We start from the raw sequence: 70194 nt of genomic DNA, 5'->3' as shown, positions 1-70194 counted from the left end.
AATTTATAAGGACGCTAAGTATAGTGTAAGCTATTAGTTATAGAAGCTATACTTAGTAAAGTATAAAGAAACTAATAAACTAGTTCGCAGATTAAATATTAAAAATAATAAATTTAATAAAGGCGAAATATTTTATAACAATAAGGTAATAAGGGCAGTTTACTAAGAACACGTAGCTATTGGAGATATTATACTAGAGGTAAAGGATAATTCCACTACAGAATAGGGAATATTAGTAGGGATTAAGACCCCACTAGATATAATATCTATCGCTTTATAAGACGCAAGAGAAGTAAAATAGCGAGCTACTTTAGCACTCGGTAAAGGCAAAAGGCCAAAAGCTTAAGATTCTTAAGATAAGATAAAAGATAATTAAGATTCTTAAGACGAAATAAGGTAAGCTTAAGGACCTATAATAGATAATAACTAATAGAGCAGAGCAATGGCTTAGTTTAAAGATATACGAATAAGCTTAGGACGAAGTTTCCTATAGGCATAAAACTCTTAAGATAAAATAAGCGAGATTTAAGATTTTTAAAATAAGATAAGAATACTAAGTAAGCCTAATTAGACTAAGGCTAGAGCTAGGCTTAAGTTAGAAGCAAGCTTAGGATTAAAGAATCTAAAGGGCTAAGAATTTAGAGAATAAATTAGAACACCTATAGATAAGAAGTAAGGAGCTTCTTTATAGATTAAAGAATCTATAATGCAAATAATAACTAGATTAGAAGACAGATATATAAACCTAGAGGACTTACTAGTAGAATATAGTATTTAAACTAAAGATCGAAAAAGTAATACCAAGATTAAGAAGTAAGAGAACTTTAAAAATTAAAGCGTAAGATATAAACTAAAAGAGACTATAGAGGAGTTTAGGTAAAGAATTATTATATAGCAAGAATAGAAACTAAATAAGAGATCTAGCGTAGTAGGACGTATAAGGGACAGAGCGCTAGTATACTGTTCGGATCACGGTAGGGGGGGTTTTGGGTTCAATCGATTTCTTCTCCTTCTCTCCCTCTACTTCTACAGGTGGAATTTGATGGATCTCCTGAGCTCGCTTAGCTCACGTGGTTAACCTAATTGGTTACAAGCAACCGTATCCACTGTATCGTAAAACCTTATTCAGACATATACAAAATCATTAATAGGCCTAGAGCAGGTACACTAAGAGCTAAGTGGCTTACTAAACTAGAAAATAAAGAGGATTTAGGGATCCTTACTAGATTTAAGGAACGATATATAAAGGGCTATTATAATACAGTAATAAGAAGATACTTTCTTACGGATAAGCTGTATATACTCTAGCAGCTGTACTAAAAGTGGTATAGGCAGAGGCACAATAATAAGTAGGAAGATTTCTATATATAATTGGACGAAAAAGCTATCTAAGACCACCCGATTACGGAAAAGGCCATAAATTATATTAAAGGAGCCTTAATTATAATATTAAAGGATCTAGAGGAATAATTAGAGGACTAGAAAAGTAAAAAGCGTATCTTAGTACCTGTAAATAAAGTTATAACGTTTAAATTAGTATAATAAAGGTTTAAACTTAAGGATAAAGACAAACTAAGAGTTAACCTAAAGCACCTAGTATACTATACGCTATTATAGATTGTATACGTGGATAATATATATAAGATATATAAAAACCTAAAGGAAAAATATTAGAAATACCCTATAAGGATATATTAGATAATAAATAAGCAATAATATAGGAATACTAAGTATATATATAGCTAGTATCTAGTAGAAGTTTAGGAGTTAGGCAACTTAGCACTTTAACTAGAAAGATTCCTTATAGAAAAATACTTAGACAGATAATAGTAGTAGAAATGCCTAAAGAATACGTATCTATAGTATATTAAAGATAAAAAGCGAACTAGGTATTAGCTAAAGAGTAAGCCAAGTATATAAGGATTAAGCAGCTAATAGTTAGGAAAAGTAGAGGCCTATAAAACTAGAGGGAGCTAGTAGTAGAGCCTTAGACCCTTAAAGGAATTTAAGGATAATACTTAAATTTATAAGTTAAATAGTAAGATTAATAGTTTAAAGTGTTAATAGATAGTAGAGTAACGCGGAACTATATTTTACTAGTAGTAGTTAAGAGAATAGGTTTACCTTATAAATAGAAGGAGTAATTTTACCTATTAGTAATAATTTTAGAAGATCTAATAGCCTATAGAGAAGGGATTATTAATCTTAAAATAGGACCTATTTAAATAACCATTAAAGGGAGACAGATTAAAATGTCTTTTAATATCCTACTATTAAGAAGGGATAAGGCAGTATTAGGCATGCCTTAGTTATAGGAATATAATCTAAGGATTAATTAGATTATAAGTTAGGTTAATATTAGAAATACTTAACGCCGTAAAATATAATAATAAGCCAAGTTAGTATAGTACTAAGTAGGAGCAACCTATAAAGAAATAAAAAAAGGACTAAGTTATATATTAAAGAGATACTATAAGTATAGCAAAAAACTATAGTTACTAAAAAGTAAGAAGCTGTTAAAGTATATAGCGTAGAACTATAAGATAGAGTTAGAACTAGGAATAAGTTTAAGGTTCTTTCCAATTTATAAGCTTACTAAAGAAAAAGGTAGAGCATTAAAAGTGTTTATCTAAAAAAACTTATAAAAGGGATATATTAGACCATTATAGTTATTAGCAGAATATCCAGTACTATTTGTATTAAAGAAAAATAGCAAACTAAGGTTATGTATTAACTATAAACAGTTAAATAGCATTACTAGGAAGGATAGGTATTCTTTACCCTTAATTAGCGAAATTTAAGACAGGATAGGTAATGCGTAAATCTTTACAAAGATAGATTTAAGATAGGCGTACCATTAAATTAGGATTAAGGAAGGCGATAAGTAAAAAGCAGCCTTTAGGTTAAAGGAAGGACTATATAAACTATTAGTTATATAATTTAGGCTTATAAACGCACTAGTAACGTTTTAGAAGCGTATTAATAATATATTAGGAGAATACTTAGATAAATTTATTATAGTATACCTTAACGATATTATTATCTACTTAATAACTAAGGAAGAATATAGGGAACACATTAAATGGGTTTTAAAGAGACTATAAGAAGAACAGATGCTAGTAGTAATTAAGAAATGCGAGTTCTTTACTAGGAAAACCGATTTTGTAGGATTTATTATTAAACTAGGCCAACTTAGTATAGATCTAAAGAAAATTAAGGCTATAGTAAATTAGCAAGAACTAAAGGACGTTATATAGTTAAGATCGTTTTTAAGGTTTTATAATTACTATAAAAGGTTTATAGCGCAGTAGTTAAAGAATATTAAGCTATTTACGTAACTAATAAAGAAAGAAGAACCATAGGTATAGGGAAAGGAGTAGTAAGAATTATTTAAGAAAATTAAGAAGTTATTTACCTAGGAGCCAGTTCTTAAAATCTATTAACTAGGACTAGAGACGGTTATAAAAATAAATGCATTAAACTATATACTAAAAGCGTACTTTATATAAAAATATTAAAATAGATAGCACCTAGTAGCATACTATAGTTGAAAAATAACACTACTAGAGTTAAACTATAACATCTATAACAAGGAGTTATTAGGTATAGTTATAATATTAAAGAAATAGAGAGCATTCTTATAAGATATAGAGAAACTATTTATAGTTAAAACGGATTATAAGAACCTAATAGAATTCCTAATAATAAAGAAACTTAACTAAAGACAGGTTAAATAGGCAGAAATGCTTACGGAATACTATTTTAAAATTTAGTATACTAAGGGCACAGATAATATATAAGCAGACGCTCTAAGTTAAAAGGCTAAACTATAAAATAAAGAAAAGCCATTAGGGGCTTTACTGTAAAAGGATACGGACGGACTAATTAGGTATAATTATCTAAAGATTATAATAACTTAGGAAGAACTAGAGAAAGTTTATAAGTTATTAGAGAGCTTTTAGGTATAAAGAATTCTAAAGGTATAGCTAGAAGATCCACAAATAGATATATATAAAAATTAAGAAATAAAGTATATCCTAAGAAGTATAGCAGAGCAATTTATAGAAGAATTCTATAAGGGATTAACTTAAGGACATAATAGAGCCGCGGGCTTAGTGTTAAGACTCTAAGAGGAATACATTATTAATAGAATTTAAAGGATAGCTAAGAAGGTTATAAAAGAATATCTAAATTGCTAAAGGAATAAACTAATAAGGCATAAGCTATATAGAGGGCTACAACCTATTAAAATACCAGAAAGACTATAGGAAGTTATATTATAGGACTTTATTATTAAGTTACTAAAGTTAAAAGACCCTATTACTAGACAAGATTATAATGTAATCTTAGTAATAGTAGATAAGCTTATAAAGTAGGGGTACTTTATAGCATATATAGAAGGAATCTTAGCGGAAGATATCGCTAGAATCTATATTAAAGAAGTATTTATAAGATATAGAGTACTAAGCAAAATTATATCGGATAGAGATCTAAGATTTATAGCAGCATTTTAGGAGGTATTCTTAGCGGAATAAGGAGTTTAAGCAGTAACTTTTACTATATATTACCTACAGACAGACGGTTAAACGGAAAGATTAAATTAGATACTAGAGCAGTATCTAAGGCACTATATTAATTATATACAGAATAATTAGGTATTATTATTACTAGTTATATAGTTTATATATAATGCAACACCTTAAGAAGAAATAGGTATATTACTATTTAAGGCAAATTACGGATATAAGCTAAGAATATTATTATCACTATAATAAGTAAAGAAAATAAGTAGTATAGCTAAAAAAAGAATAAAGATATTAATAAATCTTTATATAGACCTTATAGAATTAGTAAAGAAGGTATAAAAAAGAATAAAAAGGTATTATAATGCTAAGAGATCTAAGGGACCAAATCTTAAGGAGGGAGATAAAGTATAGCTACTATATAAAAATTTTAAAAGTTAATAACTAAGTAAGAAATTAGACTATGTTAAACTAGGACCTTTTAAAATTATATAAAGAATTTTACTAGTTACGTTTAAGTTAAACCTACCAGCTAGAATAAAGATCTACCCTATACAGTATATTATAATGCTAAAGCTAGTATATAGGAATATTAAGCTACTAGTTTATAAAGCAGACACGTATAGAGGATAAGAAGAAGATAAATAGCAAGTTTTAAAAATCGTTAGCTATAAGGACATTAACGACGAAATATAGTATAAGGTTAAGTAGATAGGCTACACTAAGACTACCTAAAAGCCACTAAAGAATTTAAAGAATACTATAGGAAAGGTATAGAAGTATTAGAAGAAATTAGGTTAGGCAGTATTAATAAAAAAGGATTACTAAAAAATAAGTTACCTAAGGGGGACCTAAAAAGAGCAGTTGCCGAATTACTTAGATCTATTTCCTTCTCTATTAAAAGAGAATTTATTCTTTTATTACTAAGTTCCTATAAACCCTATTTTATAAGTTTCTACTCCTTAGAATAAACCTTCTTATAAACCTTTTTAAGACAGATTAACTAAGCGGACGCCGTAAGATAAGACTTAAGGGCCCGTTGCTAAGCATTAGCAGCCTCTTATTTAGCATTATAAAAACAGCGTAACTCCGCTAGAGTAATAGACAGTTTATTATCTAGCCGCGTAGTAGTAGATTAAATATAAAACCCTAAAACAAATTAATTAGGGAACTAGATAACTATTAAGAGTAATAGGTTACGTATATTTAGTATTAGAGATAGAGCGAACGTTATAGGACAAATAAATATTCACTTTAGTGCACTTTAAGTAAGAGGACGGTTATCGTAAAGATAGGTTTGCTAGCGTAATATAGACTAACCCCTCTTTTAAACAATAAGAATATAAAGACGGCATAATTTTACTAAAAGATAATATTATAGCTATAGTGCAAATATAATAAGCAGTTAAAGAAAAAGAAATTACTTTAGGCATAATAAGTAACGATATTAACTAAATTAATTAGATAGATATTATACCTCTAGTAAATAACTTAAAGATATTAGGAATCTTTAAGGACGAAAATAAAGAGGAGGGAGATAGTATTATGGACGCTTTAAGTACGATGTTATAACTACTTAGGGAAGAGTTAGAAGAAGCTAGTTAGTTAATTTAGGTACGGTTTAGGATAGAACTAGTAGAGCTATATAATAAGGAATGGTAACTAAGGTTATATAATATAATCTATATAATTTATAGGATCTATATAATCCGCAATAGAGTAAATAGAGCATATATATAAGAAGGATTTTATAGGAGTACGGTTATATATTTAAGGACCCTTAATCCCTACCTAGATAGTTCCTTCCTTATAGTAATTCTTAGAATACAATTAGAGTTAATCTATTAGGCAACCACTCTACCAGTTATTATTACTTGTTAACCTCTATCCTTATATTACCTATATACCTAGCCTAATAACGAGCCTATTGTAGTTCTTGCTATAAGGTTCCGTTATAGGAAGTACCTAGTAAAGATATATTAGGCACTAGATAAGGCGAAATATAGAAATACTAAGTATATATATAGTTAGCACCTAGCAGAAATATAAAGCTAAGGGGACTTAATACTTTAACTAGGAAGATTCCTTATAGAAAAATACCTAGATAGATAATAGTAGTGGAAATGCTTAAAGAACACGTATTTATTGTTACGGACGCTTTAAGTACAATATTACAACTACTTAGAGAAGAGTCGGAAGAGGCTAGTTGGTTAATATAAGCACGGTCCAGGATAGAACCCGTAGAACCATATAATAAGGAATAGTAGCTAAAGTCATATAAGGTGCTACGTAAGGAACGCGAGGAACGGAGGGAACTTATATACCTTATGTATAAGACGTACATCACGTATAAGAAGGATTTCATAGGAGTATAGTTATATATTTAAGGACCCTTAGTCCCTACCTAGATAGTTCCTTCCTTATAGTAATTCTTAGAATACAATTAGAGTTAATCTATTGGGCAACCACTCCACTAGTTATTATTACGTTGTTAACTACTATCTTTACATTTCCTATACACCTAGCCCATTAACAGAACCTATTATAGTCCCTACTATAAGGTTCCGTTACATAATTACTACCTAGTTACGGTATTAAATATAGAAAGTCAAACAATATACCACCAAAAGCAGCCACCACAACGCCATTAACGGCGGCAACTACTTTAAGGTTAGAGGGTGACACTAGTATAGCGGATACTAACTCGCAACAACCTGTGACGGTAGGATAATTATAGGAAATAGTGGATTAATTAATAAAAAATAATATAGTACTTAAAAACAGACTTAATAGAATCGGAGTAGTAAAGGTTAAGTTACCATTAATTAAACAATTCTTAAGAGAAAGATTAAAGCTTAAAGGATTTCTAACGTAAATGCATTTTAAGGTTATGTAAGAAGGGGCTAAGTTAGCCATAATAATGGACTAAATAGCCTATATAGGACTATTCCTAATAGGTTAGGCACTTAAATAGTTTAAACCCTACTTAATAGAAATATAGACTAACGGAATAACTACTACTAATTAAGAGGTATAATTTGTGTTTTCTAGCTAGGTAGGATTCGTGGAATAATTAATATAGATATTTAGGGACCTAGAAGCAACGACTATAGTAAAGAGAAAGCTTTAGGACCTAATACAGTGAACTTTAGCAATTAAGTACATGATATAGTTTTAAATACTTATAATATAGGTCGAATGGAATAATAAGGCGCTTATGGTATAGTATAAATAAGGACTTAAGGCTAAAGTCTAGGACGTAATTATTCTAATAGAAGATACGGACACCCTAAAGGAATTAATAGATTAAGCGATTAAGATTAATAATATAATCTTCTAAAGGGAATAGGCTAAGAAAGGCTAGAATAGAGTTCTATAGTTATATAAGACACAAAGTACGCAATAACTAAAGCTAAGTTAAAAACTATAGTATGGCGCAGAGCTAATAGACCTAAGCGGTACTAAAGAAGCCCATAAGAGATGGAGTAAGAAACTATAGAAACCTAAAGGTTAAGGATCTAGTAATTATAGGACTAAGGAGTAAAGGCTAAACCAGGGATCTTAATAGTAGAAGACGTTTAGGCGGACTCTATAATAAAGTCAATGGTTTAGAGATAGAGCTTATATAAATTATGGAAAACAGGGTTACTTTATAAGGGATTGCAAAGATAGTTAAAGTCACTATATAATAAAGGGAACTAAACTAATAGTATATAATATATATATATAGAGGGACGATAGTATACCACGAGGAATAAAGGAATATTTAATTAAAAGTTTTACGTTTTATTATAATAACGTATACCAAATTTATAAAGACGCTAAGTATGGCGTAAGCTATTAGCTATAAGAGCTAGAGTTAAAAGGACTTAGAGGAACTAAAGAGTTAGATAAAGAATAAGATTAACTCTATAAGCTAGATTAAGATATTACAGTAATATACGGATAACGATTAGCAATAATAACAATAGAGTTAAAGTACTTATTAATTAACAGTGATAAAAATAGTAAAGGAACTAACTAGGGGTATCTAAACCTTAATAACGTAATAAAAGTAGAGACTAAAACCGCTATAGAGCAAGGTTTAGTAACGGGTATTATAATACCGTTAGACATAATGTCCATTACTTTATAAGATGGAAGAAGTAATATTTAGGGACAATTAAGCAAGCAAATAACTGCTAGTGCTAGCTTACCACTTAATAAAGGTAAAAGGCTAAAGGCTTAAAATTCTCATAAGGAGATAAGAGATGACTAAGATTCTTAAGATAAGATAAGTAAGATCTAGAACTCTTAAGACAAAACAAGGACACCAGTAAAGCCTAGTTAGACTAAGGCTAGAGCTAAGCTTAAGTTAGAAGCAAGCTTAGGATTAAAGAATCTAAAAGGTTAAGAATTTAGGGTATAAATTAGGACACCTGTAAGCAAAAGGTAAGGAGCTTCCTTATAGATTAGAGAATCTGCAGCGTAAATAGCGATTAGACTAGGAGATAGATATATAGACCTAGAAGACTTACTAGGGGAATATAGTGTTCAGCCTAAAGATTAAAAAGTTAATACTAAGATTAAGAAGCACGAAGACCTTAAGAATCTACTCGCAAGATGTAATATAAAGGAAACTATAGAGGAATTTAGGGCAAGAATTACCTTATAGTAAGAACAGAAACTAAATAAGAGGTCTAGTATATTAGGACGTATAAGGGATAAAGCGCTAGTATAAAGAATCACTAATAGGCCTAAAGTAGGCACACTAAGAGCTAAGTGGCTTATTAAACTAGAATAAGAAGAGGATCTAGGAATTCCTACTAGGTTTAAAGAACGATATACTAAAGGCTGTTATAACGCAGTAATAAAGAGATATTTCCTTATAGACGAGCCGTATACACTTAAGTAACTATACTAAAAGTGGTATAGACAACAACATAATAATAAGTGGGAGGATTTCTATATATGGTTAGACGAAAAAGTTGTCTAAGACCACCTAATTACAGAGAAGGCTATAACTTATATTAAGGGGGCCTTAATTATAACATTAAAGGATCTAGAGGAGTAATTAGAGGACTAGAGAAGCGAAAGACAAATCTTAGTACCCGTAAACAAAGTCGCAACGCTTAGATTAATACAAAAGAGGTTTAAACTTAAGGATAAAGATAAACCAAGAGTTAACCTAAGACATTAAGCACATTATATACTATTATGGATAGCATGTATAGATAATGTATATAATATGCATAGAGCACTAAAGAACAAAAATTAAAAGTATCTAATAAGGATATATTGGATGACGGACAAGGCGAAGTATTAAAACGCTAAGTATATGCATAGTTGGCACCTAGTAGAAGTTTAAGAATAAGGGGACTTAACACTATAACCAGGAAAATTCCTTACAGAAGAATGCCTAGACGGACAATAATGGTAGGAATGTCTAGAGAACACCTATCTATAGCATATTAAAGACAAAAAACGAATTAAGTATTAGCCTAAGTTAGACTAAGTATAAATAAGATCTAGTAGCTAGTAGTTAGGAAAAGTAGAGGCCTATAGGACCAGAGGGAGCTAGTAGTAGAGCCTTAGACCCTTAAAGGAATTTAAAAACAACACCTAAATTTATAAGTTAAATGGTAAGATTAACAGTTTAAGGCATTAATAGATAGTAGAGCAATAAGGAACTATATCTCGCTAGCAGCAGTTAAAAGAATAGGATTACTATACAGATAGAAGGAATGTTCTTACCTATTAGTGATAATTTTAGGAGATCCAATAACCTATAGAGGAGGCATTATTAATTTTAAAATAGGACCTATCTAACTAACCATTAAAGGAAGATAAGTTGAGATATCTTTTAATATATTACTATTAAGGAATAATAAGGCAGTATTAGAAATGCCTTAGTTATAGGAATATAATCCAAAGATCGATTAGGTTATAGGTTAGGTCGATATTAGAGATATATAACGCCATAAAATATAACAATAAGTTAAGTTAGTATAGTATTAAGTAGGAGCGACCTATAAAGAAACAGAAAAAGGGCTAAGCTATATACTAAAAAGATACCATAAGTATGGCAAAAAACTATGGTCACCTAAAAGCAAAAAGCTGTTAGAGTATATAGCATGGGACTATAAAATAGAATTAGAACTAGGAATAAGTCTAAGGTTCTTTCTAATCTATAAGCTCACTAAAAAAGAAGGTAGAGTATTAAAAGAGTTTGTTTAAGAAAACTTATAAAAGGGATATATTAAACCATTACAGTTATCAGCGGGCTATCTAGTACTATTCGTACTAAAGAAGAATAGCAAACTAAGACTATGTATCGACTATAGACAGTTAAACAGCATTACTAGAAAGGATAGATACCTTTTACCCTTAATTAGCAAAATCTAAGATAGGATAGGTAATGTATAAATCTTTATAAAAATAGATCTAAGATAGGCGTACTATTAGATTAGGATTAAGGAAGGCAATAAATAAAAGGCAGCCTTTAGGTTAAAGGAAGGACTATATAAACCATTAATTATATAATTCGGGCTTATAAACGCACTAGTAACGTTCTAGAAGCGTATTAACAATATATTAGGAGAACATTTAGATGAATTTATTATAGTATACCTTAATAATATTATTATCTACTTAATAAATAAGGAAGAATATAGAGAATACGTTAAATAGGTTTTAAAAAGACTATAGGAAGAACAGATATTAGTAGTAATTAAGAAGTGCGAGTTCTTCACTAGGAAAACCGACTTTGTTAAATTTATTATTAAACTAAGCTAACTTAGTATAGATCTAAAGAAGATCGAGGCTATAATAAATTGGTAAGAACTAGAGAACGTTACGTAGTTAAGATTATTCCTAGGGTTTTACAATTACTACAGAAGGTTTATAGCGCAATAGTTAAAGGATATTAAACTATTTACGCGATTAACGAAGAAAGAAGAACTATAGGCATAGGGAGAGGAATAACGAGAACTCTTTAAAAAAGTTAAAGGGTTGTTTACCTAGGAGCTAGTTCTTAAGATCTATTAACTGGGACTAGAGACGGTTATAGAAACAGATATATTAGACTTTATACTAGGAGTATATTTTATATAAAGGCATTTAGATAGATAGCATCTAGTAGTATATTATAGTCGGAAAATAACGCTACTAGAGTTAAACTATAACATCTATAATAAGGAGTTATTAGGTATAGTTATAGTACTAAAGGAATAGAGAGCATTCTTATAAGGCATAGAAAAACTATTTATAGTTAAAACGGATTATAAGAACCTAATAGAATTCCTAATAATAAAGGAACTTAACTAAAGATAGGTTAGATAGACAGAGATGCTTATAGAATACTATTTTAAGATTTAGTATACTAAGGGTATAGATAACACGCGAGCTAATGTGTTAAGTTAAAAGGCTAAACTATAAAATAATAATAAGCTATTAGGGGCTTTACTGCAAAAAGATATAGATAGACTAATAAGGTATAATTATCTAAAAATCGCAGTAACCTAAGAGAATAAGTAAAAAAAGGTCTATAAGATACTAAAAAGCTTTTAGGTATAAAGAATTCTAAAAGCATAGCTAAAAGACCTATAGTTAGATATATACGAAAATTAAGAAGTAAAGTATATCCTAAGAAGTATAGCAGAGTAGTTCATAGAGGACTTCTATAAGGAACTAACTTAAGGATATAATAGAGCTACAGGCTTAGTATTAAGACTCTAGGAGGAGTATATTATTAATAGAATCTAGAGGATAGCTAGAAAAGTCACTAAAGAGTATTTAGATTGCTAAAGGAATAAACTAATAAGGCATAAGCTGTATAGGGGGCTACAACCTATTAAAATACTAGAAAGACCATAAGAGGTTATATTATAGGACTTTATTATTAAGTTACTAAAGTTAAGAGATCCTATTACCGGATAAGATTATGACGTAATCCTAGTAATAGTAAACAAGCTTATAAAGTAGGGATACTTTATAGCCTATACAGAAGAAATCTTAGCGGAAGATATCGCTAGAATCTATATTAAAGAAGTGTTTATAAGACATAGGGTACTAAGTAAAATCATATTAGATAGAGATCTAAGATTTATAGCAGTATTCTAGGAAGTATTCTTAGCGGAATAAGGAGTTTAAGTAATAACTTCCACCGCATATTATCTATAGACAGACGGTTAAACGGAAAGATTAAACTAGATACTAGAGCAGTATCTAAGGCACTATATTAATTACGTATAAAACAATTAGGTATCGCTATTACTAGTTATATAGTTTGCATATAATATAATACTACAAAAAGGAATAGGCATATTACTATTTAAGGCGAATTATGGATACGAGCTAAGAATATTATTATTACTACGTTAAGTAAAGAGAACGAGTAGTAAAGCTAAGTAAAGAATAGAGACTTTAATAAATCTTTATATAAACCTTACAGAAATAGCTAAGGCGGTATAGCAAAGAATAAAAAAGTACTATAATGCTAAGAAATCTAAGGGACCAGATCTTAAGGAGGGAGATAAAGTATAGCTATTATACAAAAATTTTAAAAGTTAATAATTAAGCAAGAAGTTAGACTATATTAGACTAGGACCTTTTAAAATTATATAAAGGATTTTACCGGTTACGTTTAAGTTAAAACTACTAACTAAAATAAAGATCTACCCTATATAGCATATCGCGATACTAGAGCTGGTATATAGGAATATTAAGCCACTAGTTTATAAAGCAGATACGTATAAAGGTTAGAAAGAAGATAAATAGTAAGTTTTAAAGATTATTAGTTATAAGGACATCGATAATAAAATATAGTATAAGGTTAAGTAGATAGGCTATACTAAAACTACCTAGGAACCACTAGAGAATTTAAAGAATGCTATAGGAAAGGTATAGAAGTATCAGAAGAAAATAGGTTAGGCAACATTAATAAGGAAGAATCGTTAAAAAATAAGTTACTTAAGAGGAACCCAGGAAGAGCGACTGCTGAACTACTTAGAGTTGTTCCCCTTACCACAGGAGGAGAGTTAGTTCTCTTATTACCTAGTTTCTAAAGACCCTATTCTATAAGTTTCCACTCCTTAAAACGGACCTTCTTATATACCTTCTTAAGATAAAGTAAACGGGTAAACGCCGCAATATAAGCATCTAGGGCCTTTTATTCCGCATTCTAAGAACGCTTAAGCTTAGTAAGGGCCTGCGCTAAGTCACTATTAAGCTTTATAGTAGTAGGTTAAATATAAGACCTTATAACAAATTACTTAGGGAACTTAAAGACTATTAAGAGTTATAGGACGCGTACACTTAGCGTTAAAAGTAGAGCGAACATTACAAAACAATTAAACGTTTACTTTAGTGCACTTTAAATAAGAGGAAGGTTGCTAAAATAAAGGACTTGCTAACGCAATATATACTAACCCCTCTTTTAAGCAACGGGAATATAGAGATGGTATTATTTTACTAAGTAATAATATTATAGCAACAGTGCGAGCACAATGTTGCGCGTATAAAGAAGAAGAAGCTTTAGGTATTATAAGTAATAATATTAACTAAATTAATTAGACGGATATTATACCTCTAGTAAACAACTTAGAGATATTAGGTATCTTTAAGGACGAAGATAAAGAGGAGGGAGATAGTGTTACGGACGCTTTAAGTACAATATTACGACTACTTAGAGAAGAGTTAGAAGAGGCTAGTTAGTTAATATAAGCACGGTCTAGGATGGAACCCGTAGAACTATATAATAAGGAATAGTAGCTAAAGTCATATAAGGTGCTATATAAGGAACGCGAGAAATAGAGGGAACTTACGTACTTTACGTATAAGACGTATATTACGTATAAGAAGGATTTTATAGAAGTACAGTTATGTATTTAAGGACCCTTAGTCCCTACCTAGATAGTTCCTTCCTTATAGTAATTCTTAGAATACAATTAGAGTTAATCTATTAGGCAACTACTCTACCAGTTGTTATTACGTTATTAACTACTGTCTTTGCATTTTCTATACACCTAGCCCATTAACAGAACCCATCGTAGTCCCTACTACAAGGTTCCGTTACATTTATAGTATATTAAGGATAAAAAACAAACTAAGTATTAGCTAAAAGTGGACTAAGTATAAATAGGATTAAGTAGCTAGTAGTTAGGAAAAGTAAAGGCCTATAAAACTAAAGGGAACTAGTAGTAAAGCCTTAAACCCTTAAAGGAATTTAAGGATAATACCTAGACCTATAAGTTAAGTAGTAAGATTAATAGTTTAAAGCACTAATAGATAGTGGAGTAATAAGGAACTATATATTACTAGCAGTAGTTAAAAAAAATAGGGTTACTATATAGAAAAAAAGAATACCCTTACTTATTAGTAATAATTTTAGGAGATCTAATAGCCTATAAGGAGGCATTATTAACCTTAAAATAGGACCTATTTAGCTAACTATTAAAGGAAGATAAATTAAGATATCTTTTAATATATTACTATTAGGGAATAATAAGGTAGTACTAGGAATGCTTTAATTATAGGAATACAATCTAAGGATTAATTAAATTATAGGTTAAGTTAATATTAGAGATACTTAACGCCGTAAAATATAATAATAAGCTAAGTTAGTATAGTACTAAGTAGGAGTAACCTATAAAGAAATAGAGAAAGGATTAAGTTATATACTAAAGAGATACTATAAGTATAGTAAGAAACTATAGTTACTAAAAAGTAAAAAGCTGTTAAAGTATATAGTATAGGACTATAAGATAGAATTAAAACTAGGAATAAGTCTAAGGTTCTTTTTAATCTATAAGCTTATTAAAGAAGAAGGTAAAGCATTAAAAGAGTTTATCTAAGAAAACTTATAAAAAGGATATATTAGACTATTGTAGTTATTAGTAGGTTATCTAGTACTATTTATACTAAAAAAAAATAGTAAACTAAGGCTGTATATTAACTATAGATAGTTAAATAGTATTACTAAAAAGGATAGATATTCTTTACCCTTAATTAGCAAAATTTAAGATAAAATAGGTAATGTGTAAATCTTTATAAAGATAGATTTAAGATAGGCGTACTATTAGATTAGGATTAAGGAAGGTAATAAATAAAAAGCAGCCTTTAAGTTAAAGGAAGAACTATATAAACTATTAGTTATATAATTTAGGCTTATAAACGCACTAGCAATATTCTAAAAGCGTATTAATAATATATTAGGAGAGCACTTAGATAAATTTATTATAGTATATCTTAATAATATTATTATCTACTTAATAAATAAAAAAGAGTATGGAGAATATATTAAATAGGTCTTAAAGAAACTATAAGAAGAATAGATACTAGTAGTAATTAAAAAATATAAGTTCTTTACTAGGAAAACCAATTTTATTAGATTTATTATTAAACTAGGCTAATTTAGTATAGATTTAAAGAAGATTAAGGCTATAGTAAATTAGTAGGAATTAAAGAATATTATATAGTTAAGATTATTCTTAGGATTTTATAACTACTATAAACGGTTTATAGCGCAATAGTTAAAGGATATTAAACTATTTATATAATTAATAAAAAAAAAGAACTATAGGTATAGGGAAAGGAATAGTAAAAATTATTTAAAAAAGTTAAAGAATTATTTACCTAGAAGCCAGTTCTTAAAATCTATTAACTAGGACTAAAGATGGTTATAAAAATAGATATATTAGACTTTATACTAGGGGTATACTTTATATAGAAATATTAAAATAGATAGCACCTAGTAGCATACTATAGTTGGAAGATAATACTATTAGAGTTAAACTATAACATCTATAATAAAGAGTTATTAGGTATAGTTATAGTATTAAAAAAATAAAGAATATTCTTATAAGGTATAGAGAAACTATTTATAGTTAAAATAAATTATAAAAACTTAATAGGATTCCTAATAATAAAGGAACTTAACTAAAAATAGGTTAGATAGGCAGAGATGCTTATAGAATACTATTTTAAGATTTAATATACTAAGGGTATAGATAATATATAAGCAGATACTCTAAGTTAGAAGGCTAAACTATAAAATAATAAAAAGCTATTAGGGGCTTTACTATAAAAAGATATAGATAGACTAATTAGATATAATTATCTAAAAATTATAATAACTTAAAAGGAACTAAATAGAGTTTATAAGTTACTAAAAAGCTTTTAGGTATAAAGAATTTTAAAAATATAGCTAGAAGATTTATAGATAGATATATATAAAAATTAAAAAGTAAAGTATATTCTAAGAAGTATAGCAGAACACTTTATAGAAGATTTCTATAAGGGATTAACTTAAGGATATAATAGAGCTATAGGCTTAGTGTTAAGACTCTAAGAGGAGTATATTATTAATAGAATTTAGGGCTTAGCGCGAAAAGTTACTAAAGAATATTTAAATTACTAAAGGAATAAACTAATAAGGTATAAGCTATATAGAAGGCTATAACTTATTAAAATACTAGAGAGACTATAGGAGGTTATATTATAGGACTTTATTATTAAGTTATTAAAGTTAAGAGACCCTATTACTGGATAAGATTATAATATAATTTTAGTAATAGTAGATAAGCTTATAAAGTAGGGATACTTTATAACATATATAGAAGAAATATTAGTAGAAGATATCGCTAGAATTTATGTTAAAGAAGTATTTATAAAATATAGAGTATTAAGTAAGATTATATTAGATAGAGATTTAAGATTTATAGTAATATTTTAGGAAGTATTTTTAGCAGAATAAGGAGTTAGAGTAGCAACTTCTACTATATATTATTTGTAGACAGATAGTTAAATAAAAAGATTAAATTAGACACTAGAGTAGTATTTAAGGCACTATATTAATCACGTATAGAATAATTAGGTATTATTATTACTAATTATATAGTTTATATATAATATAACACTATAAGAAGGAATAGGTATATTACTATTTAAGGCAAATTATACATACAAGCTAAGAATATCGTTATTACTATAATAAGTAAAGAAAGTAAGTAGTATAGCTAAAGATGTTACGGACGCTTTAAGTATAATATTATAACTACTTAGGGAAGAGTCGGAAGAAGCTAGTTAGTTAATTTAGGCACGGTTTAGAATAGAGCTAGTAAAACTATATAATAAAGAATAGTAACTAAGGTTATATAATATAATCTATATAATCTATAGGATCTATAGGATCTATAATAGAGTAGATAGAGCATACGTATATTATATATAAGAAGGATTTTATAGAAGTATGGTTATATATTTAAGGACCCTTAGTCCCTACCTAGATAGTTCCTTCCTTATAGTAATTCTTAGAATACAATTAGAGTTAATCTATTAGGCAACCACTCCACCAGTTATTATTACGTTGTTAACTTAATTTGCATTACTGTTGGAACATTAATTACGTGACGTAGTTACGGGACTACAAAGCGAGACTAACTGTCTGACCTTAGAGCAACCCCTTTCTTCTAGACAACAATTAACTACCAACTTCAATACCGTATACGTACCACTACAAGTAATATTTATGCACGTTGATAAAGAGAGTTATACTAATGCTGATTAGTAGACGTACAGATTAGGAAATATGTAATAGCTAGCGCTTAAGAAGTAGTACTAAAAATAGTTCACGATCGCCTAGTTCTTATCTGTTTTATCGAAGGAGAAAGCTATATTACCCTTAAAGCTCAAGACCACGTATTAACTTAACTACTAACGCGTTAGATCGCCTAAAGAATTATATCTTTATTTAAAGAAGATTACGACCTCCCTTAAGCTTAAGAGAATTTATACTAGCTTTATAGCTAATATAACAGATCACTAAGAGAATAGTAATCTTGCTAAGAATACTTTATAGGCCCAACGGCTATAGAGAATATATATACTACCCTTAACCTTAACCTTAATCTTAACCTTAACCTTAACCCTTAACCTTAACCTTAACCTCAAACCTTAAATCTTAAACCTTAAACCTTTATAACCTCTACCTAAACGCATACTACTTTACACTACGATAGAGTGATAAGAAAAGATATTAAAGCATGGTAATAGAATTACTGCTACTATAGCTTCTAAAGATAAGCTAGGAGACTACGTAGTAATAAAGGTCTATGTACATATATAGGAGAACTTTATAGACTATATACTATAGATAGTATTTAAGGAGGAATTTAAAGGCTTTACTACTGAGGATTTTAAACGTATCCCTTAACCCGTTGATTTGGGTCCTACGGTTATCGATAAGGGACCAGCCAATCGGAGAATCCGGTTTAATGCAGGTGCCCAGTCAAATCCAGTAGCGAATTCTCTAAGGACCCTAACGGGTTAAGGGATACAAACCGATATAAGAGTAAAGTTACGCATCTATCTACTTAAGAGAGGAGTGTATATCGGAAAGTATAATAACAGATATTTAATCTTAAAAGCACTATTTAACCTCTTTTAAGAAGAAGAGTTTTACAAATAGACGGATAAAGAGATTGGTTTAGCCCTTAATGATATTAAGCTAATAATTACTGTGGCTTTATAAGACCGACTTAATTTAACCTTAGATAAGCTTACTATAGCTCTACTGGCGTTAACACCTTTTTATAGTCCCTTACTAGCTATATAAGCATTACTAGCTCTTTTACTAGCTATTCTAACTACTATACCGCTAACTACTCTAATCGCTGTACTACTAGCTACTCCGATTACTATACCGCCAGCTACTTCAATCGCTACCCCTACTACCCTTACTACCCCTCCTAGTCCTTAATCCTCCAATTATAACTAAATCCACACTCTTATTAACTAATTGCTATAGTCGCAGTAACTATAGCAGCCGCAACAGCTACCTATATATACACTATCTAAACTAGTCGTGCCTAGTGTAGAGTAAGGACCTAGGCAAGGGCCTAGATATAGCAAGAAGGTGGCTATAATTATAAAGATCTATATAGACAACTAAAAGTACGATAGAGTTAGTAACAGCTTTAACTTTAAGTTAACCATCTTCTACAACATCTATAAGAGATCTAGCTTGCCACTAGAAGGCTATATAGTAGCATTCCCTAGTATGCTAAAAGGGCTTACTTAGGACTACTACTATAATAGTAACCTTAAGTCAAGACCTTTTACGGAAGCCTATAACCACATATAATAGTTCTTTAAAGGGCCAGAATACTACTGTAAGAACCTTATAGAGTGGAATAGTATAACCCTTTAAGGAGTTATAGACGAGAACCCTAATAAGTTAATCTATTAGAACTTCTAACTGCTTATAAACAAGCTACTAAAATAACGTTATAGACTATACCTAGACTTCTATATAAACCGCATTCTTATAAATAAGCTAGTTACTGCTTACCAGGGAGTACCAGTATGCCGTATTACTGTCTCTAACCCTTTAAAAGACCTCTCTTAGTTAATTAGTAAACTATAATCCTCTATTATTACGTGGGAAAAAGAATACCCCCCATAGGCCTTAATAAGATCGTCTTACTAAGCTTTTTTTTATAGATTGATGCTACTACCGAAATAACTAGAATTAAGACCGAAACACCAACCGCTACAGTAGTAATCGCCCCTATAGAACTAACGGTAGACTAAAGGCCAAGTGCTATATCTGTAAGAAGGAGGACTGCCATTCATAGAAATATATAAAGGAGGAGCGTAATTGGTCTAGAGACAATTATAAGAAACGCTTTACTAATATCAAGGGCCGTAATAAGGGTAACTTTAATAACTACTTTAAGCAATATGTCGCTGCTTGCGAAAAAGATAAAGATAATAATTTAGACTTTAAAGCCTATATATAAGACGCTAAAGACGCTAATAACTTTGGGAACGATGCCGGAGAACCTAATAATAGTTCTGCCTATATTACCACCTTTGGAACACTTACTACGGAGGAAGTAACCTCTATAAGCGTAGAGCTAGCCAATAAGGCTTATATACACTTGCTTATGGCTTTAGAACTTACTATAGAGTCTACTATAGAACCTTATATAGAGACTAACCTATTTGCCTATAGTATGGCTATAACCACAGCGTTATAATACACCTTAACGGTCTTTATGGGAATTATAATTAATATGGGTGCTTCGCATAAGTCTACGGCTGGCTATAGCCAATTCTAAGCTTTATAGGCCGTAGATAAGTCCGTAAGTCTTAACACGTTAACTAAGGGTTAAGTAACTATCTAATTCGGAATCGGAGCATCTACGTCTATTAGAACTATAGACGTTAACAGCCCTATAGGCAAGGTATAATTCTATATCATTAAAGTAGATACCCCTTTCCTACTTTGCTTAGCAGATATAGATAGACTTTATATTAAATACGATAACCTAAAGGACGTTATTATCACTCGCACTAAAAGGGTGCCAGTAGTTAGACAATTTGGTTACCTATTTCTCTTATAGAGCTTCTCCTTACAGTCCTATTTAGTTAAGTCTTTTAATACAAACCCTTGCTACTTAACTAACGTAGAACTACAACGTCTATACCGTTAATTTGGTCACCCGTTAGTTAATAGACTATAAAAGCTTCTTAATAAGGCTAGCTACGGCTATAACACTACTAGATCCGCTATTAAAGAGCTAACTAGACTCTGCCACTATTACTAGAAGTATAGTAGATCTCCAGGTAGATTTCGCTTCACCCTATAAGACAACGTTAATTTTAATTATAATATCATCGTCGACATTATGTATATTAGCGGCTCCCCCCTACTATACGTAGTTAATAAAGCAACTCGATTTTAAGCTGGCAGATAGTTATAAGATATCAGCGCTAAGCACACTTAGGATATTCTACAGATGTGCTAAATTAATAGCTATTTAGGACCATTAAACCTAATTACTATAAACGCCGGGAAGAACTTTGTTAGTAAGGAGTTTAAGCACTACGCTGCCACTATAGGAGTAACTATAAAGTCGGTTTCAGTTAAATTACACAATTCCATTAGAATGGTAGAGCGCTACCACGGTCCGCTACAACGAGCCTACTAAATTATTACGACTAAAATCCCTGAAATTAGTAAGGAGATGGCCCTATAAATGGCCTTTAAAGCTATTAATAACACGGCTGACCTAAAAGGCTTAATCCCTATACTCCTAGTCTTCGGAGCCTACCCCCAAATAGTTAAATCGGATGCGCTATTACCTTTAGTTATATAGCGAGCTGCGGCTATTAAGAAAGTAATAGTGGAAATCTAGAAGCTATAAGCTGAACAATAGATTACTAATACTCTTAATATACAAAACGGACTACGAACTAACGCCATTCACGGCCTCCCACCTAGTTCGCCTGTCTTAGTCTAGAGAGAAGGTAATACTAGCCAGAGTGGTTATTGGGATAGGCTATATACGCTACTTACTATTAACGGTAAGACCTACACCGTAAAGCTACCGAATGGGCCTACGACCTTCCGCTTTATAGTTATAAAACCTTACCTACTGGACCTATAAGACCTAGTCGAACTATAAGAGCCTATTAAATTAGCTAAACTAGTACCTTTATTAGCTAAACCTTAATCGTTACCTAAAGCCGAACTACAGCTACTACCAAAGCGAGGCAGAGGTTGCCCCTATAAATACCTATTACTTACGGCCGTCGCAGACACGGCTACTATAGACGCTATAATAGATATAGGTGCTTTTACGGGTGATATTGTAGATATTGCTAATATCGCTATCTACTTATAGAACGATGATAATACCTAATTTAGTGCTTTATAACAAAAGGAGGTCATAGGCCTACTTAAGAAAGGCGTCTTTAAAATTATTAAGCTACACGATATGCCAAAGGGGGTTAGACTCTTTAACTTACGGTTTATCAACAAGATTAAAAATAAGGGAACCGATAGAGCCTTTAAGAAATTACGACTTATTATATAGGCCTATAATAATTTGGAGAAAGAGCTAGTTCTTACTTAGTTATTAACAATTTAACGGGTTAGCTAGCGGCTGATTCTCTATATTGCTGCTATACTACTATAGACATAACTCTACCTCCGAGACATCTTATAAGCCTACGTTTAGTCCACTATAAACCTAAACCACGAGTTCTATATATAACTACCACACAAGCTAAATAAATAATTGGGAATTAATACGGACTCCGTTCTAAAGGTTATAAAGCTACTTTACAAAGTATCTAAAGCTAGAAACTACTAGTTTAAGACCTACTATTTATACTACGTTAATTAGCTACGAATGGACCAGTCCACGTATAACCCTTGCTTGCTCTATAGTAATAAGCCTTTTAGAATTATTGGCCTATAGACTAATAATACACTATTTCTTGCAGATAATACCTTTATAGAGGCTAAACAAAGTAAACTATATAAGGCTAAATTTATAGCTAAGGAGTAAGAGTAATTAACTACTAATATACTAATTAAGTTTAATAGAGGACTTATTTAATTAATATAAGATAGGAGTATTACGCTGACGTAAAAGCGCTAGTATAAGAACCTTAGTGTGGTTAATACTACGCTAGTAGATAGCACTAGCTCTAGAGGAATTACGCGTGGTCTGCTTACGCTAAAGGACTAGTATATCGCTTAACGCGCCAGAGGAGCCTATATTGCCTTAGTCTGTTAGCTAGAGGCCTTATTTAACCTATCCTTTACTACCTAGGTAATTAACCCAGTTAAAGATAATATAAAGAGTTTTAATAAGCGATTAAGCTGGTAGATTAAGAACGTAAATAGAGGCCTAAAGTTTATTAAGCTAGATATTAATACCTTATAACTCCTAGTATTTATAAACACTTCCTTCGCCAATAATAAGGACTTATCTTCGTAAATTAGCTATATACTTATACTAGTAGACGCCTTAAATAAGGCAAATATCGTTTATTAGTCCTTAATTAAGTGCAAAAGAGTTACTAGGAGTGTATTAGCCTTAGAGTTATACGGCATAGCGTATGGTTTTAATATAGGCGCTATAATTAAATCCATACTAGACAAGGTCTTATAGGTTAACTTACTACTCGTTCTCTATACTAATTTAAAGTCTTATACAACTGTCTTATCCGACTAGAAACTATATAAGAGAAACGCTTAATAATTAATATAATGTGCCTTCGCCAAGCTTATAAACAAAAATAGATTACTAAAGTTAAGTAGATTAATAGAGATACTAACCCTGCGGACGCTATAATAAAGGGTAAGCCCTATACGGCACTATTATAGCTTATTAACACGAATCAAGTTAAATTACGGGCCGTAGGGTGGGTTAAGCGAACGGATTTAACTTTGGTTTAGTGTCGGCGCTAGTACTAAGTAAGCCAATAGCGATTTTCCATCCCGGGGATAAAGTTAGGTTCGGTAGAATTTGGCAGAATTCGGTAACATGGCAGAATTTAGCAGAATTCGGTATTATGGCAGAATTTGGCAGAATTCGGTAATATGGCAGAATTTGGCAGAATTTGGTAATATAGCAGAATTTAGTAGAAAGTCGCTATTGCGTATACGTTACGAGTAGTCTAGAAGACTTAACTTTAGAGTATAGATTAGCCTTCTTTTTAGAGTTGCTCTAGTGTCGGAACATTAATTATGTGACGTAGTCACGGGACTATAAAGCAAGACTAACTGTCTGACCTTAGAGCAACCCCTTTTTTCTAAACAACAATTAACTACCAACTTTAACACCGCATACGTACCACTATAAGTGATATTCGTGCACGTTAATAAAGAGAGTTATACTAACAATTACCTATATACCTAGCCCATTAACGAGCCTACCGTAGTACTTGCTATAAGGTTCCGTTATAAAAGAAAGAATAAAGACGTTAATAAATCTTTATATAGACCTTATAGAATTAGTAAAAAAGGTATAAAAAAGAATAAAAAAGTACTATAATACTAAGAGATCTAAGGGACTAGATCTTAAGGAGGAAAATAAAGTATAGCTACTATATAAAAATTTTAAGAGTTAACGACTAAGTAAGAAGTTAAACTATATTAGACTAGGACCTTTTAAAATTAAGTAAAGAATTTTACTAGTTATATATAAGTTAAACCTACTAGCTAAAATAAAGATCTACCCTATATAATATATCGCGATACTAAAGCTAGTATATAAAAATATTAAGCTACTAGTTTATAAAGCAGATATATATAAAGGATAGAAAGAAGATAAATAGTAAGTTTTAAAGGCTATTAGTTATAAGGATATTAATAATAAAATATAGTATAAGGTAAAGTAGATAGGCTATAATAAGACTACCTAGGAGCTACTAAAAAGTCTAAAAAATGCTATAGAAAAGGTATAGGAATATTAAAAGAGATTAGGTTAGGTAGTATTAATAAAAAAGAATTGCTAAAAAATAAGTTACCTAAGGGGGACCTAAGAAGAGTAGTTGCTAAACTATTTAGATATATTTCCTTCTTAAATAGAAGAGAATCCGTTTTTTTATTACTAAGTTCCTATAAACCCTATTTTATAAGTTTCTATTCTTTAAAATAGACCTTTTTATAAACCTTTTTAAGATAGATTAACTAAGCGGACGCTATAAGATAAGACTTAAGGGCCCGTTACTAAGTATTAGCGGCCTTCTATTTAGTATAATAAAAATAATATAACTCTGCTAAAGCAATAGATAGCTTATTATTTAGCTATATAGCAGTACATTAAATATAAGACCCTAAAATAAATTAACTAGGGAACTAGATAACTATTAAGAGTAATAAGTCGCATATATTTAGTATTAAAGATAAAGTAAATATTATAGGATAAATAAATATTCGCTTTAGTATACTTTAAATAAAAGGACGGTTATTATAAAGATAGGTTTACTAACGCAATATAAACTAACCCCTCTTTTAAATGGCGAGAATATAAAGAGAGTATAATTTTACTAAAAGATAATATTATAGCAATAGTGCGAAGATAATAAGCAGTTAAGGAAGAAAAAATTGCTTTAGGTATAATAAGTAATAATATTAACTAAATTAATTAGATGGATATTATACCTCTAGTAAATAACTTAGAGATAATAAGAATCTTTAAGGATAAAGATAAAAAGGAGGGAGATAGTGTTATGGACGCTTTACGTATAATATTATAACTACTTAAAGAGGGGTTAGAAGAAGCTAGTTAATTAATTTAGGTATAGTCTAAAATAGAGCCGATAGAGCTATATAATAAGGAATAGTAACTAAGGTTATATAATATAATTTATATAATCTATAGAATCTATAGAATCTATAATAGAGTAAATAGAGTATACGTATATTATATATAAGAAGGATTTTATAGAAGTACGGTTGTATATTTAAGGACCCTTAGTCCCTACCTAGATAGTTCCTTCCTTATAGTAATTCTTAGAATATAATTAGAGTTAATCTATTAGGCAACTACTCCACCAGTTATTATTACGTTATTAACTTTAATTTATATCACCTATATACCTAGCCTAATAACGAGCCCATTGTAGTACTTACTATAAGGTTCCGTTATAAAATTAGTTTAGGGAGTTACATAAGACTTACTAAATTATATAAAGGAATTAGTGGCCCCTCTTTTACTAGTTAATTAATATAGTCTATATAAATGTATATAGATTATATTAATTAACTATAAAAGGAAAGCTCCTTACGCACCTATAGTTTAGGATAGAGCTTTATTATAAGCTTTTAGACTATTCTAGTAAGGCAAAGCTACAGGGCTTACGGATTAGACTTAGTGTAAAACGAGTATTTGCGCCTAAATTATAGCATTTACACTATTGGGAAAGCCGTCCTAAACAAGGTAATTGCGCGTGGTGTTTATACGAATTAAGGTGTAAAAAGGTCCTAGGGAAGGAGGTAAAGGGTAAGGTAAAACGGTTAAGAGGAGGGTGTATATTCTGTAATATGTCCCTCTATAAGGAGGGGCATTATTAAGAGCGCTTTTATTCTAATAATACTAATTGCTAGTAATATATTATGTAATATGCATTGAAGCGATGCCACTTGACCCCTAGAACCCCCCCTTGCTAGCGTGAGGTTTTGGCTGCCAGACGAAGGGATAGGCCTTTAGTGGTAATAATTTAGGTAAGAGTGCACGCCACATAGGGAAGCCGAAGCCACTAAATTGTTAAGATCTACCACCTTATTTCCGGATACTATTTTAGGAGTTAAGCTTAATGTTATGCGTTAATGTATTGCCTCCTTGCATTGCCTTATTACCTTATTTTTACCTTCGCCAATTTAATAAAGGCCTTTATTTTAATAAGTTAATTGTTATATAGAGGAAGAAATAGCTTTGTAAATAATACATGTGACGGTACACGGACCACATTGTATATATCTTCTTGAGCGATTAAGCTCCAAATTCTTCCTTAACGGCCTTTTATATATATTCCGCGCCACACCTAGTTAATAATCTAATAATAATCAATTTATAAATATAACTCCTATTGCCTTTAAAAACGCGTCAAAGCTTTGGTAATTAATAAATAATGCCGGATAAAGCTCTGGCAGAGGCTTTCACGTATTGCGAAATTAAGTCTAATTTAAATGGAGCCTCTACTGGGTCAGGCTTCTGCACAAGCCAGAATTGAAATATATGGCCAGTGGTACAGGGTTAACGATGAGGTTACACAGAAGGCGAAGGCCCGTACAAAGTCGATGAGGGTGATAAGAGCGATGAGGATGATGAGGGCGATGAGGAAGACACTGTGAAATATGTATCTTCGTTCCACAAAAGTGCATTCAGCCCAGACCAAAATATTTGTTGGGATCTATTCGCATGTGTGGCTCTGAGACCTTGGATAGGGTACTTTGGTCGGACGGTAATTTTCTTCAGGGATTTTGCCACTGTGCTGGCAATAAATTTAAGGTTAAATTGGACTGGAGCATATCTGTAGCAGCTTCTGTCATACCCATATCTTTCTATACATAGGATATGATCGTACCTTGTCCTTAAATGTAGGCCAAGAATAGTCAGGACAATTCGCTAGACGCCCTCTCTCAGTGCCTCCACGTGCTTGCTCAGACGTAAATCCATCTAACCAAACCTCATCAGCATCCTTCCCTTTAAACACCCCTTCGCCATCTTTCAATTCAAGTATCTCCCATTCCTTTATGACCTCAACATCTTCCTCTTGATATATACCGTCCATTCTTGAAGTCCACACATATTTAACCTTATTTGCATTCCGAGCGTCGGGTGACGGAGGGCCGTCGTCACCTTTAGCACTTTTTTCGTAGCCCAGACGTCTGTAATGGACTGCTTTCTCTGGAATGCTGCCGAGACCTCCATCAATATCGGAAAACCAGCCATGAATGTCGCAGGTATGAAGTCGGCGTAGTTTCGAGAATATTTGAGCGCCAAGCTCACAGACAGGATCAAAATGCTCATCGCAGTCTAACGTTAGACCTTCCCCGTTTATCTCCAGGTAGAGTTCCTCTAGAGACTGAGGAAGTGCTACGATAAATTGGAGTAAGTGCTATGGTTCAAGTCAGATCAAAAACAATTCATCTCTTAAGAAGCTCGTGCTTACCGATCTGTATGAGCCAAAGTCAAGTCTTCCATCATTGTCATAGGGACCATTATTATTATCCCCATCTCCCATTCGAAGAAATTTGAGACTTTCCCAAGACTGAAACAGTTTGCCAATATCGGCTGAAAATGGGCATTTAATGCTCTCGACAGAGAAACGTTCAATTGAGAACTTGGGACTCGAGAGTTTGGTCGTAAGTGCATAGAAAAAGTCATAAGGTGTCATTCCTTCGCCTTGTCCACCTTCCATAGTCGAGATTAAACGTAGCTCTTTCAAATCTGGAAGCATTTCACAGACTTTCAGGACAAATTCCAAATTTCCTCTCGACCAAGGCCCATAACTCAAGGGAATAGCGACGGATTTCAATGATTGTCTGTCTTTCAATGAAGTCGAGAAAGTTTATCTCGATGGTCCCTTGTTCGCTTGAGCCGTACCAACATCGAAATCCAAAGTGTCGTAGATGCGGTAGTGTCGTTGGCCTTTCGTTAGGCACTAATCGATATTGCCGAGCTCTCTCTGGCGCCACTGCTGGTAACTCAGATTGGCCTTCTCTATTAGAAAACCCGACATCCAGCGAAGTCAGAGCTGGGCATGTATTTTCAACAACATTAACGATATAATCGGCAGCAGGCCACGCACTGCCGAACGTTCGAAAATAGCTGGTTGGCATTTCCCATTTAAGGGAGGTGAGGGAAGTGGGACTCATGGCCCAGATGTGCTGCTCTGGATGAATTCCATGGATGGTTAAGTCGGCAAGTTGAGTGTATGACTGCAGATCGGCAACGATCTGAACAGCAAGTTGGTTGGGCGTGAGGGATGCTTGAGTGAGAGATATCATATTTTGAGCTGCTTTAACGAGCACGGCGTTGTCGGTGTCCATAGTCGCATCATAAAATTCCCATGAATCATCATTCTTGAAACTTCGTACGAGAGACCCCAGTTTTGGATTGCTGGAATGGTTATCAGCTTGGAAATGAAGCGATAGAAATGCACACACTCAGAGATGGATCGAAGCAGCTGAAGCTGTCGCTGTACGCTTTTCTCGTTGTCATCTTCATCCCCCCTGTCTGCAATGCTTAGGTCGACACGGTTATAAAGTGATGGAGCAGCGACATGCCAAAGTGCACGACGAGAAAGACTACAGTTCCGAAGGTTGACGAGACGTGGGCGTAGTAGGGTCGTAATCTCGCGAAGTATCTGTCTTGGCATTGAATTCAACACCGCCATGTTTGTCTGTGTTGTAGTCTGTTTGAACGAATGACATCCGATTCCTCGCACGAGACTGGTCGAGTTCTCCCAATTAGGCAACGTTATTCCGGCGGAGGTATTGTGACCAATCCGGAAGAGCTCGTTGGATGTTAGCGCACTTGAAAGACACTTCGGAATGACGATTGGGCTCGGCGTGGCCACGGAAAACCTCGGCGTGGTCAGAACTTCGAGTTTAACTTTCTGACGGGGTGCAGCTCGCAGGGGTCATGGAAAAGTTGAACGGGGGGGGTCGGCGAAAGCTCAGACCGTAGAATCAATTAGCGGACTTACGTATATCCGCAAGCGGATTGCTAACCTTTTTTGTCAAAAAGTTGATTCTATGGAATCCTTGCGGGTGACTAGATTTTGGGGTTGTAATGCCTTATAGGCTGTTGACTTTGTATTTCTTTTATTCTGGGTAAACCATATGTGTTTGATGAAAAGGTGTATTTGCGGATTTGGTTTCTGACAGCCTGAATCTCTCTGCTTTCCTCTATTCATTTTCCCGCTCCCTGGGCCGTATTCAGTGCAGCGTTATCTACATGTGTAACGTATATTTTCATGTATACTGTATTTATTTCAGGTGCTAAGAGACATCCGAATTAGCGGTCTGAATAAACATTCAGTGCCCTAGGGAACCCATACTGTTTTTTAGCCCTTGCTAGAATCGGCGGTCTGTCAAGTCGATCATAGTCATGTACCCTACCACATGGACCTTTTTGAATCATGAAATATATCTTTAGAATTGAATTAGTCTATTGGTATCAAAAACATAGGATTTATACAATTCCACTCTAAGCCTAAGCTGGATCCCACTCAGCATCAGCATTCATACGATTATAATATTACGCTTCATTATCGTATATCCTGACGTTCTCAGCGTACTTAAGGATGTTTGAGTGGATCGTTTCTTCAATCAGCTCGCCTCGTCCGCCAGCGACTCGCAGAATAAGATCGTTGAGGGAGGAGCGCCCGAGAATGTCGACATGATCGCCTAAATAAGGGTGAGTATATCATATTCACGTTGAAAGAGAATCATCGATAAAGATCTGCATGAAAATGAATATAACGCTTACCAGTATTCGGGCCTCCTCGCGGCGAAAATCTATCTGGCTCATGTGGCATCTCATAAACCTTGACCTGCACCTTGGCAGGGTTATACCTCTTGATCTTCCAGCCTCTAGAACACATGTACCCCGAACTAAGTAAGTTCACCGTGCCATCGCCCTCGCCCATAATAACGCCGTGATCCACAACACCGTTTGTGAACCCAGTGTCTATGGTAACGTTAGTTTGGGTCAGTGGGTCAGTATCCTCCTTGTAGTAGTATGCACGCTCTGTGTCCTTTCCAACACCATAGAAACAGTAGATTTTGAGATTGGGGGCCAGCGGTAGGCGAGTTTCGAGTGGGTTGATCCATTTCGCAGGGATGAGTTGGTTGTCCTCGACTTCTTTGCGAGTGTGCGCAACGCCGTGTGAGTAGCTGCCGATGACCATATCCTTGTACCAGCTTTCGGTGTGCGCGAATATATACGGCAGTGCTTCGGAGACTGTCAGGTTCTTTGCAGTGTGCGTAGAATTATGGTCACGGAAGCGGATGAAGTTGCCAAAGCTGGTGTTTTGCTCGGGTCTGTCATCAGGTGCCCATGTCGAGTTGCCCCAGACGGCCTCGCCGCCAATAGGTAGCATACTCGAAATGCCGGGCATTGCTCTGAATATCTCAGCGCGCTCATGTCGGGAAAGGAATTTCTCCAGGCCGTAGACAGCGAATGCGTTGAGCTGGGCAGTGTCTTTCATTTCACCAGAGAGGACGGCTGGCATTCCTTTGAGCGCGCCTAGCATGCAGCCACTAATATTGATCCAGGAGTCGATGTATGCATCAACCCAAGCAGGTCCACCATTTCCGTAGCCGTCGGCTTCAACCCAATGAAAGAAGTAGTAGAGAACTTGTGAGCCCATAGAATGGGATAGTAGCACGGTCTTTTTATTGGATACTTGGACTGCAACCTCGATGTGTGATTTCAGCCGGGTGAAATACTGGTCGCGGGTCTCGTAGTTCTTGTAAGAGAGGCGCCAATCATAGGCAGCTGTGAACGCATTTGTAGGGTCATAGCCAATGGTTGCAAGATTCTCAAGGATTTTGTTCCATATCCAGTAGCCCGTAATAAAAAAGTCTGTCGCATCGAAGCCTTGCGCAGCACGTAGTTTAATGCCCGGCGGATCGAGTCCTGTTGTCTTGTCCAGCATTATGTGCTTCTTCCAGCCCGCTTTATCCAATACTAATGCCCGCATCATCGTCCAACTTCCCCATAACCGTTTCCTGAAATACTGACGTGTAGGCTCTTCTGTCCCCCAACTCTCTAATCCTGTGGATATTACTCCAGGTATCATAATGACTGGATGGGTGGCTGTAATACCCTGACTCCGCGCGTGGAGACCAACCGCAAAGGAATCGTAATTAACAGCGTCTCTTTCATGTTTCTAGAAGCAGCGCAAGCATAAGCACTTCCGTAGCTCTACGCTCACCCAGTAGCAGTTTTACAAGGTGAAATATCACCGACCTGCAATTCCTGCGCGTCCCGCACCAGTCCGGCGGGTAGTGCATCCAGTATAGATTCCATGTTCACGTCCGCTAGGGAAGATAAATCGATCAAGTCGTTGCTACCCGCGAAGAAGGCCGCAACGGCAATGCCGAAAATCCCGCCGAGGCCAAATATCCATAGATTTCGCCGTTTTGTACCTCTCGACTTCTTTAAAGTATGTAGCTCTTTGGCAGTTACGACACGTAAATCGTCTTTCTTCTCTTGATCGGGGCTTGGTTCTCTCGACTCATCGCTGGATGAGTCGCCGGCGAGGCGACGGCGACGGCGAAGGAAGGACATGGAAATGAGGGATCGCGAAGCTGTAGAGAAACTTGTCGTTTTAAACTCCAACCTATTATTCATGTGAAAGGATCGGCGTTATTGCTTGGCAACAGTGCAGCAGCTCTAAAATATCCGCGTCCCAGATGACCCCTCTTGCCTGCTGGTCCGCTGCAAGCCAACCTCAACAGACCTCCATAACAGTTGCGAATCAGACTTGCTATGAGCAACAACGATGCTCAATCCTCCACCTCCGACCTGCGCTACGTGCAGTACCATGGCTCGAAAGAGTCTGCCTACCTCCCCGCCATCCGCCAGTTGATCTCGAAGGACCTGTCGGAGCCATACAGCATCTATGTTTACCGCTATTTCCTCTATCAGTGGGGCCATTTGTGCTATATGGTACTTCTACCTCACAGAGTCTTCTTTCGCAAGCAACTCTATGTCCTGACATGAGATGTAGGCTCTCGACCCCTCCAGTAACCTCATCGGCGTTGTAGTCTGCAAACTCGAATACCACCGCAGCGGGACCTTCCGTGGTTACATTGCTATGCTGGCCGTGCAAGAAACGCATCGGGGGAAGGGAATTGCTACACAGCTCGTCTGTATGGCTATAGACGCCATGGCTGAACGAGATGCTGACGAAGTAGACCCCTCCTCACACTGCTGGCTCCCCTCACCTATGAACAAATATCCTATGCGAGTACTAATACTCGAACAGATTGTCCTAGAAACAGAAGTCACTAACACGGCCTCTCTTAAACTATACGAGCGCCTCGGTTTTCTGCGTAGCAAGCGTTTGCACCGCTATTATTTGAATGGTAATACGGCGTTCCGCCTCGTCCTATACTTGAAGCTCGGAACAGGGACAAAGCGGCCGCAACAGCTAGATGACTCGGGAGAGTTACCGGCGCAGTACGGTTATCCTGCGACTGGCTTTGATGAGACAGGAATGAGAGAGGGGCATCAGATCTTGGAGGGGCCGCAGGTACCATAATCGATCCAGGAGAGTACAGGCAAGGGCTTGGAGATTTTGGGAAGCCTGTCATGCGCATAACGGACTCTTCACAACTGAGACCAGCCCTGAGTAGCATTAAGCTGCTACTAGTAGGAAGAAAATCAGAAGAGTACTGGTCGCCTCTGATGTTTCCGTTGATCAAAATAGGCACGATACCTCTGAGTGATGAGAAGGAACTCGGATGAAAGTGTTTCAGGAGATTACGGAGCAAAGCATGGCGATCAATGTTCACCTATCCTCACTAGCAGAAAATAAAAAATTCGGATACTCTTTGAAACTCATGATGCGTTACTTGAAATCTAGCTTTCTGCGGGTATCTTGAGAGGCCAAAGATAGATAATAGCCTAAGCCAAAATAATACACGAGAATGAAACAGGGAGATCCAATATTCAACCTTGTCATACTCCTCATGGTAACGTTTGGTATACCTCCACAATAGAAGAATAAAGAAAAGCCTTTCCTAATGCAGTATCCAAATATAAATGCTTATATATCAACAGTGAATTATATAGCGAAATTTTTAATGAGCCATGGATGATCAAAACAAGAACATAAATCAAGACGTTCCTGGGCAAGGTTTACCCAGTATGTTTTACAACGCGTAAACCCCGTACAATATTGCGCTGAGGAGCGATATGCGAACGGGCGACCTCGACTCCAAAAACCCTACGGCGGCGCCCTTTTTGGTTGATGAAGCTGTAGCTGCGCCCTGGCTTGTGATCCCGGTCGTTACAGGGGCTAATGTCGTCGGTTGGGTGATGGTGCTGGCGGGTACTGTCATGGCTAGTATCGTGCTAATCGGCGTAGTCTTCCCAGAAATCACCGTCTCGATAGTCGAAGCTGCGATTGTTGAGACAGGTATAACAGTAGACGTGGTCCCTACAGATGCGAGCTCGGTAATTGGAATGGCGCTGCCAACGCCGGTGCCTGTCCATTGGGGAGGAATGGAGAGTGTAGCTGTATTGGGCTTGGCTGATTCATCGTTTGAATAGATGTTGCCATTTTGCCCATTTGATATTGTGAAATTTCCAGTGAGCAGATTGACTTTCGAACCGTCTGCGCCGCTGTATTCCCCGGTTGTAATTGTCCCATACGACCCATCAGCGAGTATATAATTCGTGGTAAACTTGTCGTAGCACATAGGCACATTGAAACCTTGGAGGTTCAGGCATGAAGTCCCTTGCGTGCAGCACATCGAAGGTGATTCCCGTTTTTCTATTATTGACCCGTCAATGGTGCCGAGTTCCCGCTTTGAGAAGTGGATACCAGCGACCGAGTTGAGTAAGTCTACGTAGAGCGAGGACATATCCGGACCCACGTTCGGTGAGGTCATAGACTTTGCTCCAGAAGGGCTGCAGGATACATAGTTGGTTCCACATCCGTCTCGTGCAATGATATCCTGTTGGGTGCAGCACGCGGCGCTGATTAGAAGGGCAAGCGAGAGTTTCGAAAGCATGATTGTAGTTTTGGAAAAGAGTGGCAGCGGGAAGTGCTGAAAATATATTATATAAATAATGAGTGGAGGAGCAGTGAGATGTCTCGTCTGCTCGGGAAATGAAAGAAGCGATTTGAGATAATATGGAGAAGGAGGGAGAGGCCGACAGTCTCTCTCAAGGATGGAAATAAGGAGGAGCTTGCCTGATTTGTAAGGTAAATTTGGACAGAGAAGAGAAGGGAATGGTTCGTACGATCACGGGGTAAAAGGAAGGAGTACTGTCAGCGAAGCCGTCGCCGCATTCGCCGCCATCACGCTGGAACACCCGATGCAGGGGTTCCATGCATGCCAAGATTAAGATCGAGCGCCACCATCCTCTCATCCTTGTCTCATTGGCGAAGTATCCCAGATATCCGTCCTTGCATTCAGGCACAGATCTGGTCTGTTGTGAGGTGTTCTCATATAACATCGCCACATTTGCTATAATTACTTTCTGGCCTCTCTCAAATCACATTCGCTTCCTTCTTTGATATGGGCGGTTATGCAGGCACAGCTTGCTTGCTGTTGAGAGTTGAGCAACTCCGAAAACCGGTGCCCGAAATGGGCGGCGGCCTCCATTTATTCCAATTTAGGCCGCAGCGGCCATGGATGCTAAACTGTATTTTGCTTTGTTTCTTTCTAACCCATTTAGCCGTCTACTTCCGGCAAGGATGATGAAATCCAATCCCAGCTCTAGCCTCCTAGCCAGATTTTGCTCTAAGGTAGTAGCAGGACATCAAGGCCGTGGAGCCCTTGTCAAAGTCAACAAGTCTAAACATGCCAGAGGAGTTCGAAGATTTAGAAAAGGTTTTTTAGGAAGAGATTTCCGACAACCCTATAGTAGACATTCGGAAGGATATTGATGCATGCCCTTTAAGCAGTTCATATGAGCGTATGACCGGAGAGCCTGTTGGGCAGCCTTGAGCTGGGTGGGCAGAATCTGACGCCATGCAATTCCGTGAATTTAGAGGACTGTCCAAAATTCCATCCACTTTGAAAATGTCATCGACAAAGGTATACGTGCGAGGAGTCACTCGTTTTGTCCTCACTACCAGGGTAAGATGTTCGAATATGTCCACGGCTTGGCTGCAGGCTTGGCCGTATGTAAGTTTTGGACGACCGTTTGAAGTGCTTCAAAACTCGAGATCGTGAAGAGCCTGTATAATTTTCCTAAGAACATGAAACTATTCAGGCGGGGTAGCATCATACAGACTAATTCTCACTCTTTGCCGTTTTTATATTGGAATTGTTTGCCCCAATATATAAGCACAGGTGCATCGCTAATAGTCAATAGTAAGGATTAGAGTATTACTAAACCTCCCGTACTTCCGAATTCAGCCCTGAAACACCAGCCACTCACTATCCCTTTCCTCTCTGCATCTAGCAGCCCACTTATTTCCAGTAAACCCATTGCCCATGACCCTTTTCTCTCTTGCATGCCCATAGTTTGCCCCTCCAGTCATCAAGTCCCCCACTTTATCAATTTTCGCCCAATTTTATAAATATTGACGCCTCTTTTTATCAAGTGATTGAATATATATGTATATATACAGGCACTACTTTCTAAAGTGAGAGGCCTAACTTGGTAGAATTTGAAGAGTTTTATAAAAATAGAGCTAAATTTTATCAACCTTACAGAATTACGCTATCCCTTGTAACGGTGGAATTTGTCCTACGGTTGTTATCGATAAGAGCTAGCCAATAGAATTAATTGGACGAAGGCTCCGTGACCATACGCGTACTTTTGATTCTAGCGTCCGCGCACGGTTCAACTCTCGTAGGACTTCACCGTTGCAAGGGATACGAGGCTGTGGACAAAGCTCTACCCGGAGCTCTACACGAGGCTCTACACGAAGCTCTACCTAGAGCTCTATACGATGCTCTATCCGGAGCTCTACACGAAGCTCTACACGAAGTTCTACGTAGTAAGGCTACAGTACAGAGGCTGTATGGTAGGGAGGCTCTGCGTAGGTGGATCTTTACGGAAATTGAGGTTTCATCGTGATGTACGGCGTATTCGCGCGGTAGTGTAACGTTCGGGCGGGCTTTGAGGGGCCGATATGTATGATAAAAAGAGGCGTCAGTACTTATAAAAGCAGGTGGAAATTGATAAAGTGGGGGACTTGACAACTGGATGGGAACACCGCGCCAGCCAAACAAAATAGTGTTGCTACCATCTGCTATATCCATGCCAGCACCGGTGAAACAAACTTGACGAACTGGTCCACTTGATATAGATCATTCTGGCTCTCAACATAATGCTTCCCATCCGACTTGCTATGCATGAGCTGCAGTATTGTAACGAGGGTCACAGGCGCCTTGTAGAACGGAATGACCTAGATACGGAAGACTTGCGAGACATTAGCATAGAGGAGTGCAGACTCGTCATAAGCTGATACCTCGGGATTAGCCACTCGCGATCAATAGAACGACCGACCGACTGTAACCAAAGGTCGGGGGTTATTTTGAACAGAACGAAAAGGATAGTTTGGACTAACCAATAGAATCGACTGTAATACCTACCCTCGGACTCATAACTTCGTACTACTGGTAAATAGATTTAATCAAGAACCTCGAATTGTCAAAGCTCCCGGTGCGGCAAAACGGGTGCGTGAACAACGCATTGGGCGTGAAGTACGTCTCAATCGTCTCTCTGCTGCGATGGCGGCGTTCGCGTCAGGCGATGTATTACGCCAGGGATTTCTTTCACTATATGGAGGAGACGGATCCGTTAGTTTGCTGTATCTTAAATTTTCATAACAGGATGGCCGGCTGTAGGAGGTTAGGTGAGAGGGCTTGGACCTGGATTCTCCATGATGTAGAAAAGTAGTCGTAAATTAGAAGGCGATCTTGTACGGCGCAGTGAATTTGGTGTTTATATAGCATTGCAAAATCCCGCGTCGCTGGCTGGAAGTGCCCGCCTTCACATGCAATTCGGGGCGATGATGTCACTCAATTAGTACGAGTGCGAGTTAGAGCTTTAGTTTTGGATAGCTCCAAGCAGCTTCACAAGAGTGCCGAAGTTAGACCGCAAAATTAAGGACATCCTTTCTTTGTTTTCTCATAACTAAGTAACAAAACTTCCTAATTGTGCAATCAATATCCCCCGTGACATACTAGCACTACCAAAATGGACAGCTCGAAGCTATCAGCAACCGGGCACATATTGCAAAGGAGGAAGATCAATCAAAATATGCAGATAAGTTTATACAAGCTTCAAACCGCTCCACTCAGAACCAACTGTATTTTCTTAGCCACAGCCAGGAAACGCCTTGCGTAACCAAACTTAATAAACGCCGTCAGAAGCACCCTAAATTTACATATCAGATGCCTGCTGCTTCCAAATTGCTTGCCGATCGCTTTGAGGAACTTCTGATGGAACATGAAGGTTTTTGAATCAGTCCACTTTGATGGATTTGTAAATCTTCAGCATGAACAACCATGAAGCGAAAAAGCCAATCGTTCCTAGAGAAGTTAGTGGAATCTATTAAGGTGATCGTTTAGGAGCACTACTTACCTGTGAGAACGAAGAAGAGAACACTAAGCAGCGCACTGTAGCCGAGATATAGCACACCACTCGTCCAGCTTCCAAAGCTCAAGTCTTTCATCCAGTAGAGGAGCGCAGATGCAAATACGTATGCGGCGCTAGCGCCTGCAGTACAGAAAGAGCGCCATTGCCAGTGATAGTTCTCCGCGCACAAGAGGAAGTAGATCATAAGCACTGTAACCGCTGCGCATGTCATGATCATCAGGCCATAGCAGATGAACAGGAACCCAAACATGTAATAAACCTTACTGAACCATATGCTGTTCATGATAAAATAGAGTTCCACGAAAATAGCCCCGAAGGGAAGTACTCCTGCGAGAGCCATGCTTGGCAGCGGCCGTAAGTACCCGCCTGAAGGCGGTATTTGTCGTGGTATTTGGTTCGTACGAACGGGGGCCTCGATGACCGGTTGTTTGAATCCAATCCATGAGCCAGCCAAAGACAGAGGTACACTGATGACGAACCAAATAATGACGATGACAAGCATTGTGGTGAAAGGTACAGCACCACTGGATCCCCTTGCCCACACGAAGAGATTGAGGAGGAAAAAAGTGCTAAAGACTAGACCTGGGAGAGCGAAAGGAGTATATGCAAAATTCTGCTTCCAAGACTCACCATGGAAGAACTTGTAGATGCGAGAGGAGACGTAGCCACCAATGAAACCAAATACAGTGTAAAAGATTATCATTACTGTGGCCAGAGAACCGCGGTTCGACGGCGAGAGAAACCCGAGGAGAGCAAAAGCTGCTGGGTTTAGCACCGAAATATCCTAATGTTATGACCTTACTCACCTATCGTTAATCCTGCCATCATAAAAAGTTGAGCTCCATTGCCGAGCATGATACTGAGCAGCAGAGGATTCTTGGGCGGCCTAAAAACATCACCATGGACCAACTTCCAGCCTGAGTCTTCCTGCACACCATCTTCCACTGCGCTTGTGTCTCCAAAGTCATCCAGTGCTAATTGATCAAGGCGGTTGTATCTCGCGATATCTTTTCGGAGAGTTCGGACAAGGATGGTGCTAACCATGCCTATCAAAAATATGACGATGACTGCCGAATTCACCAAAGAAAACCAGTGAATCTTTGGGTCGTATACGTGCAGGTATTTGTCCCATCGAGTTGCGAAGGACGTCGTAGAAGGGAACCAGTAAACGCTGTATGTGTATGTGACTTGCGTGTCCTTCTCTTCGGACAGGACTACCGGAGTGTCAGTGCTTCCACATTCGCCATGGTCAATGTCGAGGAATTTTGAGTCTTTCATGGAACGCGGGTCTACCAGGACTCCGACGACCCTATAGCTGTCTTTGCTGGCTCGATGATAGTCAATCACAATGTTGTAGTGGTTGTGAAGGATCGGCTGGTCATCCGAAACATATCCCAATGCGAACCCAGGGCTGTAGAATGATTGGTCTGAATCCGGGTCTTTCAACAACTGTGCAGCAGGTAATCCATCGATCAACCAGTTAAGATCGTAGCCTTGGTAGATCCTGCTGTTCACAAAAACCGCATCTCGAGGGGTGAAGGTCTGCTCTTTACATACAGACTTGCATGTCTCATTCTTGCCCATATGTAATATGAAGGGAGATGTTTGTATGCGGTCTCCAAATAATATACTACCTAGCGACTCGCGGATGTATTGAGGCCCTTCTTCGGGCTTGCAGAAGTGGAACGGCTCATGATAATAATCGAAGGAGAAGACAGACCGCAACTTCCGGTCTGTTTCTGAGTCGGCTGGTGTAAGGTGGTTGACCTGTAGTGGGACCTTGTCCCCGATTTTGTATGAAGTCGGCGCAACACCTGGGAAGTAGAAGGCAGAGGACGGAGGAGCGAGGAGGATGAGGGTGGACAGGATAGCGCCGGAAGAGTGTAAATTGGGGAGCCACATATTGTATGTACTGAAGAGAAACTGTTTTAGATTAGTGGAGCTTGGATACCGGGCACTGAAGTTGGAAAACGGTTAGGCGGATGCCCTGCTGAAGGGGGATATAGTTGTTTAGTGAGGCGCAGGAACATACACGTCGCCCTTTCAGGGCCGAAGGGTTGGGAAAGTAAGGCCAGATGCGGATTGGGGGAGATAGCACCACTGAAGACTAACGATCGGATGCTTATGGCCTGAAACCAGTTGGTTGGGGGTATATAGTAGCAACCATAGAATTGTCCCTGGCTTTCTACGACGGACGCCTCACCCGGGAATGCTTCTCTTGGCGCCGCTTATGTCACGCCCAACTTCTTCAACCCGGCTTCGGTGCAGCACTCGTCTAATAAGTAATCCTTGCCTCTCGGAACCGCACGAATTGGAGAGAGTTGAATTTGCACTCCTAGCTCCCGTTCACTCATATATACATCACTTACGATGTGTCTCTCACGCCTTTAAGCAATTCAAAGCCCCAAAACAACCTCCGTCCTGCTAAGGAAAACCAATGTGATATTTGATATCAAACCCGGGAAACACCAGCCAAAGAATCATGAGCAACGCTACTAGACAAGCCCATCGTACAGAGACAGAGCCGAGACAATTGTCTCGTCTCGCTTTGAGCCTTCCTTGAACTCGGCCATATCCAAGCTACCATTCTCATCCTTGTCCATCATCCGGAATATTTTGCGTACGCGTTTCTCGGGCGTATCTTCGTCTTCGGGGAGTTTAACCATTGAGCCGACCTGTAAAACAACCAAGTTAGCAATCACCAATGCTCGGTCATCAATCTAGAGATGTGCGAACCATCTTGTATATCGCTTCCACGATAGCAAGCATTTCCTCATAGCTAATTTTTCCATCACCATCAATGTCGTACAGCTGGAATGCCCAGTCTAATTTGTCCTCCATTTTGCCCCGGCTTGTGACGCTAAGGGCGCAGATGAACTCTTTAAAGTCAATTGTGCCAGATTTGTCTGCATCGAATACGTTAAATACGTAATCCGCGAACGAGGAAGGGTCGCCGAAAGGGAAGAATTGCTTGTAGATCTTTTGGAATTCTTCTTTCGTGAGCATTCCAGAGGGGCAGTCTTTTAGGAAGCCTATATATTCCCACGCTTTCTTTTAGCCGTCTTTAACCAATTTATACAGTTCTTTAGAGTATCGTACCTTTATACCATTGCTGTAACTCCTTCTTGTCAAAGTGTGTCGCCTTCTGGAGATCAGCGAGTTCCTGTTGCGACAGCTTGCTCTGGCTGTGAAATTGCAAAATCAGCCGATCAACTTCTAACACCACATGATCCATAGGGCTCTTGGATGCTAATTCGTGTTCCATTGACTTCACTCCCATCTCAAAGGCTCTTTCCCGGTGACCTAAGTAGTGGTCATATCCGAGTTCACCGGGCTGAGGTATATGAAGCGGGCGCGGCCTTGCGAAGTGGAGGGGAGGGTGGTCGTGGGAGAGCAGTGGTACTTCATTATCACCGAGAGAAGTATGATGCGAAGTTCCGCCTTCGCTATCGTGATCCTCGTGCCCGTGAGGCATTGTTACGTTGGGTGAGGTGAGGCGAGGGTGTAGCCTGTTGAGGACCCAACAGGGTTGTCATCACGATCTTTCAAATAGTATTCACTGCTTCCGTTTGCTCACTACACCATCGCCACGATATGGTGAATATATTCGGCATGGTCGCAGAAAAGGTCGTCCGGTGCGCCACATCCTGCGCAGGTTCAGGAAATTAAGGTGAAAGAACAGAGAAACTTACGATTTCCCCATAACTCGTATGAACGGCAGTCGACAGTAATATATGGAGATGCACGACCACAGGGTATGTGTAGGTGCTCGCCGCGATACTATAGGTGTGCGCGTGTCTTTGGATTTGATTGCAACGGATCGTCGGGAGAGGATAAAGAAGCGTGTAGCGGGGGAGTCAAGATATGGTGGGGTTTCAGAAGGAGGGCGCAGCGAGGTCAATGTGCAAGGACAAAGTAAGCAAAAAGATCGCAGTAGTGTTAATGGGCTAGGGGTGTGATAAATGTTCTGAAATGGGAGAAGGGCAAAAGCGCAGAGTGAAGGACCCAAGGCATCGTGACATAATTCGCCCGAGCCCTAGGTTTGCGACAAATATAGCGCCAACATGATGCCTAACCGGTAGCGGGGAATGTTGGTTTTTGTTTTTGGAACAGGCTTTAAAATAGGCTGGGCCATCCACAGCAACGCACGCAGGCGCCAAAAGCCGCAAGCTGCAGGCCTTGCAAGGCACAAAGTCATCCTCTGCGCGTAATTAGGCCTACGACTAGACATCTCCCTTACTTCCCATCACGTGCCGCCTTGTTTGTGCGGCAGCCAAACGCAAATGATAACTTTGTTCAAACTGCGCTACCTAGTATTTCCCATAAGAATTTGATTTCCACGCTTCCTCGCATTCTGCACTCTCACTCTAGCTTGCCACTTGAAGCTATGGATGCTATCCTCCAAACCCAATTTCAGCGTGTGGAAACCGCGTTGAATAACTTAATCGAGTCCATCACCTCTTACAATCCTTCCCCTCAAGCTGCCGTTGATCTTGTCGCAGCAGACGACGAATTGAGTAAAGGACTGGAGCAGTGTATGACCGCTTACACCATGCGTATGCCTCTCTAACAGTTGCATGCAGTAGCAACCCACCAAGCTAACTATGCACGCATCCTCTCCCTCCGTCAATCTGCAGAGACTCTCGAAGGCCAGGTGAAGGGATCACTCTCGGTCCTTGCCGATATACGGAAAGAACTTCTAGAAACGCCCACTGCAACCTTTTCCGCTTCATCGCGTGACGTGCCCTTCGGCGAATTACTCGCATATGCAAAACACATCAGCAAATATACCGTACCACCGACTTTCCGCCCAACTCTTCCAAAAGAAGACGCTGTTACTGAACAAGCGGAGTCAGGAGTTGTTCGAATGCCCAACGGTGCGGGAACACTATCTGCTGTCCAGGATGCTACAGGTGACGCTTCGAAGGATAAGGCTGAGGGTAAGGGTATGTCCACACTCACAAAAGAGCAACGGGATTGGCTGGAACATCCCGAGAGATTGCCTTTTGTGCCATGGCCTGCTGAAGATGTTATTCGTCGCGGAGGTCTAGGGCAGATTCAGTCTATGGTCGAGCAAGGAAAGGATCCAACGAAGGTGTTAGGGCCGGCCGAGCAGGAGGCTGAGAACAAAAGGCTTGCCGAAGAAGAAGAGCGCGAAAGGCAAGAGAGAGAGGATAGGGAGATGGAGGACAGACGTAGGCGTGAGGGTATGCTTGCGGCGGGTTCAAGGCAGCAGCAAGCACCCGCTGTCTTTGGAGGTCTTGATATGTATGACCCAGATGACTACGAATAGTGGGGCTTGTATATATGTCGGATTCGTATATCGGACGCCGGGTGGTCTCTAATGGGCCCGCTACGGAAGGGGATTCGCGTGAAGTTCTATATCACGGCCCTGAATGTTAAGCATCCCGGAACGCCAAGACAAGCAAACGCAGTCCCATATAGACAAGTCGGGAAATCAGAGTGCATCTCTATTGTTAGATACAGCGGTGATCACATATATCTCTGCTCTCCTAATATGTAGGGGGGTTTTTTTGCACAAGATGGAGCTGATTGGTTTCACAGTAAAGCCGCAGGCGAACGTGGAAATCTAAAGCCTCAGCCTTCCATCAAACCCCTAATCTTAGGACCCTTATTGTTCTTTTCATGAATTTTTAAAATGAATACCTCGCTCCAGCATGAGATCCTTGCCGTGGAGGCTGTTGATACTTTTCATCGTGCGTATAAGGCGGAGGACGACCCTTACAAACATATTTATTCGGATGGGGTGGATCCGGTTTCCTAGACCTCGTCAAGCACAGAAAAGCCAGGTTCTACCTACGCACGAAAATTATTTCCATTACATTTTTCTGGTCAAAAACGTAAAGATGAGATCGAGAAAATAAGATCCGAAGCGTAGGTAATTCGGAAGCCGAACCATTGTCATATCGTCAACGTCGTTGCCGCGTATGAATGGCAACGGCAGTTTGGCATCATAATGCTTCCTGTGGCGCCGACCGACTTGAGAACTCTTTTTACACGAAGTCGGTGACATGGTAGAAGCCTCTACGAGAAATAGTATCTGAAGTGGATCCAACGGTATCCAGGCTGCCTAATCCGAGCCATGGATTATATCCACGAGATGAGAGTCAAGCACAAAGACATCAAACCATCGAACTTACTGGCCGATGGCAACAAGGTCTGTATCACCGATTTCAGGATCTCGAAAGACATGGCCAATTCAGGCACCACAGGTACTTATGGAGCCATTAGGCCTTATACTCCAATGTGCTGTGCGCCAGAGGCCACCGATTGTGCGGGGAGACGTGGAAGTTCTGCAGATATCTTCTCCTTGGGTTGTGTTATTCTTGAATTAGCCACTGTCCTAGTTGCCCCTACTGGATCATTGCAGCGCTTCAAGGAATATCGCGAAGATCCAATTCAGTGGCTCTACCGACTACTCCAACTGTCCTTCCAAAATTCTACAATGGATATGGCATCTGCGAGGCCACTGGTCTGAACGCCTCGCTCCAGGAGGGAAATATAATGACTTTGTGCGCTTCGGGGTTGCCCTACCGGAAATCGCTTTCTTCGTGCTCGATCCTAACCCAAGGATGCGGATTGCAACACGCCAAATGGTCACGATACTTGGAAGACATGATTTGTACTACAACTCGAGTATCAATATAAGAGCTGCCGCCCCTGCCGCCTCCCTGCCGGCCCTAGAGGTTTGAATCTACCTCTGCACTCTCAGGTCAAGGACACGGACAAAATCGACTATCCTGAAAATCCCGAAGCAGCTCTCGTTATTGAGGTTGCGCCAGATTGGGAGTCAGCAAAGCGGTTATGGCTGGCGAGTCATATGTGGTGGTAACTGACAACCAAAATGTAAACAATGGTAAGAGTCTCGTAATATTCGAGGGATGGGAGCCTATCAACTAATCACGCAAGGGTTTTCAGGAACGACTTGTGTCCGGCAACTGAGGTAAGCACAAATTTTCGTGAAGTTGAGGTGAAGCGGGGCTAAAGTTTGGCGTCGTATTTCGGTCCTATCTGCGTATAATCCCTACAGTTTGTTTGGGGGATACTGTAGAGAGCTTTTCTGATGCAAGATGAGACTCGACTTTTGCCCACGCGTAGTTTTATTAGAGCGGTCTATTCGGCTAATTACACCAATTGCCTAAAGGTTGATTTTGGGGTCATCGATGCAACCTTTTGGAATATGATTCTGTCAGTTGGATGGCTAGGGCCCTCTATGCCGGACACAGTTAATATTGCATGGGTATCTAATGCAAGAAACGCTCAGTCTGCTGTAATGAATTACTGCCTCCCACCTACCTACCCACATACTAGGCATAACCTAGGTTCATTCTTACCCAATCTCTCCTGCACTACTGCTTTGTGCCCCATGAACACCTAACTAAGTTGAAAATTGCCGAACCATTGGGTATATTTCAATGCAAATATGCAGATGTTCACTCCCAGATTTTCTACCCACCGAATGCAACAAAGATGAATAAAGAGTATCCAACCTGTCAGTGGCCTCGAGTGCTGAAACCCCCTAGTTGGAACACTTGCAGCCCCTTGTGTGGCGCATTACCTGCCCATAGGAGGCACATAGATTGGTTCGTCTTGTATAGTCGATGTTTGCTGTTGGTAGGGTTGATACTGCCGGTGAACAGCCAGCTGCGGAGGTGGTAATAGAAACTTTTAATATTATTAAGTTTAAGCGCAAGACCAAGTGTAAGACGGTAGAGATTCACAAGAATGTCGAAGCAAACGCGCTGCTGTGCCATACATAAATGCTAGTTCTCTTTATGTAATACGAAGTAACACCGCCTCGAGTTAATTTCGCTGTCGAGTAATAGATTGGCGCGCACAGCTAAGCGGAACAATCCACAAGGCGCTTCAGATGAGACACTGTTGGACAGAGATGTGATATCAAAGCCGTTGTTGGGGCGGGAAGGAAAGGGGGGGCATACTTCGAAGGAATCTCATAGCCACAACATAAGTTAGACCTTAGATGCCTTCTTTGGGATGCCATAAATAGACGCGAAGCTTTTGCCGACGAGGCCTCGCCAGGAAAGCCCCGTCAGTTTGTCAGTGAAGCCTTGCCAAGTCAGATAGAGGCCATTTACAAGCAAGACCGAAAAAGTCCCATGTGAGTGCAAAGAATCGACCTTGCCGCCTCCTCCCCGCACCCGATGCCAAGATGGAGGCCTTGCCATCATCACCAATGACTTCGCCGCCGCAAACATCCGCATTGCTTAGTCCGAGAAGGACAAGCTTCAAGACGAGCCTCATACGGATGCTCGCGGAGCCTCAGAGACCTTGTGAACAGATCTCGTTGCCGGCTTTGCCCTCTTATATACTGTTGAATCCGGAGCTTACCTCAATGTCATCTTTTGGCCCCGCCGCAAAACTATCCTCTGTTCATAAAGCTCCTCATTCGCATGATCCGCCGTGAATAATACCCCCAGCTAATTTATATCCGTCGAACCTCCTCAGGCCCTTTTGTGAGGGATAACTACCGTAATGTCGGCGAACCGATTTGCCAGCAAAAGCCCACACCAAAATGGCGAAATTTCGGACGGGGTCGCGTCTTTAACAAACGGCAAGTCGGCCATGGCATATGCCCTCAATGGACTTGCAAATAACGATGGCAACGGGGACGAGTGGACACCAGATACGTCTGCGAGAGCTTCAGACGATGAAGATTACGACACGCTACAGATCGAATCAGACACTCCAGTGGCAGGCAGTGAAAGTGGCGGGATAGAAAAGGGCATAACACGTTCCAAACCTATACAATCGCGAGCTTCCAACCCCCTCTCGTCCCATACCGGATCGTCGCACAGTGAAAACCATGGTCGGAGGAAGAGTATACAGGTTATATTGGAGAAGACGGACAAGAAGGGTCGCTATACGCTTACAGCTGATGATCCTGAAATCCGGGAGATTCTTCGACACAGCGTCGAGCGCGAATCATCGAAGGTAAAGGGGAAGAAGTCTAGGACACACTTTCGAGATCTGGTATTCACTCGCCAATTCACGACCTTCGATCGACAGAACCCCCTCAGTTCCCAGTCGCCATTCCATGGTTTCTTCACACTCTTCTGGCTTGCCATTGCACTCCTTCTATTGAGGCTTGCTGCACAAAATTGGAAGCTCCAGGGCAGCGTATTCGGAGAAGCCCAAATTCTACACATGATGGTCGATCGCGATCTTCTCGTCATGGGTCTTACCGATGGTGTTATGACTCTTGCTACAGCTTTCGGGTTTATCCTCCAGAAGCTCATCGCGAAAGGTTATTTGAGCTGGAATAGATCAGGATGGATCATCCAGTCATTGTGGGAGTCAATCTTTATTTGCGCGGCTATTGGCTGGACCTTTTATCGCGAATGGCCATGGACACACACGGTTTTCATAGTCCTGCATGCGTGTGTTTTTTGGATGAAACAGCATTCCCATTCCTTTTATAACGGGTATCGTATGTTCCTCCGACTTCTTGTATACCGAAGAAAAGGCTCTAACAACCGATTCTAGTATCACAAGTGTATCGCCGCAGAAAACTCCTGGAACTGAAATTGAAACAACTTGAAGAGATAGATACAATTCAAAGCCCCACTTCAGCCGTTGCTAGTTCTCATCCATTTTTTCAGACCACGGCTCTGGACCAATCCACCCCAGGTGATCTCTCCGAGCGTCGCCGCTCGGTGGGCTCTAAGACTTCCACCAATTTTCGAAGGGAAGAATCTGAGATTGCGTCAATGGCCGCTACCATCGAGTCTGGCGAACCTCTGAATTCAGATCAGGTGCTCGCTTTTACTCGAGTTATTAAGTCCGAAATTAGCAGCCTCAACGACGAGCTAAAGGGCAAATGCACCCATAGCAACAATCAATATCCAAATAATCTCACTTTAACTAATTTTGCTGATTGGACTTGCCTACCTACATTGGTCTACGAGCTGGAGTACCCACGTCAGGAGCGTATCAACTGGTGGTACGTTGCAGAGAAAGGTGGTGCTACCCTTGGTATCATCTGGGTTATGATTATCATCAGCCAAGCATACATCTATCCGGTCGTCGCCGAAACCTTGCGAATGAAAGAGGCCGGTATGTCACTGCTGCAGCGCTGGAACGATTTACCATGGGTCGTAAGCGATATGCTCTTCCCGCTGCTTCTCGAACAGTTGCTCGCGTGGTACGTGATCTGGGAGTGTCTCCTAAACGTTCTTGCCGAAGTGACACGGTTCGCCGATCGTGGCTTCTATGGCGACTGGTGGAACAGCGTGAGCTGGGACCAGTATGCTCGGGACTGGAACCGTCCCGTGCACAACTTTCTCCTCCGCCATGTGTACCATTCGTCCATATCCGCGTTCCATCTTTCCAAGATGTCGGCAACGTTTATCACATTCTTGCTTTCTGCCGTTGTACATGAGGTCTTGATGTTCTGCCTCTTTAAAAAGGTCCGTGGTTATCTTTTCGCCATGCAATTATCCCAAATTCCACTCGCTGCTCTTAGCCGGACAAAATTGCTTAAGGGAAGAGACACTCTCGGTAATTTGATTTTTTGGATAGGCCTGTTTGTTGGGCCAAGTTTGATCACATCTCTTTATCTTATTGTATAGGTGATCGGTGTCTCCGGATGAAATATTTATGGTAGGTACGGTTATGGCTTGGCATGGAATTCGGGATCTGGTCAGAGACGTCGGTTTGAATTGAGGAATAAGGGTATCCCTTGCATAGATGGATGCATGCTCAAAAGTGTGGCCCGTGCTTAGCCAATTATATCGCTTCGGTGAGGCTTTCTGCTATATATTAAATATTCGCCCAAAGCTTTAAATATACATAGAAAAGGCCTATCTATATTTAATCTATAGTGCTAACCTATTTAATATGGACTTCCCTAGCACAGCCCTGTTTTATAGAGCAGCATTTTATAGAGCCTATAGCTAAATTAAGTTCTTAGTACCTATTTAGGCATACGCGATTTTCGCACTATATTATTAAAAGGCTCTATTAAAGGCTTCCTTCGTAATAGTCTCTTAACTATGCCTCGTTTTCCTGCCTTAAAGTATACTAAGTAAGTAACCCCCTTACTTTTTATCCTCCCTAGTCTATATCTATGCTCTACTACTAGGTGCCGTTAATTCGGCTTCTAAAAATATAAGGTTTATATATTTTAGCGAAGCGGATTAAGTTTTAGAAGAGGGAGTTAATAAGGTATTCAATGAACGCTTTATAGCTAGCCTTAATTAGCGAAGGAAGATAGCTTAAAGCAATTAGGAATAAGTATATTAAGTAGAAAGTAAAGTAGTAGTTTCTAGGTCTTTTAGTAACGCTTAAAGGAGGTATAATAGGATCTTATTTAGTTGGTAGTATTAACGCCTTTTATAAAGCAATTATAGTAGTTAATAAACGCTAGAATTTATAACTACTTCTTAACCTTATTACTAAATACCTTCCCAGTTTATATTACGGACGCTTTAAGTACAATATTACGACTACTTAGAGAAGAGTCGGAGGAAGCTAGTTGGTTAATTTAAGCACGGTCTAGGATAGAGCCGATAGAGCTATGTGACGAGGAATGGTAACCGAGGTCACATGACGTTATACGCAGTGTACGTAGTATATGAAGGGAACGTACGTATAATACGTATAATATGTATATTATATATAAGGAGGATTTTATAGAAGTACGGTTATGTATTTAAGGACCCTTAATTCCTACCTAGATAGTTTCTTCCTTATAGTAATTCTTAGAATATAATTAGAGTTAATCTATTAGGCAACTACTCTACTAGTTAACATGCGGATCGTTGGTACCCCCCAACGAAAATTTTGACCCGACTTTATAATTAATAAGCCGATTAATTAATACAAAGCTTTAATTTAGAGCCTTATTGTATAGAGCCTCATTAATATATACTAGTAGATATAGATTTGTTTCGTAAATCCTATACCCCCGTCGTGCTTTGCAGTAGGGGGTAAGCTTTGGGTAGAGCCTTGTGTAGAGCTTTAATAGAGCCTTGTATAGACCTTTGGTAGAGCCTCGTATAGACCTTTGGTAGAGCCTCGTGCAGAGCTTTAGTAGAGCCTCGTGCGGAGCTTTGTACAGAGCCTTGCGCAGAGCTACGTGCAGACGTGCAGCCGTTTGTTCTGGCGATTAATTGCAGAGATATTTGTAGAGACGATTGTATAGGCAATTATATGGGCGTTTAATTGATCGTTCGTACGGGCGTTTGTGTAGGCAATTAATTAATTAATCAATGGTATGGACGTTTGTAGAGCTGTAAGTAAAGCCGTGTATAGAGCCATTTGTAGAGCCGTTCGTAGAGACGTTTGTATAGGCGTTTATATAGGCAATTAATCGATTAATCGACTAATTATATGGGCATTTATACGGGCGATCGTGCAGACGTTCGTAGAGCCGTTTATAGAGCCGTTTGTGTAGACGATTATAGAGCCTTCCTAGTATATCAGTGCTGTATGTTAGTAGAGATTTAGAGCTCCGTATTAAGCTTTAAGTAGAGTTTCGGGTAGAGCTTCGAGCTCAAGGGGGAGACCCCCTTGGACCCCCCCTGCGCACTGCGTGCTCTTGCAGAGGCTTTGGTAGAGCGTTTGGTAGAGCTTTTGCAGAGCTTCGTGCAGATCTTTGGTGGAGCTTCGTGCAGAGCTTTGGTAGAGCGTCGTGTAGAGCTTCGGTAGAGCTTTGTCCAGAGCTTTGGTAGAGCTTTGTGCAGAGCTTTGGTAGAGCTTTGTGCAGAGCTTCGGTAGAGCTTCGGTAGAGCTTCGTGTAGAGCTTCGGTAGAGCTTCGTGTAAAGCTTTGGTAGAGCTTAGTCCAGAGCTTTGGTAGAGCTTTGTCCAGAGCTTCGGTAGAGCTTCGTGTAGAGCTTCGGTAGAGCTTCGTGTAGAGCTTCGGTAGAGCTTTGTACAGAGCCTTGTGCAGAGCCACATGCAGGCGTTCGCACGGGCGATTAACTGCAGAGACGTTTGTAGAGATGATTGTACAGGCAATTGTATGGACGTTTGATTAATCGATTGTATGGGTGTTTGATTAATTAATTAATTGTATAGGCGTTCGTACAGGCGATTGTGTAGACGTTCGTAGAGCCGTTTGTAGAGCCGTTCGTGTAGACGATTATAGAGCCTTCCTAGTATATTAGTGCTGCGTGTTAGTAGAGCTTTAGGGTTCCGTATTAAGCTTTGAGTAGAGCTTCGAGTAGAGCTTTAAGCTCAAGGGGGAGACCCCCTTGGACCCCCCCTGCGCACTGCGTGCTTTTGCAGAGGCTTTGGTAAAGTGGTTGGTAGAGCTTTTGTAGAGCTTCGTGTAGAGCTTCGTGTAAAGCTTTGTATAGATCTTCTATAGAGCTATATGTAGGCGTACAGACGTTTGTACGGGCGATCAATTGTAGAGACGTTTATAGAGACGATGTATAGGCAATTGTATAGACGCTTGATTGATTGATTATATGGACGTTTAATTGATCGTTTGTATGGGCGTTCATACGGGCGTTTGTACGGGCGATCGTGTAGACGTTTATAGAGCCGTTCGTAGAGCCGTTCGTAGAGACGATTGTACGGCGATTAATTATATGGGCGGTTATACGGCCGATTGTAGAACCTTCCTAGTATATTAGTACTGCGAGTTAGTAGAGCTTTGGAGCTCTGTATAGGGCTTTGAGTAAAGCTTTGAGTAGAGCTTCGAGCAGAGCTTCAAGGGGGAGACCCCCTTGGACCCCCCTGCACACTATATGCTCTATTTACTGTATGGGCAGAGCTCTTACAGAGGCTTTAGTAGAGACTTTAGTAGAGCTTTTAGTAGAGCTTTGTAGAGCTTTGTGTAGAGCTTTGTGCAGAGCTTTGTGTAGAGCTTCTATAGAGCCACGTGTAGGCGTGTAGGGTGCAGACGCTCGTACGGGTGATCAATTGTAGAGACGTTTGTAGAGACGATCGCATGGGCAGTTGTATGGACGTTCGTACGAGCGATCGTGTAGACGTTTGTAGAGCCATTCGTAAAGCCGTTCGTGGAGCCGTTCGTAGAGCCGTTCGTAGAGACGATTGTACGGCGATTGACCGTATGGGCAGATTGCAGAACCTTCCTAGTATATTAGTGCTGCGTGTTAGTAGAGCTTTAGAGCTCCGTATAGGGCTTTAAGTAAAGCTTTAAGCAGGGCTTCGAGCAGAGCTTCAAGGGGGAGACCCTCTTGGACCCTACTGCGCACTGTGTGCTCCATTCACTGAGTGGCCAGTATACTGGGTGGGCAGAGGTGCTGCAAAGCCTTTGGTAGAGCTTTTGGTAGAGCTTTTACAGAGCTTTGTACGGAGCTTCGTGCAGAGGTTTTACAGGGCTTTAGTAGAGCTCAGTGCAGAGCTTTTCTAGAGCTTTGGTAGAACTTAAGGTTTTGAAGTTCGTCACGTGGATTCTGCCACAAATTACCGCGCGCAGTTTTGTTTCTAACCAATTAGAAGCTAGCTTGGCGGAGTTTGAAATCCAGGACCCGAAGATAATAGACCACTCGTACCTCGGGTCAATTATTATATTATTAACTTTAATTTGCATTACTTATACACCTAGCCTAATAATAAGCCTACTATAGTACTTGCTATAAGGTTCCGTTATATAATTACTACCTAGTTACAGTATTAAATATAGAAAGTTAAATAATATACTACTAAAAGCAGCTACCATAACGCCATTAACGGCGGTAACTACCTTAAGGTTAGGAAGCGATACTAGTATAGCAGATACTAACTTGTAGCAACCTATAACAGTTAGATAGTTATAAAAAATAGTTAACTAGTTAATAATAAATAATACGGTGCTAGAAGAAAGGGTTAATAGGATAGAAGCGGTAAAGATTAAGTTACTATTAATTAAAAGGTACTTAGGAGAAAGATTAAAGCTTAAAGGATTTCTTATATAGATATACTTTAAAGTTACGCAAGAAGGAGCAAAGCTGCTAATACCTATAGATTAAATAGCGTATGCAGAACTATTCCTATTAGAAAGGATACTTAAGTGGTTTAAGCCCTACTTTATAAAAATATAGGCAAACGGAATAACGACTACTAATTGAAAGGTATAGTTTATATTCTTAAGCTAGGAAGGATTTATAGAGCAACTTATATAAATATTTAGAGACCTAAAGGCAGTAACCATGGCGGAAAAAAAACTCTAAGACATTATGTAAAGAACCTTAGTAATTAAGTATATAATATAGTTCTAGACGCTAGCTATATAAGTTAAATAAAATAATAGGGCGCTTATAGCACAGTATAAATAGGGACTTAAGGCTAAAGTTTAGGATATAATTATCCTAATAGAAGATACGGACACCCTATAGGAGTTAATAGATTAAATAATTAAGATTAATAATTGGATCTACTAAAGGGAATAGGCTAAGAGGGGCTAGGATAGAGTTTTATAGTTATATAAGGCGTAAAGTATATAATAACTAAAGCTAAATTAGAAACTATAGTATAGTATAGAGTTAATAGACCTAAGTAGTACTAAAGAAGCCTATAAGAGATAGAGTAAGAAACTATAAAAATTTAGAGGTTAAGGATTTAGTAATTATAGGACTAAGGAGTAGAGGCTAAGCTAGGGATCTTAGTAGTAGAAGACGTTTAGGCGGACTCTATAGTAAAGTTAATAGTTTAAATATGGAGCTTATATAAATTATAGAAAATAAGGTTACTTTATAAGGGATTATAAAGATAGTTAGAGTTACTATATAATAAAGGGAACTAGACTAGTAGAAGATATATATATATAGAGGGATAATAATATACTGCGAGGAATAAAAGAATATTTAATTAGAAGTTTTGCGTTTTATTATAATAATGTATACCAAATTTATAAAGATGCTAAGTATAGTGTAAGCTATTAGCTATAGGAGCCAAAATTATTAGAGTTTAGAGGAACTAATAAACTAGTTTGCAGATTAGATATTAAGGATAATAAATTTAATATAGGTAAAATATTCTATAATAATAAGGTAATAAAGATAGCTTACTAGGAGTATATAGACTTTAAAAATATTATAAAAGAGATAAAGGATAATTCTACTATAGAATAGGGAATATTAGTAGGGATTAAAAACCCACTAGATATAATATCTATTGCTTCGCGAGATATAAGAGAAGTAGGATAATGAACTACTTTGGCACTTAATAAAGGTAAAAGGCTAAAGGCTTAAGATTCTTAAGACGAGATAAGAGATAACTAAGACTCTTAAGATAAGATAAGGTAAGCTTAAGGACCTATAACGGATAGTAACCGATAGAGTATAGTAATAGCTTAGTTTAAAGATATATAAATAAGCTTAGGATAGAGCTTTCTATAAATATAAGATTCTTAAGAAGAGATAAGTAAGATTTAAGACTTTTAAGATAAGATAAGAATACCTAAGCCTAGTTAGATTAAGGTAGGAGTAAGGCTTAAGATAGAAGTAAGCTTAGGATTAAAAATCCTATAGAACTAAGACTTTAAGATATAAATAAGGACTATTAACAAGATTAAGAAGTAAGAAGACTTTAAAGATCTACTCGTAAGACGCAAAAAGAAAGAAACTATAAAGGAATTTAGGGCTAGAATTACCTTATAGTAAGAATAGAAACTAGATAAGAAATCTAGCGTACTAGGCTATATAAGGGACAGAGCACCTATATAAAGAATCGCCAATAGGCCTAGGATAGGCATATTAAAAGCTAAGTAGCTTACTAAACTGGAATAAGAAAAGGATTTAGGGATTCTAACTAGGTTCAAAAAACAATATACTAAAGGCTATTATAGTGTAGTAATAAAAAGATACTTCCTTACGGATAAGCCATATACACTTAAAGGGTTATACTAAAAGTGGTATAAACAACGACACAATAATAAGTGGAAAGATTTCTATATATAGTTAGATAAGAAAATTGTCTAAGACCACCCAATTATAGAAAAGGCTATAAGTTATATTAAAGGAGCCTTAATTATGATGTTAAAAGATCTAAAGGAGCAATTAGAGAACTAAAGAAATAAGAGATAAATCTTAGTACCTGTAAACGAAGTTATAACACTTAAATTAACATAAGAAAGGTTTAAACTTAAGGATAAAGATAAGCTAAGAGTTAACCTAAGACACTAAGTATATTATACGTTGGCATAAATTATATATGTGGATAATATATATAATATATATAGAGCATCTAAAAATAAGAACTAGAAGTATCTAGTAAGGATATATTAGGCACTAGACGAGGTAAAATACTAAAACACTAAGTATATATATAGTTAGTATCTAGTAGAAGTATAAAGCCTAGGGGACTTAATACTTTAGCTAGAAAGATTCCTTACGGAAGAATACTTAGATAGATAATAGTGGTAGGAATACCTAGAGAATACGTATCTATAGTATATTAAAGATAAAAAGCGAACTAAGTATTGGCTAAAAGTGGACTAAGTATAAACAGGATTAAGCAGCTAATAGTTAGGAAAAGTAGAGGCCTACAGAACTAAAGGGAACTAGTAGTAGAGTTTTAGACCCTTAAAGAAATTTAAGGATAATACCTAAATCTATAAGCTAAATAGTAAGATTAATAGTTTAAAGCATTAATAGATAGTGGAGCAATAAGGAACTATATCTTATTAGTAGTAGTTAAGAGAATAGGGGCAGTATATTAATTATATATAGGTATTATAGTACGGCTCTTATATTATAAGGATATAGTGTTTTTCTAGGTCTAAACTATCTAGTAAGGGCCTTATAAGATGGTGGTTTATATTACCATAGTTATACTATATAATGGATAGGTAGCGGACCCCCAGCGAGGGTTCTTCGCCTCTTTATCATTCCTTACTTCTTCTATTTCCATTTTCTTTAGAATATTTAAAACTTCTATCTCTTGTATCTATACCCTAGTTACTACTTATTTTATATAGAGCTTTTTATTCCCGTATTTTATATTTCTACTAGTGCTTCTATATCTAAATCTATTATTATCTCTAGTTCTTCCCCTATTCTTACTAGTTAGCTATATACCCTTTAAAAGTTGGCTATAAATATTATATTTGCCGCGTTAAGTCTAATTCTTAATTATCCCGGTCTTAAGCTTGCTATAGCTGTCTATAAGGGTCTTCCTACAGGGCATCCTCTCCCTTATATCCCTATACAGTCTAGTAATATCGCGCAGCGTTACTTCTAGCCCGTTAAGGCTTAAGATAGCTAGCCTAGCCCCCTAGTATTAAAGGTAGAAAACACTAGAAAGGCACCTGCGCCCCCCTAGCTTATTACCTATTATTTTCATTTATATAACCTAGCGTGCAGTTATTCCCGTAGCTGTTAAGCCCTTACCTTCCGTCTCCTGTATTTAATGCAATCTTCTTTCTCCTACGCCTTATATATGCTTTGGTAGCAGTTTACGCATTTTATTTAGTCTTAATTTAAGCAGTGTCTTATATTATAGGGGCCTATATAGTGGCCGTAGCATACCTATACTGCGCATGTAGATTAGGTGTACCCCTATTATATATAGTAATAGCATTATTCTAGGCGGAGTCTATAGTTATAGAGCCTTGCGTTATATATAAGGCTATTTATAATAATACCTTTTTAAATAAGGAGTTTTTACATTTCTAGTATATATGTGCTAATAATAAGGGAGCTATGCGTTTAACTGGTATTTCCCTAGTAAGTCTTTGGCGACCCTTATATTCTTTTATTATTCTTATTATATATTTAGTTTATATTTTCTTATTAAAGCTATTAGATTTAGGTGATCTTAAGTCCTAGTATAAAGCGTTCTATTTGTTTTACTATCTTATATATAGTTGCTGTATTATCTACCTACTAGCGTCCCTTTTCTACCCTAAGGCTTAGGGGAACTACTAGGACTTTAACTAGGTAATCTTTATAGAGCACTTTTATACTAATATATTCTCCTAGCCTATCCCCTACCCTAATAGCTTATTCCTTTACCTGTTAATCTTTTAGGGTAACTTTAATATCTCCACTCCTAAGGTATTAGACTATAATAGCGTTATAAACCTCTTTATAAATCTCCGTAAGGACTTCTATTTTTAATTATCCCCTAAGCCCCTCTGCTTTTTCTATATTTAGTTATATTATAATTATATACCTAGATGTTATCTTTAGGGGGGTAGGTTCCCTATATTATAAACGCGTAGCTATAGCGGCCTAGGTATAGTTCGCCGGTAAGGAGAGATTTTATTTAATTTTAATTTTACTTAGCCATTAGAGGATTTAATTAAGGGTTTACTAGAGGGGCGCCTAAGGTTCGTTAAACTGGCGGAGCCATTCTACTAGCTATATTAGTTTATTATAGCTAATAGTTACTCCCCCGTAACTACGGATACTAAACGCGTCTAATAGGCTTTATATTTTATTAGATGCCTTCTTAATAGAGGTCTTTCCGCTTTATAGTGTAGTATTTGCCCGTTCTTATTATAGAGGGCTATTGTTAGGCGTGGTTTTAGTGGACGCACGCGAGTGCAAACCACCGTCGTTTAACGTGTGCCTCCCCTACGATGCATGCATCTTAGGGGGATTCTCTAGGTGTTTTTCAGGGTTCTTTTGGTTAGTTTTAGTCTTTTTGGGCCGGGTGCAGCAAGAGCTCCTTCTCCTCTTTATCGGTCTTTAGCGATTTTAGCATACTAGTAGAGGAGTATATTATTAATGGAATCTAGGGCTTAGCGTAAAAAGTTAAAAGAATATCTAGATTGCTAAAGGAATAAACTAATAAGGTATAAGCTATACGGAGGGCTATAACCTATTAAAATACTAGAAAGACTATAAGAGGTTATATTATAGGACTTTATTATTAAGTTACTAAAGTTAAGAGATTCTATTACCGGACAAGATTATAAAGTGGGGATACTTTATAGTATATATAGAAGAAATATTACTAGAAGATATTACTAGAATCTATATTAAAGAAGTATTTATAAGATATAGGGCACTAAGCAAGATTATATTAGATAGGGATTTAAGATTCGTAGTAGTATTTTAGGAAGTATTCTTAGCGGAATAAGGAGTTAGAGTAGTAACTTCTACTATAATTATCCGCAGATAGACAGTTAAATAAAAAGATTAAATTAAACACTAGAATAGTATCTAAGACACTATATTAATTACACATAGAATAATTAGGTATTATTATTACTAGTTATATAATTCGCGTATAATACAATATTATAAGAAGGGATAGGCATATTACTATTTAAGGTAAATTATGGATATAAGCTAAGAATATCGTTATTACTATAGTAGTAAAAAAAATAAGTAGTATAGCTAAGGAAAGAATAAAGACGTTAATAAATCTTTATATATACCTTATAGAAATAGTAAAAATAGTATAATAGAAAATAAAAAGGTACTATAATACTAAGAGATCTAAGGGACTAGATTTTAAGGAGGGAGATAAAGTATAGCTACTATATAAAAATTTTAAGAGTTAATAACTAAGTAAGAAGTTGGACCACGTTAGACTAAAATCTTTTAAAATTATTTAAAGGATTTTACCGGTTATATTTAAATTAGACCTACTAGCTAAAATAAAGATCTACCCTATATAGTATATTGCGATATTAGAGCTAGTATATAGGAATATTAAGCCACCGGTTTATAAAGCAGACATATATAGAGAATAAGAAGAAGGTAAATAGTAAGTTTTAAAGATTATTAGCTATAAGGACGTTAATAATAAAATATAGTATAAGGTAAGGTAGATAGGCTATAATAAAACTACCTAGGAGCTACTAGAGAATCTAAAGAACGCTATAGGAAAGGTATAGGAGTATTAGAAGAAATTAGGTTAGGTAGTATTAATAAAGAAGGATCGCTAAAGAATAAGTCACCTAAGGGGGACCTAAGAAGAGTAGTTGCCAAACTACTTAAATCTGTTTCCTTCTTAGTTAAAGGAAAATCTATTCTTTTATTACTAAGTTCCTATAGACCCTATTTTATAAGTTTCTACTCCTTAAAATAAACCTTTTTATAAACCTTCTTAAGATAGAGTAATTAAGTAGACGCCGCGATATAGGCTTTAAGAGCCTTCTGCTCTATATTATAAGAATATTCTAACTTAGTAAGAGCCTAAGACAGTTTACTATCCAGCTATATAGTAATAGATTAAATATAAAACCCTAAGGCAAATTAATTAGAGAACTAGACAACTATTACGAGTAATAGATTGCGTATACTTAGTATTAGAGATAGAGCGAACGTTATAAGATAAACAAACATTTACTTTAGTGCACTTTAAATAAGAGGATAGTTATTATAAGGATGGATTTACTAATATAATATAAACTAACCCCTCTTTTAAATAACGAGAACATGGAAACGGTATAATCTTACTAAGAGATAATATTGTAGCAATAGTATAAGCACGACGTTACGCTTATAAAGAAGAAATTGCCTTAGGTATAATAAGTAACAATATTAACCAAATTAATTAAATGGATATTATACCTCTAGTAAACAACTTAGAGATATTTAGGATCTTTAAGGATAAAGATAAAGAGGAGGGAGATAGTATTATAAACGCTTTAAGTATAATATTATAACTACTTAGAGAAGAATCGGAGGAAGCTAGTTAGTTAATTTAAGCACGGTCTAGGATAGAGCTAATAGAGCTATATAACGAGGAATAGTAATTAAGGTTATATAACGTTATATATAGTATACGCAGTATATAAAGGGAACGTATATATAATATATATAACACGTATATTATATATAAGGAGGATTTTATAGGAGTACGGTTATATATTTAAGGACCCTTAATCCCTACCTAGATAGTTTCTTCCTTATAGTAATTCTTAGAATATAATTAAAGTTAATCTATTAGGCAACCACTCTACCAGTTATTATTACGTTGTTAACTTTAATTTGCATTACCTATACACCTAGCCTAATAATAAGCCTACCGTAGTACTTGTTATAAGGTTCCGTTATAGTTTATATAGCGTTAGTAAATATTATAGCTAGGCGTTTTTAAGGCTGTTTTGCTTTTTGGAAACTAGCAATATATAATCTTATTAGTATAGGTCTATAGTTATTATAGACCTTATAATAGTAGTAGTATAACTACTTAAGGAGAATATAAATAGACTAGTAGTGAAGGCGCGAGAGGCGCTAAAACTAGTTAAACTATAAGATAAAAGGTAGCTAAGTTATATAATAAATTATAGGGCTTATATAATTAATGTACTAAGTATACTAACGTACTAAACGAATCTCTTAGGAGTTAGGTTATATATTTAAAGGACTACAGTCCCTACCTTAGATAGTTCTTTCTTTATAGTAAATCTTAGAATATAATTATATATAATTATTCTATTAATATCTAATATAGTCTCTATCTAGGTCTATGCAAATAGATTCCATTAAAGTTAGATATAAAAAAATCTTTAAGAGAGACGTAAGAGGTAATATAGTATGCACCCCCCTAGGTAATACCTATACTATATTAACGGGAGGAAAAATACTATTAGGTTGCCGCTCTAAAACTCCTATAGAGGAGTACCTAATTACCTATCTTGCCCTATCTACCGTTTATACTATACTTTTACTTAATTATAGATTGCTATAAGGTTTTATATGCCCGTTTTTCCTATTATATATATATATATATATATACGTCGCCTACGGTCCCTTTACTTATAGTATAATTTTCACCTTAAAGAAATAGTAGAATAAATTTAAACTAAATATAGAACTAGGTGTTTTGTCCTAAGGCCCTAACTTAGGTCCTCTATATATATCCCTAGCTAAAGATATAAAGGAAGACGAAATGCCGTATAGGTAAGTCTTGGTTATTAGGTAGGGTAGGGAATAAAAGGCTTATTATAGGCCTTCCGCCTATAAGTTATATGTAGTTTAATTACGTGTATAGGAGGAAAGGGGTTACTAGAGGTAGGTTACCGTAGTTTAACAGCTTAAACGTATGTTAAGATATAGTAGCTATGTTCTTAGGTCTTTGTTAGGGCTTACCCTCCTAGTAAAAAATATTTTCCTATTGCTATTACGTCGTGGCGCCCGCGATGCGCTACCGTATATATATCTCTGCGTTTACTTTAATAGTTTATTAACACAATCCTAATAAAACACTAATAGTACTACCAGGTTTCTAGGTTTTACCGTATAGAGGTATAGAGGCCAATTTTATAGTAGGTAGTTATATATTAGCTAATAATATAATAGAGTTTAATATACCTACTTATTTAGGCCTCTACCCTAGTTTTTTAGTAGCTGTAATATACCTACAGTTATATACCTTCTATAGTTAAGGCCTAACTAAAAACCTCTCCTACCTAAGTAACTTTTATTTACTCCTTAAGTATGTCTTATTAGCGTACTATCTTATTAAACAGTTCCGTTTATTAATATACTAACACATATATCCGTTTTCTTAAGCCGCGTAATAGTCTCATTAGCTAAGATATAATCTTGCCTACCTACTAGATATACTAAGGGTTAGAGCTTAGTTAAGGGGTAAGGTTCTTAGAGCTAGTAGTAGCTATTATATACTACGCCCTATAGGAGGTTTCAATTCCCGTTTTATATTGCCTATAAAAGTCTCCTTATAATAGGCCAATTGTATCTTATAGAAGGGGGCTATAAAGAAGCTAGGTCCCGTACTAGGTAACCTACTCCCCCCTCTTCTCCTAACTAAGCTTATATCCCCCCTTCCTATAAGCTGGCCTATATCTCTAACTATTAAGTCCTTATTTAACTAGCCTATGTTTCCCCTACAACCTCCCCAATATATATACATTACGTTACGTATACTACGCCTATTAAGACCCTCCTATAAGTCGCCTTTTAACGCTATAGGGCTGTTTAAACCTGGCCTGTGTTTTCGCCCCGTTAAGCCGTCTAGTCGCCGTCTAGTCGCCATCGCGTCACTATCGCGTTGCTATCGCGTTGCTATCGCTGTTACTGTCGCTATACTAAATAGATCCTTGTAGAGGGGCCTTAATAGGTTTTATACAAGGTGCCTACGACGCGTTAACCTTAACAAGTTCTTATAAAAAGAGGTTCCCTACGCCCTTGCCGCGTTCCTTAATAATCTCAGAGCTAGTATAAGCCTAAGGGTGTACTGTTATACGCCTAAGATGCGTCTATGTTAACTAGCTAGATAATAAGGCCAGTTTCGGGCCTGGCTACGAGCCAGGTAGTCGTATATTAGGTGGTTTTCGTATCCTAGTTTCCCTTAATAGGCCTCCCTAGGTAGTAGAGTAGGAGCCTTAAGTGGAGGCAGTGAGGCTCCTGGTGTTGTTGAGGGCGATACTTTGTACGATGCTTCGTACGCGTCGCGGGCTCAATACCACAGAACCGCAACGACAGCGCGCTGCATGCGCTGCGACGGCTCCCTACCATCGCCTCTGCACTTAGCCATCATAAGGAACGATTTCCTGATGATTTTTTTCACCCGCAGCGACGTGGACGCGTGTAGTAGGGCTTCGCGGGCTTAGAATATAATTAGAGTTAACTATTAGGCACCTATTCTATAGTTAGATCTTATTATTATATTTAACTATATACCTAGCCTATTAATAAGTCTACCGTAGTACCTGCTATAAGGCTTTGTTATATATTTACTACTAAGGTTATAGTAGAACAATATTTAATAAGATACTACCTAAAATAGTAACTATAACGCTATATACGGTAGTAACTACCTTAGGATTAGGAGGAGATATTGGTATACAGGATAATAACCTATAGGTAGTTATAATAGTATAACTTAAAGACTTTATAGCTTAAATAGATAATAACTAACTAGTATTAATTAAGTAGCTATAGGATATAAAGAGAGAGAAGATTAAGATGCTATTAATTAAAAGGGTTATAGAAGAAAAATATAAGCTAAAGAGATTTTTTATATAGATAAAGCTAGAATTAGGTATAAAGGATCTAAGCTAGCGGAACTAATTAATTAAGTAGCGTACGTGGAACTATTTTTAACGGGTTAGGTACTAAAGCGGTTTAAACCCTATCTTACGGAGATACGGAGGTGCGTTGCAAAAGTCTTTGCCAGCCCTGCCTAGGTCGAGCCTAAAGAGCCCGCATATAGCCGAAAATTGGGCGCATTCTAAGACAGTTCTGGGGGACCTTAGGCGCCATTGGGCGGCTTCTAACCCATTGCCCTACCAACCTTGAGGCAGCCACCGCCATAAGACCGCCTAATAAGGGGCGGCGAAGACTTTTGCAACGCACCTCCGTATACGCTAATAGGTTAGTAACTACTGATTTAGAAGCGTGGTATATATTTTTAACTTAGGAAGAATCTGCTAGTAAACTTTTATAGATATATAGAGACCCGGAATTAATAGTAATAGTAGAACGAATTGTTCCTCTTTAAGGACGACTTGTTCCGGAATGAGATGGAAATAATCCGGAACGGGGCGTGTACCGGTATGAAGCGGAACATATTACCTACATGATTCAAATAATATACATCAATCAACCATGCCTTCTAATCGTACTTCCAATGATATAGACTTTGCCCCACTGACTCAGAGCGCTCACCAAATACGACTCGTAAAGCTCGCAGTAGTAAAAGTCAGAAGAGGCGACGTATAGCTCCAAGAAATCTATTTGGCTGCTCTGTTTGCCATATACCGTTCTGGAGAAAAGATGAGTATTGACTTCCTTATTTAGAGCAACTTAACTCCAAATATTGAGTGTATATGGCAATTGTATATGGAAATTAACAGCTCTTACGACCACGGAGTCTTGATCTCATTGATTCTATTAGCCAGCTCTTATTGATAACGGTAGGACCCATTTTACCATTGGAAGGGATACCTGTACTGTGGAACATCACAAAGTCAATGTTCCTGTCAGACCAGAGCATCGAAACGCCCGACTCCCGTGGGATGATGAGCGAGGACAGGAACATGGTGCGAAAAGAAAAGAAGTAGGATCAAAACTATAATGTACCCTCAAATGCCTAAAATGCTTCCCTCTACCTCTCGCTCAGAAGAGGTTCGTCACTATAACAGCCACCCGTTTTCGGTACGCCATCAAAATAACTTGAGTCCTGAACGCCATGTTGTAAATAGTGATATTGGCCAGGTTTGATGACCTTTATTCTGGCGAAAATTTATTTCAAAGCTGTCGATCGGAATATTAAATAATGAGGACTCTGTCTATTGAATGTGGCTCTAGGGCCTTATATATACATGAGGAAGGTGTAGGTAATAGGAAAGAAAAAGGGAGAGGGAGGTGGCAATAGAAACAAGGGGTGGGTGACCGAGTCAAGGGGGTAGGCGACTGAGTTGAAGGGGTAGGTAATTGAGTCAGGGTGGCAAGACAGTCTGATTCAGGTCGGCAAAAGCTCGTCCAGCAATGTCTTTGCGGAATTGCATTCCCTCGAAATGGATCGCATTGACTCCAGAATAAGCTCTGCTCACAGCTTCTTCTAACGTATTCGCTATGGCAGTGGATGCAATAACTCTACCTCCGGATGTTTTTAATACACCATCAACGAGTGTGGTGCCAGCGTGAAAAAGAACAACGTCTTGATAAAATTATCAGCAAGCGAAATTACTAGACCACACAATATTAAGACACTCACCACTTGGCACAGGATCAAGCTTTATAATAGTGCCTTTCGCATATGATCCTGGGTATCCACTAGCCGCAACAACCACTGTCACAGCAGATTTAGGTAGGACATCAAGTCTCACGTCACTTAGCTGGCCATCAGCACATGCAAGCATAATTTCCGCAAGGTCGGCATTTATGAGAGGTAATAGACTTTGTGTCTCCGGGTCGCCAAATCGGACATTGTATTCGAGCACTTTTGGCCCAGACTTCGTCATCATCAACCCAGTGAAGAGGACGCCATTAAATGGGAAGCCTCAAATAAATCAGCATAAGCATACTGAGGTGATTAAGCAGGTGCATACCTTCTTTCTTCATGCTATCAACGGTTGGCTGCAGAATCGTCTTATGTATTTCATCAATAACGGACTGCGGCGCAATCCGTGTGGGTGCGTACGTCCCCATACCTCCCGTATTCGGTCCTTGGTCTCCATCAAGTATCCTTTTGTGATCCTGTGCAGGCGGAAGAGACTGGACTGCTGTGCCGTCACTGAAGCTTAAGATACTGAGCTCATCGCCCTGAAGGAATTCTTCAATAACAACCTCGTCCCCTGCAGCACCAAATTCCTTATCAAGCATGATTTCTTTTAGTGCGGTTTGCGCTTCCTGCTTCGTACTTGGAATGATGACACCTTTGCCCGCAGCTAACCCGCTCGCTTTGATGACCACATCGTGATCTACCGAATTAAGATAAGTCCGCGCCTCATCGAAATTGCTAAAATTGCGGTATGCAGCTGTCGGTATATTATTTCTTTCCATGAAGTCCTTAGAAAATGCCTTCGAGCCTTCCATGCGTGCTGCTGCTTGCGAAGGACCAAAGCACCGCATTCCCTTGATGTTCTGCTTGAAGTAATCGATGATGCCTGCCACGAGAGGTGCTTCCGGACCTGGAACAAGCAGGTTGACATTCTTTTCTTGGGCGAATTTTGCAAGGGCCGGAAAATCGTCTGGCTTAACTGTTTCAATGTTCGTGACATTGGAAAGCCCGGCTGTTCCTCCGTTTCCTGGAACGACATAGATGTGCTCGATGCGGGGAGATTGATTCAATTTCCAGACAATGGCATGTTCTCGACCGCCATTGCCCACAAGGAGTATCCGCAGCTTTTCTGTTGACATGATTGATATTTCATGGGAGTGTCAAGAGACCCAAAGTGCACCGCGTTGCTGAGGAAAGGTTTAGCCGGGCATTTCCGTAGGGCTAAAATTTCGAAATTTAGCGTATTAGTCGTTTACGAAACGAATGAGAATCCTTGGCATGCAGGATCCTCAATTTTTGCGCCTGAACTTAGGTCCCTACGGTCTTTACGCTCTACAATATGCATCTAAAATTAATGCATTAGATCAAATTTTGCGTTCATATTAGGAGGTTTTTTGGTGTATATAGAGCAGAATTTAAATGCAAAATATATAGTCTTATCTGTAGACTTCATATGTAAAATGTAGTGGTTTTTAATATGTTGCACGTAGATTTCACGCATATTAGGTACGAATCTCGTGCATACGACTATAGAGAGGCTCAACGTTTAGCCTAATTTAACTAATCTATATATTATATATTCTTTATATAATTTCTAAATCGGCCGCGTAGCCCACCTATACCGAGACTCCCTACCTAACGCATGGCCCCCACCCTACTAAATCTATTTAGTAGGCTAAACATTAATAAAAACTAATAAAATTTATATCGTGTATAGATATTCTATCCCTTGCAACGTTGATTCGTGTCCTATTCTTATCGATAAGCTCCAGCCAATTAGATCGTTAGAATCTTAGAGCCGTGATGAGAAATATGAAGCTCAATAAATATATATATTTTGATATCTACACTCAATCTTTGGTGGAAATTCGTTTGATATGGGCGCTCCAGCAATCGCCCTTCCTACAGAACGGAATTCTACATACACTGCACCCAAATTGAGTTCTTGGCACGCGTTGGCGATGCTTCCAGTCCTTACTAGTCCTCTCTTTCCGAGTGGTGTTAATAGAGAGATCTGCCAAAGGCTTCCTTCTTGCCATATGAGGCTCTGTAGTCGTCTTTCTAGCTTCAATACAGCCAGAGCAATTCTGCTGCCGTTCGCCAAGCTTGATAAGCTTATGTTCCACTACAGGTTCCCATATTATCTTGTTAATTGACGGCCTAGAAGGTGTGGCGTGAGAGGGGTGTTTTCGAGCCCGTGTGGAGTTCTGGAAGAGAGCTTTGCGTAGGTCCTTCCTAAATTGCTTATGCGACTTCTCACGGCAGTAATATCGATCTACTGGCCTATAAGATGATAGCAGATAGCAATTGCCAACAACGGTATCGAGTAGGAAGTGGAATAGAGGCTTCCAAGTCTTCCTGTGCGCTCTCTGTGTGTTATAATAGCTCCGCAGCTGATCTGCAATATCCACTCCACACATATAGCAATTATACTCGTCTATAAAGTCAGGGATAGGTAACTCTTTGCGGACGTTATTGCTAAAGATCTTGCGGGTTTGGGCGGCTCCTGTGGCCGTTTTTGCAGGTCGTCGTCGTTGAGTTACAATGTAGGATTGACCTGGCGATATATGACGTCAGCACGGTTTTAGCATGGTGTTGAGGCTGTCTACAATATAGAATAATTTATAGAGCTTACCGTCGTGCACAGTACTCATAAAAAGGACTACATTCGCGTCCTTCTAAGCAAACTCCATCACCTGGTGATCTTTTGAAGTAGATCCGTAGAGCGTCCCCCATGGAATTTGGGCTGAATGCACGAGCTTAAGTTTTGAGAGCTTAACATCAATTTGCTCTGGAGGTTCCTTCCTTTTTCGGCCCTTGGAATCCTTCAATATATCCACAGAATCCTGCCCTTGCTCCTTATTCTGTGTCTTCGCCGTTCTAACTGTTCCAGCCGCTCCAACCCCAAGCTCACGAAGTCTTCGAAATAGTTTAACGCTGGTAAAGAGGTTATCGAGCCACACGATGTGCTTTCCTGGAGGGTAGAGTCGCTGCTGAGTAATCTCGTGCTTCTGTGTGAGGAAATCAAGGACGACGGCTTGTGTATTGCTAAATCCTTCTACCTCTGTAAAGTGGGAGTCTAGGTCAACAGGACCTTTATTGCCTTTAGCGTGATAGATCCAATCTAATACATAGCCCTCATTAGCTAGAACCCATATTTTGAAGCCTTCAGGTGTTGGTTTTGATGGAATATTGACTATCTCACTAGCCCTTCCCATAAAGCGTTGAATTGTCTCATTAACAGCAAGGTGAGCTCCAGGATTGTAGAGCTTACGGCAGAGGACTCGTAGGTGCTCTGAAAGGTCGTTAACACGATTAAAGGTTGATTTGGATGAATTGTCGTCTTGGGGCTGGGGTTTGGTAGCTCTAATGTAACGATCAAGCTGCTGGAAGCGGTCTTTCGAGATGTATTTTTTCACCATATGACTGCAGCCATCCTCTTCTAAATCGCCCCAGTAATCCTCGATGGCTGATTCAATAGTAATGCCTATATGAATTAGCACACCAAAGTATGCGTATAGTTCCTTTCTGGATGTTGGGAGCCATCCACGACGCGTTTGTAGCTCGTCCTCATCCTCAAGGCTCTGCTGTTCGTCCGCATACGCGTTTGTCCACTCCACAAGCTTGTCCATTATCTCATCTGTGTAAAATAGATTGAATAGCGCCATTGGATCACTTGTATTGGTATTTAGGGGGAGGATTGGCTCGCCATGGGCGTTGTAATCGTCAATAACAAAGGGTTCGAATTTAGGCAGCTGCCAAGGCTCCGGGGGTAGTTCTTTTGCTACACGAGTTGGAGGAACGATGTATTTGGTAGGTTGGACAATATCAGGATCAAGAAAGGCACGATTGGAAGGCATTGTGGTTGATTAATTGATGATTGAGTTAACCTATATTATCTGCGAAGCTTCTGCGTAGCTCTGATTCTGGTGTTCCCGCACGGGCCACCTGCAGTAGGACACCAACGTTGCAAGGGATAGGTAGTTAAGAATAAAAAAAAATTTAAAAAAAATATCCCGTGGTTTTTAAAATATTTAATTTTAAAATTTATAGTAACTTTTAAAACTTTTAAATATGACTAAACTACTACTATATATAATCTTATAATATTAATATATAAAGGCTTACAAAGGCCTATAAAATATAATAAAAAGGTTTTTTTAAATTAAAAAATGCTATCATAATAAATTAATTAGCTTAAAGAATTACCAAATTTTTTAATTTTTAAAAAATTCTTATATTTTAATATAGCTAGATAAAATATATATTAAAAAGCCTATATATACTTATTTTATATATATTATTAAGATTTAAGTGTAAAAAGCTTTAATTTTGTTTAGTATGCATATAATATATTAGAATTTAAAAAAAACCCTAAAAATAAGAAATTAGTAAACTAAAATATTACTATTAAGTAAATAAACTAAAAAATTATTATTTATAGTTACTAATACTTACATAATACTATATATGTAAGAAAAAATAAAAATTTATAGCTATATTATAGGGGTTTTTATTATATAATTATATTTTAAGTATTTTTCTTAAATAATTTATTATAAGAGCTTATATTAAATAATAAAATACTATATATAATATATGATTATATACTATTTATATATATTATTAAGCTTAATAAATAGGAGTATTTTTAATATCCCACTTTTTAACTTAAAAAATTATCTCTATAATATAATATAGTATTTTATTATATGTAAATTAGTTATATATACGTTTTAGTTATTAATAGGTATAAAATCTTTTACTATATAAGGATAAAATCTTAAAAAAATACTTTAAAAAACTATAATTAATTTACTTACAATAAGTATATATAATAATAATTCATTGCTTAACGTCCGATTTAGATCCCTATTAGGCCTACGCGGACTACTCCTTATGTACATATAGGGAGAAAACTCTATTTAAGAAAACCCTATAATCCATCTCCTTGCCTTTTAGGACTCGCCTATAAGGCGCCTACGAGTTACCTATAGTGCTCCTACTACCTTACTTTTTAACCTCCTTAGGAACTACTGCTGCCGTAACAAGCTTACGGACGCGCTAGTATTGCAAACTTTACTCTACTACTATAGTATTATTAGGGGGCGCCTATTACTCGCCCCCCTACCCTTTATTACTATTTCCCTTATAACCCGGAACTAGTTTAGTATATTTTAGCTAATAAGCCACTAGGTAACCGCCTTAAGGCCTTTTTGTATTAAGAGTAGTATATTATAGTTCTCTATACCAGCTACTAAGAGTATTACTTCTTAGTTAGTATATAAGGGGTATAATAGTATTACGTGCTTTAGTGTCTGTCTTAGCTAGCCATATTTATATCTTAGGCTACCTACTAGAATACCTACTTGGTAGAGCTAGTCTTTTAGTCCTATTATTTCTGTTTTTAAGAGTGTCGCTATTATATTTTCTGCCTTTATTAGGCCTTCTTAGAGCCCTAAAGTATTTACCCCCTATAGTGTTAACTATACTATGG

General features: G+C 37.7%; 11 protein-coding genes across 11 annotated transcripts; 5 read left to right on the top strand and 6 right to left on the bottom strand.

The window, feature by feature from the left end:
• Nucleotides 1–27218: 27218 nt before the first annotated feature.
• Nucleotides 27219–29207, bottom strand: K441DRAFT_682864 (uncharacterized protein; the record flags this gene model as incomplete). The annotated part of the gene is made up of 5 exons (XM_067651627.1): nucleotides 27219–27299; nucleotides 27393–27926; nucleotides 27981–28222; nucleotides 28278–28930; nucleotides 28978–29207. 5 exons carry the CDS (start codon nucleotides 29205–29207, stop codon nucleotides 27219–27221), a joined length of 1740 nt encoding a protein of 579 aa, XP_067496620.1.
• Nucleotides 29208–30073: 866 nt separating this feature from the next.
• K441DRAFT_595751 (LACT-domain-containing protein) lies at nucleotides 30074–32110 on the bottom strand (the record flags this gene model as incomplete). The annotated part of the gene is made up of 3 exons (XM_067645011.1): nucleotides 30074–30222; nucleotides 30305–31709; nucleotides 31790–32110. 3 exons carry the CDS (start codon nucleotides 32108–32110, stop codon nucleotides 30074–30076), a joined length of 1875 nt encoding a protein of 624 aa, XP_067496619.1.
• Nucleotides 32111–32430: 320 nt separating this feature from the next.
• K441DRAFT_671276 (acyl-CoA N-acyltransferase) lies at nucleotides 32431–33486 on the top strand. Its single transcript, XM_067650405.1, has 3 exons — nucleotides 32431–32491; nucleotides 32553–32735; nucleotides 32811–33486. Exons 1-3 carry the CDS (start codon nucleotides 32489–32491, stop codon nucleotides 33084–33086), a joined length of 462 nt encoding a protein of 153 aa, XP_067496618.1. The 5' UTR covers nucleotides 32431–32488; the 3' UTR covers nucleotides 33087–33486.
• A 150-nt stretch (nucleotides 33487–33636) lies between these two features.
• Nucleotides 33637–34575, bottom strand: K441DRAFT_623584 (uncharacterized protein). Its single transcript, XM_067646046.1, has one exon. The coding sequence runs from the start codon at nucleotides 34561–34563 to the stop codon at nucleotides 33700–33702; it is 864 nt and encodes a 287-aa protein (XP_067496617.1). The 5' UTR covers nucleotides 34564–34575; the 3' UTR covers nucleotides 33637–33699.
• Nucleotides 34576–36364: 1789 nt separating this feature from the next.
• K441DRAFT_671274 (uncharacterized protein) lies at nucleotides 36365–37354 on the top strand. The gene is made up of 2 exons (XM_067650404.1): nucleotides 36365–36973; nucleotides 37080–37354. The coding sequence occupies exons 1-2, from the start codon at nucleotides 36840–36842 to the stop codon at nucleotides 37339–37341; spliced, it is 396 nt and encodes a 131-aa protein (XP_067496616.1). The 5' UTR covers nucleotides 36365–36839; the 3' UTR covers nucleotides 37342–37354.
• A 257-nt stretch (nucleotides 37355–37611) lies between these two features.
• Nucleotides 37612–40286, bottom strand: K441DRAFT_671272 (uncharacterized protein). Its single transcript, XM_067650403.1, has 4 exons — nucleotides 40146–40286; nucleotides 38920–40036; nucleotides 38099–38872; nucleotides 37612–38046 (listed from the first exon to the last, which is right to left on the bottom strand). Exons 2-4 carry the CDS (start codon nucleotides 40013–40015, stop codon nucleotides 37979–37981), a joined length of 1938 nt encoding a protein of 645 aa, XP_067496615.1. The 5' UTR covers nucleotides 40016–40036; nucleotides 40146–40286; the 3' UTR covers nucleotides 37612–37978.
• Nucleotides 40287–40403: 117 nt separating this feature from the next.
• Nucleotides 40404–41970, bottom strand: K441DRAFT_671271 (neuronal calcium sensor 1). The gene is made up of 4 exons (XM_067650402.1): nucleotides 41806–41970; nucleotides 41213–41298; nucleotides 40850–41145; nucleotides 40404–40788 (listed from the first exon to the last, which is right to left on the bottom strand). The coding sequence occupies exons 1-4, from the start codon at nucleotides 41814–41816 to the stop codon at nucleotides 40609–40611; spliced, it is 573 nt and encodes a 190-aa protein (XP_067496614.1). The 5' UTR covers nucleotides 41817–41970; the 3' UTR covers nucleotides 40404–40608.
• Nucleotides 41971–42357: 387 nt separating this feature from the next.
• Nucleotides 42358–43740, top strand: K441DRAFT_671268 (uncharacterized protein). The gene is made up of 2 exons (XM_067650401.1): nucleotides 42358–42648; nucleotides 42697–43740. The coding sequence occupies exons 1-2, from the start codon at nucleotides 42501–42503 to the stop codon at nucleotides 43404–43406; spliced, it is 858 nt and encodes a 285-aa protein (XP_067496613.1). The 5' UTR covers nucleotides 42358–42500; the 3' UTR covers nucleotides 43407–43740.
• A 476-nt stretch (nucleotides 43741–44216) lies between these two features.
• K441DRAFT_682857 (uncharacterized protein) lies at nucleotides 44217–44612 on the top strand (the record flags this gene model as incomplete). The annotated part of the gene is made up of 1 exon (XM_067651626.1): nucleotides 44217–44612. The coding sequence occupies one exon, from the start codon at nucleotides 44217–44219 to the stop codon at nucleotides 44610–44612; it is 396 nt and encodes a 131-aa protein (XP_067496612.1).
• A 2105-nt stretch (nucleotides 44613–46717) lies between these two features.
• K441DRAFT_595778 (MBOAT-domain-containing protein) lies at nucleotides 46718–48723 on the top strand (the record flags this gene model as incomplete). Its single annotated transcript, XM_067645012.1, has 2 exons — nucleotides 46718–47582; nucleotides 47639–48723. 2 exons carry the CDS (start codon nucleotides 46718–46720, stop codon nucleotides 48721–48723), a joined length of 1950 nt encoding a protein of 649 aa, XP_067496611.1.
• Nucleotides 48724–64054: 15331 nt separating this feature from the next.
• Nucleotides 64055–65874, bottom strand: K441DRAFT_649080 (phosphoribosylamine--glycine ligase). Its single transcript, XM_067646924.1, has 3 exons — nucleotides 65026–65874; nucleotides 64692–64976; nucleotides 64055–64634 (listed from the first exon to the last, which is right to left on the bottom strand). Exons 1-3 carry the CDS (start codon nucleotides 65834–65836, stop codon nucleotides 64414–64416), a joined length of 1317 nt encoding a protein of 438 aa, XP_067496610.1. The 5' UTR covers nucleotides 65837–65874; the 3' UTR covers nucleotides 64055–64413.
• Between the last annotated feature and the right edge of the window lie 4320 nt (nucleotides 65875–70194).

The sequence above is a fragment of the Cenococcum geophilum genome, assembly GCF_001692895.1.
Source record: "Cenococcum geophilum 1.58 unplaced genomic scaffold K441scaffold_94, whole genome shotgun sequence".
NCBI classification, from domain to species: domain Eukaryota; kingdom Fungi; phylum Ascomycota; class Dothideomycetes; order Gloniales; family Gloniaceae; genus Cenococcum; species Cenococcum geophilum.
The sequence above is the reverse complement of the archived record's forward strand: the minus strand, read 5'-3'. Positions and strand labels throughout refer to the sequence as shown.

What these genes read in the sequence shown, in the direction of transcription:
- K441DRAFT_671276 (XM_067650405.1), top strand. An exon ending in CTGAACGAGATGCTGACGAA is followed by an intron (nt 32,736 to 32,810) that starts GTAGACCCCTCC and finishes ATACTCGAACAG; the next exon opens with ATTGTCCTAGAAACAGAAGT.
- K441DRAFT_623584 (XM_067646046.1), bottom strand. Translation starts at nt 34,563, where the DNA reads ATGCTTTCGAAACTCTCGCTTGCCCTTCTAATCAGCGCCGCGTGCTGC.
- K441DRAFT_671274 (XM_067650404.1), top strand. Translation starts at nt 36,840, where the DNA reads ATGCTTCCCATCCGACTTGCTATGCATGAGCTGCAGTATTGTAACGAG. An exon ending in GAGTGCAGACTCGTCATAAG is followed by an intron (nt 36,974 to 37,079) that starts CTGATACCTCGG and finishes GTTTGGACTAAC; the next exon opens with CAATAGAATCGACTGTAATA.
- K441DRAFT_671272 (XM_067650403.1), bottom strand. Translation starts at nt 40,015, where the DNA reads ATGTGGCTCCCCAATTTACACTCTTCCGGCGCTATCCTGTCCACCCTC. An exon ending in GATGGCAGGATTAACGATAG is followed by an intron (nt 38,873 to 38,919) that starts GTGAGTAAGGTC and finishes TAAACCCAGCAG; the next exon opens with CTTTTGCTCTCCTCGGGTTT. An exon ending in TCTCTTCTTCGTTCTCACAG is followed by an intron (nt 38,047 to 38,098) that starts GTAAGTAGTGCT and finishes TAACTTCTCTAG; the next exon opens with GAACGATTGGCTTTTTCGCT.
- K441DRAFT_671271 (XM_067650402.1), bottom strand. An exon ending in GTTACAGCAATGGTATAAAG is followed by an intron (nt 41,146 to 41,212) that starts GTACGATACTCT and finishes GGGAATATATAG; the next exon opens with GCTTCCTAAAAGACTGCCCC. An exon ending in TGGAAGCGATATACAAGATG is followed by an intron (nt 40,789 to 40,849) that starts GTTCGCACATCT and finishes GTTGTTTTACAG; the next exon opens with GTCGGCTCAATGGTTAAACT.
- K441DRAFT_671268 (XM_067650401.1), top strand. Translation starts at nt 42,501, where the DNA reads ATGGATGCTATCCTCCAAACCCAATTTCAGCGTGTGGAAACCGCGTTG. An exon ending in GAGTAAAGGACTGGAGCAGT is followed by an intron (nt 42,649 to 42,696) that starts GTATGACCGCTT and finishes AGTTGCATGCAG; the next exon opens with TAGCAACCCACCAAGCTAAC.
- K441DRAFT_649080 (XM_067646924.1), bottom strand. Translation starts at nt 65,836, where the DNA reads ATGTCAACAGAAAAGCTGCGGATACTCCTTGTGGGCAATGGCGGTCGA. An exon ending in TGATAGCATGAAGAAAGAAG is followed by an intron (nt 64,977 to 65,025) that starts GTATGCACCTGC and finishes GATTTATTTGAG; the next exon opens with GCTTCCCATTTAATGGCGTC. An exon ending in GCTTGATCCTGTGCCAAGTG is followed by an intron (nt 64,635 to 64,691) that starts GTGAGTGTCTTA and finishes AATTTTATCAAG; the next exon opens with ACGTTGTTCTTTTTCACGCT.